Source organism: Vicugna pacos, chromosome 31 (genome assembly GCF_048564905.1).
Source record: "Vicugna pacos chromosome 31, VicPac4, whole genome shotgun sequence".
Lineage (NCBI taxonomy): Eukaryota > Metazoa > Chordata > Mammalia > Artiodactyla > Camelidae > Vicugna > Vicugna pacos.
Genome location: NC_133017.1, coordinates 15,126,873 through 15,196,862, shown reverse-complemented (window position 1 = coordinate 15,196,862; position 69,990 = coordinate 15,126,873). Strand labels below are relative to the sequence as shown.

The 69,990-nt window shown below is 51.1% G+C and overlaps 1 protein-coding gene and 1 long non-coding RNA gene across 5 annotated transcripts; both read left to right on the top strand.

Annotated features, from left to right (window-relative positions):
* Positions 1 to 16,073: 16,073 nt before the first annotated feature.
* Positions 16,074 to 60,851, top strand: BLK (BLK proto-oncogene, Src family tyrosine kinase). Of its 3 annotated transcripts, none has more exons than XM_006203179.4 (13): positions 16,074 to 16,260; positions 44,356 to 44,464; positions 46,666 to 46,720; positions 48,256 to 48,349; positions 49,210 to 49,308; positions 50,373 to 50,476; positions 52,702 to 52,848; positions 53,314 to 53,466; positions 54,558 to 54,737; positions 55,131 to 55,207; positions 57,885 to 58,035; positions 59,259 to 59,390; positions 60,062 to 60,851. In XM_006203179.4, exons 2-13 carry the CDS (start codon positions 44,357 to 44,359, stop codon positions 60,265 to 60,267), a joined length of 1,506 nt encoding a protein of 501 aa, XP_006203241.1. In that variant the 5' UTR covers positions 16,074 to 16,260; position 44,356; the 3' UTR covers positions 60,268 to 60,851. The 3 variants fall into 3 exon arrangements, with proteins under 3 accessions (XP_006203241.1, XP_072808846.1, XP_072808847.1); XM_072952745.1 differs by lacking the exon at positions 16,074 to 16,260 and adding an exon at positions 32,716 to 32,782; XM_072952746.1 differs by lacking the exon at positions 16,074 to 16,260 and adding an exon at positions 43,572 to 43,654.
* Positions 23,663 to 26,159, top strand: LOC140690747 (uncharacterized). 2 transcript variants are annotated; one of them, XR_012066026.1, is made up of 2 exons: positions 23,663 to 23,732; positions 25,875 to 26,159. It is a non-coding gene; the product is annotated as an uncharacterized lncRNA (long non-coding RNA). The 2 variants fall into 2 exon arrangements; XR_012066027.1 differs by lacking the exon at positions 23,663 to 23,732 and adding an exon at positions 23,814 to 24,676.
* Positions 60,852 to 69,990: the final 9,139 nt, after the last annotated feature.

Sequence of the window (69,990 nt, the reverse complement as noted above, 5' to 3'; positions counted from 1 at the left end):
CAACGTGGCTTTGCCACTGTCAGCAGTTTGCCTGCGCGGAGGGGGCTGGAGAACCCCCTTCCAGCGGGTGGGCAAGCCCGGAGCCTACACTCCACCCACCAGCGGTTTGAGTTCCAGCTACCAGCTGGCAACGCCCGGACCCAGTGCCTAGCACGTGCCACCCCTTTACAGCCACTGGGCAGGGCAGATGTGGGCATCTCCAGCTCACAGATGAGGAAACTGAGGCTCAGAGAGGCTAAGGAGAAACAGACCTTCTCCCAGATCTGTCTCCCAGGCCGGCTGGGCGTAGTCCAGAGAAGCCTGCCCCAGAGCATGTGTTTCCCCCACTAAGAACAGCTTGCCTCGGGGCATAGAATACCTTGTACTGTGTCGACCGCTGGAGAGCTGCATTCTACGATCCTGTCCAAGGATCCAGGCACCATGACACACACAGGACAGCAGCCACAGCTGTCCCAGCCTGGGCTTTAGGATAGGTCCTGACTGCGGATGGGGGACTCCAGTCCAGGTCATGTTGGGAGGTGGGGTTGGGTCTGCCTTCTCCTGGGACCTCCCACCCCAGGGCTGATTACTGGAAGTTGGCCTCACTCTCAGGGCAAGCTAGACACGGCCAAGTTCTTTGCCTAGACTCTTGGGGTTTGCGGGGGTCCTTCAAAGTTACCTAATCTGTCATCCTCACAACAGCACTGGGGATGCAGGGCAGGTGTCATTATTTCCAGGACAGATGTACACACTGAGGCGTGGGGCTGCAAAGTGACTTGACCCCAGGTGGCTGGCCTTGTTTTCTGTGGGACTCAGCCCCCAAGATGCTCGAGACCCTTGTGCTGTCCCCTGGCGTCTGCATCCTTCACTGCAACTCCCCATCCGGGCGGTCCCACTTCCTTCCTTCCCCACTTCACTAGGACATCCGCTAAGGGACTTTATCTAAGGAGACATCCGCTAATGGGAACACCTCTTCATGCCAACGGGCTGATGCTTCTAAACCAGCAGGTGTACTTGAGCAGGGCTTTTCTGGAGAGTCACGGTATCGACCCAGTCCCTTGACCCCAGCTCCTAAATACGGATCCAGTCTCCCCACTTCTTCCCATCCCCTCTGCCACTGTCCTGGCCCGTGTCAGCTGCCCCAACTCCAGCAACAGCCCCTGCCCGCTGCCCTGCACCCACTCCTGGCTCCCCACCCCTTCGCCTGAGCCAGCTCTTCCTCCACAGCCAGAGCAAACTCTGCAAAATGGAAATCTGATCCTGGCTTCCCCCTGCTTACCGCCCCCTAGCCGCTCCCATCCCTCCCAGGATCAAAACCCGGCCTGGCCGCTGGGCCTGTGTGGTCTGGCTGTGTCTGCCTCTTGGGCCTGGTGTCGCCCAACACTCTGTTCTCCAGACGCTCCTCCCACATGTGGGGGAGGGGCTGCACTTCTGCCTCCTGAGGGAACCCCAGGTGACACGTCCCCATTGCCCCACCTACCTCTCCCTCGTGGACCAGTTGTCATTTTATCTTTATTTGTGAGCTTATTGGATTAGTGTCTGTCTCTTCTAAGACTGTAGGCTCTGCGGGGCAGGAATCATGTCTGCCGGCAGAAGACTTGGTCCCGACTCGGGGAGCTGGCTGGCCCTGGCCATGCGACCCTGGGCTGAACACTCAGGCTTTGCCCCACCACTCACTAGTGTAGTCCGGCCCCAGCGTGTGTCTTCTTGGTGCAGCCGTCCCACCCCATCTGGAAATGCTTTCTCCCGTCTTCACCTTCCCAGCCCCTCCTTTGGTACAGAGCTCCTGTTTCTTGTGGGGACATTATCTTCTGTCGTCACACAGACAGGCAGCCTGTCCAGGGCACGGATGGGGTCTTCCTCTCATGCCCCCCATTCTGCCTGGACGGGAGGGTGGTCAGTGATGAGGACCAGGAGGGTCAGGGAGGGAGGGATGAGGAAGAGGAGGAAGAAGAGCCTGGTCTCTGTTGGAACCGACTCGACTCTCATGTCTAACCACATGCAGGGGTCTAATGAGTTACAGTTAGAGCTCCAGCTTCAGCTAGTGTGTGGCCACGCAAATAATATTCTCAAAAAAATATCTGATGACATAGGAAGATGCTAATGATTTCAGGCTCAGTAAATAAGACTGGAACACCAAATGTCTGAGTAAATAAGGCATTATGAAACCTTTAATTCTAATACTTAGTATCTAATTCTTTAATCTGTATGGAAAAATATGTGGAGTGTATATTCAAATATTAGCTGTGGTGATCTCTGGGTGGTAGGATAACAGAGGATTTAAAATTTCCTCTATAGGCTTGTATTAATTTTCTACGTTTTCGACAATGAGTAGTTTTTGCAATAAGCAATCTCAAGAAACACTACCATAATGAGAAGATGGCCTGTGTTTGGGTACGTACCTGAGGTCTCCTGCTCTGTTTGGAGCTGCCTTTTATGTGTGGTGCTGTGAGGCCGGACTGGAGCGCGGGGCGGCGGGGCCACCCGGGGGCTCTTCCCCTCCAGTTGGCCCTTTGGACCCCAGAACATTGGGCCGAGCCCAGGAGAGTGAGTCTGGACTTGGCAACAGCACACTGATTCGAGAGCTGCCTTTTGGCTCAGTCCTGTGGATCCAACTTGACTTTCAAGAGGCAAGATGAGGAAGATGATGTCTCTTCTGATCCTACAGGAGTCCTGTGCAAGAGAGGAACCTGGACAGAGCCTCCCTGTCCTACTTGGGAGGACACCAAACGTGGAGAGGTTAGACCCAGCCGGTCTGACCCCGAGCTAGGGCACTTTGTTCTGCGTCGCACTGACCCCGTCGCCCCTCCAAGCAGTGGGCAAGGCAGCCTTAGTGACCACAATGTGCTCAGTCCAAGCGCAGTGGCCAGGGATGGCCTCATGAATAGGGTGGCTTTGGAGCAAAGATTTGAAGGAGAGGTGGGAGCTGGTCATGAGGTACTGGGGGGAAGGGTGTCCAGGCAGAGGGAACAGCCAGTGCGAAGGCACCTTGGGAGCACACACGCCTGAGACAATCAAGGAAGAGCAAGGGGGCCTCGCACTGGAGTGCACTGAGCAGGGGGGTAACGACCATGGGGGAAGATGACGCCGAGAGGTGACCAGGCACAGGTGCTGGTCAGGTGCCCTGGGCCTGGCAGACCGTGGTAAGGACTCACCCTTCCCCAGGGAATGCAGAGAATGCACAGCTGGTGGGGGGTGTCTCTGCTGCTGTCGCTCCCACCACACAACGCACTCTCTAAATTAGTCTCACCTGTTCCCACCGGAGTTTTTAAGCTACTCAGGGACAAACTCCTTTGTCTCAATCTCCTGTGAATCCCTCCTGGTGATTAAAATGTGGTCCCTATTCATTAAATGAGAGAAGGAAGGAAAGAAGCAATCTCTGTTTGGCCTTATTTCCGGAAGGCACGGAGGGTGGTGACTTCCTCCCCCACTCCAGGGAGCAGTGAGAACTCGCAGGCCCGGGTCAGAGTCCGCTAGCTTTCACCATCTGCCTTTAGCAGGGACTTTTCCATCATGAGCCCAGCATTTCAAGAGGATCCAGGAAGTGTTTGTCATCCGGAGGCGTTGATGCTGGCAACGGTAATGGCTCTTTGCTGCCTTATCTCTCAGGAGGAGCTGATTCAGGCTGAAGCCCAGAAGGGAGATGGGGACCAGTTTCCCATCCTGTGGGGAACCCATTAGTTCAACGAGCATTTATGGGCAGTTCGCTCTGTACCAGCCGGTGTGAAGTGTCAGGGTGCGGCACCTGCAGCTTACTGGTGCAGGAAGATCATTAACAAAGCACCCCCCTTAGAACTGGAGGTGAGGCGGTGACATATGCCATCTAAGCCCAGCAGGACGAGAGAGTTGGCTGGGAGAGGTGGCCCGGAGGCCCGGCACGGAGCAGGGTAGGGAAGGCATTTGCAAGAGTGAGTACAGGCCCCAAGGGGCTTGACCGCAGCCAAGGTAAAGAGTGTAAGAGGGTAGATGGGTCAGGTGAGGTCTCTGGATGTGATCCTGAAGGCGGCCGGTTAAGAAGGATGCGTGTCATGGCTTTGGTGTCTTAGAACATCTGGATGGATGAGGGGGCAAGACAGGAGGCCAGGAGACGGATACAGAGATTGTGTCCATCTTACCAGAGGTGAGAGGAAGGCCAGCCCCCTGCAGGGAGTGGCTCACTGCACTTCCCAGGTGTTGCCGGACAAGCGTGGGAAAGGGGCACAGCGGGGCAGCTGGAGCAGCCTGGCTCAGGTTCCAGCCCTGGCTCTTCTGTTACTGGTATGTGTCTGTAAGAAGTCACTCCAGTCTTCTGAGCTGCAGGTACACCATCCATAAAAGGAACTCATGGTAGTAGTGCTGTCCTGAGACACGGGCAAGAGCGCTTGCCTGGGACCCCATGCTTTAGACAGCCCTGCTCGGGGTCTCCTCCAGGTACAGTGGCCATGGGGCCAGAGGCCACGCCCACTCCAAGTCCACTCCTTCCCTGCTCTGTGCTCTAAGAACCAGGATCCATGACCCCCAGGCCCACATTCGGGCCAGCGCAGGCCTCTTTCCTGGTCTCTGGAGCACGAGTGAAGGCTGGACTCTCAGGATGGGGCTTCCCCTGTGTGAGCACAAGGGCCCTTCTGTGGGAGAAGAAAGAAGGCAGGCCACGGGTGGGGCCAAGGCCGTACCCTCCCACCTGTGGCATTCCAGGCATCCAGGGATTTGGAAGTGGAATCTACCTTTGAGGTTTTTATAAAGATGCGTTTGTCTAGCCCAGCGGGAAGAACAAGCACTGTCGGACAGTTTGATAGCTTGGTTTACAACTCTCAGCCAGTTGGACGCATGGGATGTGGGCCTCCATTTGTGCGCTGGCTTTGGATCTCTCGAATGTTAGGGGTGGGCCTGACTGCAGGCTGGGCTTGCCGGTTTGTTTAAGAAGCCAAGGACGCTGCACACAAATGTGGGCTCTTGTCACCAGGGCACACTTCTCTCCGTTGTGACATCTCCGGCAGAGTTTGCAGCCTTATCTTCTGGACACTTCTAGATGGTTCTAGAAGAGGCCGCGGAGTATATCCAGACTCAGCACCAGCACATTTGAGTGACAGCTGGAATGAGGCCTCCCTGGGCATGCGCGGCCCTGGGAGGAAAGCAGAAATGATGCCACTCGTGACAGCCGTGAAGCAGCCCCGATGAGCCGGGGAGTGCCTTCTAGACTCCTCTGAGCATCACCTCGCCTCCTTTGAACAACGGAAAGAGCCCTGGGTGGTAGACACCAGGGCATCCAGTCTTCAGTCCTGGCTCTGTTACTAATTAAACCTTGTCAATTACTGGAGTGAGAGGTTCAAGCTTTGACATCTTCTGACGCACGATTCCATGATACCCCCTTCCCACTGAATACAATATGTTTTGCTGGGCAGAAGGCGGGACCAGAAACTGGAAGGTGGGAGGGTCTGGCAGATACTGCAGGTCTGGGTCAGAAAGAGGTCGAGGCCAGCTAGCCGGAAAGAAGTGTCCTGGGGGCTTGCCCTGAGGCTGGAGTGAGAGCCAGCAGGTGAGCCACTCATGGACAAGGCTGCACCCCACATCCTGAGGCCAGCTTGCTTGTCCTCTGCCTTGCTTTAATCCAGGACAGGGGGTGATGATCCCCACCTGAAGGTGGGATGAAGAAATCCAGGGCCTGCAGGAGAACACTGCCTCTTCTGGAAGCACTGCCCTGATGCCCACTTGCTTCACGAACTCAACAGCGCTCCTAGTGGTTGATGAGTTTATTCTTTTCATTTCCACCAGCCTGTCTCTGATGATGCAGAGGCCAAGGTGGGGGTCAGGAGGAGGAGTTGTCACACAGAGGGATGAAGCTGAACTTGATGTTCAGTCACTAAGAAAACCTCCACTAGAAGCATGGGCTTTAGTGGCAGAAACAAGGCCAAATCATGAAAGACAGTGGAGTGGTTGTTAACCGTCACTGGGGAGGGATTCTGGGGGAAGCGGGCCTGTGGGTCTTCATTCCCTTTCCAAGAATGGTACCCCAAGGACAATACATTCTGAATATCTTAGCTGCCTTGTTTGTCTTCCCTCAACACGAGGCAGCTCCGTTTGGAACCTGACACTAGGAAAACTGGACAGAGCATGGAGCAGAGAAACATGCCCCGCGGTCCAGCCACTGTCCTCAGGCACAGACTCAGAGCACTTCCTGGCGGGGATGCAGCCGTGGTCGGCTGTCACTGCATTAACATCTTAGGACCAGGACTGCTTCTGGTCCACAGAGAGAACTGGCAGAAGACAGGAGAGGAAAAAAGATGCAGGCGCACAGAGACGGGCTGACAACGTGACTAAGGGTGAGGGGAACCAAGGGCCCGCTGACAGGCAGTGAACACAGAGAAATCACTTCTGCACGACGCCCTGATGAGCCACTTTTGGGTAAATGCTTCATGATCGGATCAAAATGTTTAGTGCACAGAATCAGCCCTCCTGGAAAATGGTTGTTTGCGATGATGCCTTCGGCTTATGAAAAGGAAGAGAGAGAGAGAAGGAGGAGGAGTATGTGGGAGAGGAGGAGGAGGGGAGAAAGAGGAAAAAAGAAGGAAAATGTTCCGAATGGTGGAAAGGTGCTTGGTCTGAATGTATCCCCCCAAATCCATATGCTGACATCATAATCCCCAATGTGATGGTTTTAGGAGGTGAGAGACCTCTGGGAGCTGATTAGGTTTCGAGGTGGAGCCCTCGTGAATGGGGTTAGTGCCTTTATAAGGAGACCCCCCAGAGCTCCCTCACAGCGAGGGGACAGGGGCTATGACCTAGGAAGCAGGCTCTCCCCAGACACTCACTCTGCTGGCGCTTTGATCTTGGACGTCTGGCCTCCAGAATTGTGAGAAGTTAAGTTCTATTGTTTATAAGCCATCCAATCTGTGCTGTTTTCTTAGAACAGCTTGAATGGACTGAGACAGTGGGATACATTCCTCGTCAGTGGCCCGGGGTCCTGGAGTCAGGGCTGTGTGAGGCAGGATGAACCAGAGTGCTACTCCTCTCCCTGCCCCTCAGGAAGGCCTTGGTCCATGCAGGCCAGGTGGGCTGGCTGTCCCAGGAAGGTCAGGTCAGCCTGGGGCTGAGAGCTCTGCAGAGACCACCCCCCATCCCCACCCTTTGCGGTACACCCTGACCTCAGCCGGATTCATCCTGCTTTCTCTCTGTAGGACCCGTTCTGCTCTCCTTGGACCTGACCTTGGTTTTCAGAGCCAGTTTCCCCTCTGGGCATTTCTGCATTTTTGCAAGTCAGGACTCATGCACTGAAGGGGGTGGATTATCTTTGAAGTTTTCCAAGGGGGAAAATGACGCATTGGCAGTTCGGGATGAACAGCACCCCAGAGCGCCTGTGGAATCCTCTCACCTCCCACCATCCCCACCCCTCAACCTGGCCCTCTTACCCTGAAGCCCTGCCGTGCAAACAACTCAGTCCTGTGGGACTCAGAGTCTAATAAGAGAAATCAGATGGAGCACCGAAGAAACCAGGTGGAGGCCAAGTTTAAAACACAGTTCAGATCCAAAATTTTAAACATCTTAGTCCTTCTGCACTATGTCTATACAAAAGACTTCTTGCCGTCAGAAGAACCATTGGATTTAAAAACCCACTCACATACAAACATGCCCACACGACTCTCTCTGGTGCCCGCAAAACACGAGGCTCTGGGCTGGGTATTTACACCTGTGTGATCGTCTTAAGTGTTAGAAGGGAGTGGAGATGTGTTAAATAAATCTGGTCGGATGTACCTATCTGCAGGTCCCAGAACACACTGATCCTCTAATCTCTCCCTGACTGTATTTCCACTGTCTTCTCCCCATGAGCCACTCCTCTAACTTGAACGTCTGCCCCTCCTCTATGCTTCCCTGTTACCCGAGGCAAAATGCTACTCTGACACCTCACCCTGAGGTCACCGATCTCTTGTCCATCTCTCCTAATAGATTCCGAGCCCGGGAGGCCAGGGACGGTGTCTTACTCACTTTTACCCCTGGAAACGCCCCCAGTGCAGCGCAGGGCTGGAACACGGAGGGTGTAGTCATGGTGCTTGTAGAAGTGAATGAATGAATGAATGAGCACACATTCTTATAAACCCTTGTGTCTAGCCTCCTCTGCCAAAGAGGGAATGAAACAAGCTGAGTGGGGGATGCCAGGGTGTCCTGGATGGGCTGCTGGCCGTGGGGCTGGTGGTTTGAGAGCCGTCCTCTCCCATCCTAGGCGTGTCGATGGGGCTCCCTTCGTTCGCCTTGGCTGTGGTCTGGCCACCTCTGGCCTCCCCGACACTGACTTACAGAAAGACAGGAAGGGCTCGCTCGCCTATTGTTAATGGGCCCGTGTGATGACTCCTCTTTCCTAAGGAGCTAAAAGAGGGTAGTAGGTTACACCATCTTCTCTTTCAGGAAATCAGCAAAGGGTAAGCTTTGCTCTGTCCTGTCTGCAGATGGAGAGGCTGAGGCTCTCAAGTGGGCATTTCTCCAAGTGGCCCGCAGCTGCCAGCGTTCTGGTGCAAGGCCGGGACTTGTCATCCCCCGCCAGCCCTGAGTGCAGGAGCAGCGGGCATAAACGTGTTTTCCACTCAGTGGTTAGGACTTGGGAAAATTCCACGACCTTCCCCACCTTCCCCCCAGGCCCCGGCAGCTGAGGCGTTTGTACCTGGGTATGTGGGATGGGTGTGAGCGCGGAGTGGGGGCAGAGCAAGGAAAGAGGGGGTCCCATACATTTCCGGGACTGGAGTTCATTCCTGTGGGGGTAGCCCTTCCCGATACGTGAGCAAGGGGAGAGAATTCAGGCCCCTCTCGCTGCAGGCTGGGTGGCTTAAACAACATGCAAGTATTTCTCACATTCGTGGAGCCTGGCAGATCCAGTGTCTGGCGAGGGCCCTCTTCCTAGTTTGCAAATGACCGCCTTCCCATTGAGTCCTCACACGGGGAAGAGAGAATAATCTCTCCCGAGTTTCTTACTATGAAGGCACTAATCCCATTCATGGGGCCTCCACCCTCATGACTGAGCACCTCCCCAAGGCCCCACCTCCTCATCCCATCTCACTGGGGGCTGGAATTGTCATATATGAATGCTGGAGGGACACATAACGGTGCTAATATAATTTAGCTAATCCCTATAGAAAACCTGCAAGACAAGTATTATTCTCTTGTGATAGATAAGGAAATTGAAGAGGTGAAGTGATTTGCCCATGGCCTGTCTCACCCAGCACCCAAGGCCAGAAGGGGCTTCAGACGAGGCTTTGCCGTTTCCTCTGCCTGCTCTCTTTTCCCCGGGCCCTGCCAGCCCTTGGCACGACCTGAACTGATGGTCGTGGGCCTCGTGCCCGAGCTTCTTTGAGAGCTTGGAGGGGTCAGGTCTGACCCTGTGTAGTGCTCCCCCCGAAGGGGACCCACCGGACAACTCTGCGCCTCGATGGCTTTTCTGGGACCTCAGCCCCGGGAGAGCCGGGCTTCTCGGAGTGGCTGGTTCGTTTCCCTCTTTTGGGCGCCGGGGTTCTTGAGCTGCGGGGATGTGCTCTTCCCTGCGGCTTCTAGGGGACCCGGAGCCGAGTGTGTGGCCCCCTGAGCAAAAGGAGCAGACCTCCTCCTGTCATGCCTGGTTCCATGTGACTTCTCTACTCTCATTCTCCCCTTTGACTCATCCCCCGACCCCGACCCTGTCTACTTTACAAACGCCTCCTGTCCGTGTGTCGTAGACGCGTGTCTCTTTAGTTCGACGGCAGCCCTTTTTGGAACAAGGCGCCACAGCGGCCTGTGAGTGAGGAGTTAAAGCGGAGCGTTTCAGGCAGGGGTGGGAGCTCCTGGAGGCTTGAGCCCAGTGAGTCAGGAAATTCCAAGGCCTGCACGGGCCTCCCCGCCCCACTGGGGAGAACTTTCCAGATCCCTCCCGGCCGCGCCTGCTTCCTCGTGCTCCTGGGGCTCGGTCTGGGCTCCACTGAGTCACCCGCCTGGCTCTCAGCTTCTGTTGCTGCCCTGCGCGAGCTTCCACTGGCTCAGTGTGTCTCCCCAGGGCTGGGCCCCGCAGGCGGGGGGGGCCCCGCAGGCGGGGGTGGCCCCTCGGGGGCCTGGGGAGGGCCCAGGGCTCCCGGGCTGCACACGTTGCTGACCTCTCTTTAAACTATGGAGAAAGTCTGATTTGTGGCAGCTCAGGCTTTTGGGGTTGGAAGCTCCCAGAACATCTGCTCTCCACGCAAACCCGTCATTAGTGGGACTGCGGAATGGAAGTCTGGGAGGAGTCTGCTAAGCGGCCGAGCACTGGGGAGAAAAGAGGACAGGACTGCGGGTCAGGGGATGCGGGATCTCGTCCTGGTGTCCCTGCTCGCCAGCCTGCAGCCTGAGCAAATCTCTCTCCTCTTAACCTCGTAAAATGGGTACAGTAGGACCCCGAGAAGGGCTCAGTCAGTCATTCAGTAACAATGACCAAGCAGCCTCTGTGTGCAAAGAGCTGCTGGAGAGGCTGGGGACACAGAGAACCTAAGGGCCCTTCTGGTGGCGCTGACCTGTGGTTAGTCAGCAAGGGGGGCAGGCAATGACAGTCACCTCGCCAACCAACATGGTAACTCTGCCTCCCGATAAGCACCAGCCAGGAGATAAAACAGGGACGCAGGGAGGGAACTGGGGAGGGGGAGCTAAAAGTGACCAGAGAAGGCCACTGTCCAGGCCCGTGGCGCCTTGCGGGGGTGACAGCACTGGGGGAGGGGAGGAGGCCGACTCTAGATCACGTGGGGGTGGGGCCTAGGGTTTGCTGCCCGAGGGGAGGGATGGCGAGGATGACCAGCAGGCATTTTGGACAGTGTTGATCCCCTGACTAGGGGAAGAAGTGGGTCTGGGAGGGGGTGGAAATCTAGAGACTGGTCTTGGGCTTGTGAGGCCTGAGAGCCTAAGCTGATGCCCAGTGGGGACGAGGCGAGGGCAGGCAGGCTCCCGTTTCGGAGCGTGGTGCAGAGACGGGGAGCAGAGAGGAGGCGCTCATGCACGGGAAGGGCTCCCGAGGTGTGGATGCAGGTGTTCAGGGCTCTTGACACACCTCCTGCCTGCCCATCCCCTTTCAAATGCCCTCACATCGCCCCCACCCCGACTCCGTGCCATGAGCATCCCAGTGCTGGCTCCAAGCTTGCCCTGCAGGTGGCTCTGGGCCTGTTCCCACTTCTCAGCACAAAATCCGCACCTGTTACCTCCTGGGCCCACGGCCTGGCTCCCATGAGCTGACAAGTCGGAAGGCAGACGACCTTCCACTGAAGTGTCGGTGACACGGGGCAGCTTGTTCGCTGGCAGGGTATTTTTCCCTCTCCTTTTCGGGGGTGGGGGTTGGGGAGGGGCAAAGGAACACTGCTCCCGCCCAAAGGCATTACTGATGGAGTTGCTGGGGTGTTCAGGTTGGGGCCTGGCTTTGAGCAGTTCAGAACCCTCAGAGGCCTTGGGTCTGGGTGGGAGAAGCTTTCTGGGCAGGGAGGGCCCCTTTTCCCGAGGGAGCTTTAGAAGACAAAGAGGATGCTGGCTCCTGGGAGAGGGCGCCCCAGACACCCTGCATGGTGACTCTCACCCTTGCATCGAGGATGAAAATTACAGGTTTGGGTTCTGGTGGCAGCCAGGGTCCGTGAGCTCTGGCATAAAGAAGCATCTTAGCAATTCTAGAAATGAGCTCCCCTGTCTCAGTTGTACTAGAATAATGGGGGTCCCAAATGAACACCTGCTCCTCGCTCAGATGAGACCCTTTCCCACGTCAGTTCATTGCTGAAGCCCATGGTCGCTCTGTCTGGCAGATCCCCCTTTGCAACCGAGGGCAGGATGGCCACTTATGGAGGGACCTGGGACTGTCAGCCAGGCTTTGTACAAATGTTCACATTTGTCTTAATAACAGCCCTACTTTGGACTAGGGATTGCTAGCTCAGTTTTGCAAAGGAGAAAATTAGAAATCCAAAGACTTAAGTCACTTGACCAAGGTCACCTTTAGGCAGTGCAGAGCCAGCACTAAATTCTTCTCACAAAGCCACACTGTCCACTCTCCTCCAGGGTGAGACAAGGGGTTTGGGATGGGCCTTCGCCAGGAACGGAAACTTTAAACACCAGCGTGCCCTCAGATTCCTAGCTAGGCAAGGACTTGCTCACAAGTGCCTGGAGAGGTTTCCCGTGACATCTGACTTTCATCCAGAGGCAGTGGATACAACAGGCCATCCCACCAAAATGAGGTACAGGTGTGGTGCTATTCAAGCGGTCTTATGCTGTGGGGAAAGGGTGTAGCTCAAGTGGTAGAGCATGTGCTTAGCATGCACGAGGTCCTGGGTTCAATCCCCAGCACTTCCTCTGACAATAAATAAATAAGTAAACCTAGTTACCTCCCCCCACCAAAAAGTAAATAAAAAAAAAATCCTGTTCTCTCTCTCCATCCTTCTCTTCTCTTTCAGTGTCTGTCAGTGTCAGACATGTGTGTAGTTTGAAGACACAAAGAGGTTGGCCGTGAAAAAAGGGCTCCTTGCCTCTGCTAATTGCCTGCTGTTGTCCGCTGCCCGGAGTCCACGCATTCAGAATTTTCAACGGATACTTGTGACATTTACCTCCATTTCACCAAATAGCATGCTTAGATGGCTGCTTCTTGATTTTTTAGTTCTAGACATGATCTTTTTATTTCTTATTATGAAATAAATGGAGCTCTTTTTTGGTGTAACACACCCACATCCCATCATCTTTCCAGTACAGCTACATAATTTTTATGAAGTGCTCAGTGTCTGTATGATGATGATATAAATGCTACTCACGACTGAGCCATGCAGTATCCTGTGTTGTCCTTTCAAACACAGCATGAAGCTTTCCCTGGATATAACTGACTTCATTTTTTATCGATGTGTTTATCATTAATTCAACCCTCCGAATAGTTGTCCCTGGTTGTGTAAGTGTCTCCTTAATACATTCAAACACACCAGGCAATACGAACCTTCCTGGGGAAATCCCCCAGGACCCTCTGGGCTACTCCAGGGTGTGGGCTTTGCGTCCTGTGCCTGCTTGGATTTCTCTTCCTGAGTTTCTTGGGACTCTCGTTCACCTCTCACACGTTGCCGGCTTTGTCTCCTAGATCCCAGATCTGTTCTTCTTTTGACTTCTTTCCTCATTTTAATGATGTACGTCGCCAGGTCCCTTCCCGAGAAAGGGAACGTGGAATCCATGTTCTGAGACTTTGCATGCCCCCACAATGTCTTTATTCTACTCACTAGTTCAGCTTCAGACAGACTTCTAAGTTGCAAATTGATTCCCTGACCTTTAACCCATAAACGGCAGGTTTTTACCTCCTGCATTCCAGCCCAAATCTGTCACCTCCAGCTGGCTGCTGGTTTTCACTACCAGCCCTCCAACAGGGCCCATTATTTCCACAGGTAATGCTGTGGTACACATCACAAGACCCACTCCCCTCCCCCAAGCAAGAAGACCACGGACTCATGGCTATTCTGACGCAGGAGCAGTTGTTCAAGATGAAGCACTTCTCAATTTGTCATCTGCCTCTGGTTGTGCTCCGGTGTCTTTAAATGGCTGGTCCTGACAGCTTTGTCTGGTTGTGCACTTGTTTTCTTCAGAGGGGAACCGCCCAGCTTCTCACAGCACCGTTCCTAAGTGAATCTTGGACGAGATGATTTTAGTGTCTCTTCCATCCAAATATTCTATTGCCCACAGTTGCGGAGTTTGATCAGAAGTGTCCTGATGTCAGGAGGCTGGTGCAGACACATGGAAGGATGGCTCTGAATTTTGCATAAGCCACCTCAAAAGTGCAAAAATAAATGGGGGAGCCAGTGAGGCTGAACCCTGAGATGGGGGTTCAGAGCTGGGGTCCAGTCTCAGTGCAGCCCTGGGAGCCTTCTCTTAGGTTCTCAGCAAAAGTTTCTGCCCAGGACACCCCTCGCCTCACTAACACATTTGCTGCTTCCCTTCTTCTCCCTGGGGCCCTCCCACACCTCCCCTGCCTTTCTGATGGAGTCTGTGACACTACAGGGGTGAAAATGGCTGAAAGTAGCTTTCACTTCTGCTCAGGCAACTGAAACCAACAGCGAGGTCATTTCCTCGTTCTCTTCTGAGTGACTGACGGAATCCATTTTTGGTCTTTTTTCCGACCCCTATCTATTGGGGGTGGACAGAAAGGTGAAGGGTTTTTTCCCCAGATCATACAAAATCCAGCTTACCTGGACCTCCGTTCTCCATAAACTTCTCACATCCCCTCTCATTCTAACTTTGAATCGATGAACTGGAGTTCAAGGAAAATGGATTTTCTTTTTAGGAAGGTGGATTTCCTGCTCACCACTGGATTCTCTGAATCCTTGGGTCCAAGTATATAAAAGTTGTTCGAAACTCACTTATTTAAGCCCCATTGGTAAAAAAAAAAAAATTGAACGTAATTCAGGCAGCATCCCTGGACCCTTGGTCAGTAAAAGGCTTAACCCAGGTATCTGCCTCTGAGAGTCTGCAGGATCCTTAGTGGCAAATCACGTTCAAAGCCATCTCCCTGGTAACTTCCCCCAATAACCCCTGATGGAGCTCTGGTTCCTGCCTCTGTTCTAACACTGCCTTGTTGAGGTATCTGCGGCTGCACCCACCACACCCCTTCATGGTTCTCTCTCTAGCAGACCCCTTCCCAGGCTCCTTAGGCTGAGTGCCTCAGAGGAGGGTCATGTCTCTTTGTATCTGTACCCCCAGCCTCTAGTGTGTGCAAACATTCACAAAAGTTTGTTGTGTTAGTTAAATTGAAATAAAAGGACTGAATAATCTCATCTCAAACCAGTAACTTTTAAATCATTCAGGGGAAGGAGTGTGGGATTCTTTGAACTTGTGTTTAAGTGCTTCGGTCCACATCTCAGGTGTCAGGAAGTGAATACAAAAATAGAGGAACAACACCTCCGATTCACTGAGCACGGTCGGTCCTGGGTGCTGTCTGGGCCCTTTGCCATCAAGGAAGGAAGACTACAACGCAGTTTTTGTTTTGTTTTTTTTTTTTAAGATCAGATTTGGGACTTAAAGGGGGCATATTCACACCAGCTACCAGTTATTTGGAGCTCACTATGTGCTAAATACCACAATAGATACTTTTTAATACATTAATCTACTTATTCTCAATCTACTTATTCAAACTTTTTGGAGGAAATGAAGCAGGTGATTTCCGAGGAGACTTAGAACCCAAGAACTCTATGTTGCTACTGCTGTTGCTCTGAACATCCATCAAAAAGCTCTTTCCTACCAGGAACTTGCAGCAAATTATTGTCTCAGTCCTAAAATCCAAGGAAAGAAACTCCATGAGAAAGCTGAGATTTGGGACTGTGATCCCAGGGCGGAATAGAAGCAGATTTGTCTGAATTCCATCCTTCTGCCTCCGCAGTTCCCATAAAGGCAGGAAAGGAGACCACACATCGGATCCCTTTGGTCCATGGATCAGAAAGCAGGTGGTCAGTGGCTCGGCATGTCCGGCTGGACCAGTGAGTCTCCGGAGGTCATCTCAGCAGCCTTCCTGGTCCCACCGGTCCTCAGCTGGTGTGGTACAGGACAGCATCTCACCCCCTGGATGTTAGGGTCCTTTCCCCACCGCTTCCATCATTCTCTGCTCCTCTGACTTTTCATGGCCAGTGAAGAGCCAAGGACTGGCCAGGGTGCTCTGAGAACAGAGGTTCGCTGTACTGAGAGCCAGACACACCCCATCTGTCATTTGTGCTCTTAGTGTCTTGTGGGCTAGGGAGTCATCAGGACCCTTTGAAAGACAAAACAAACCCACCAAGGCTGGAGAATGGCGGTCCTGCTCACACAGAAGGCACCAGGCAGCAGAGCCCAAGCCGGCCTGACCTGCAGACAGACCAGAGCGAAATCCCTTGCAGAGTTAGCCTGGAGGTTTATTTTCCCTTCCAAGGCTTCGCTACAGGAAAAACACCACCCGTGTCGTTAAACCAAAACCTCATGAGAAAACCTTCTGGTGGCAGAGGGGCATCGTGACCGGCGTGGCCCAGGACCGGAGAAAGGCCGGCTGCTCTCGGTCCTTCCTCACGGGCTTCTCCTGGACCCACGGAGTCCGCGGAAGCTTTCGAAGGGCTGGGCGGCAGGGGCGGGGCTCCTCGGGGGCGGCCGGTGAGGCTGTGACCACAGACCGGGGATCCTGCCACCTTGGCCGGGTGCTCGCCGCCGGCAGGAAGCCACGAGCTACCGGTCTGATTGGGACTCCTGCGAGGGGCTCCTCCTCTGGGGTTGCTCCGGGAGTGGCTGGTCGCAGCTAGAAGGGCGCTGCACCACGAGGCGCCGGGGTTCGAGCGCTATGGTGAGAGGCCGCTGAGCGCCGCCAAGGTAAGATGCATCTCCCTCCTTCCTGACCGCCTCATTTCCTCGAACGAGTCGTGCAAACAGTGCTTGGGGGCCTGTGGGTGGGAGAGCGGGCGGGGGCATCCCTGTGGATGTTACAGACGGAGAGAGAAGACATTCCCTACGATCTGAGCCACAGCTATGAATAGGTTGCCCCATCATTTGTTTGTTTCTATTTTGGAGAGTTTTCTGATTTATAAAAGTTATTCCATCCAGGGCAGGTTCTGCTTCTCGGGCTTTCTAAGCTGGAAAAGGCAGTGAATGTGCCACAGAGGAAGGACAGGAGGAGGCTGTGGGCTGGGGAGTTGCGAGGGCTCCCGTGGCAGCGGAGGGTTCCCAGCAAGTTACTCGGCCTCCCTGTAAACCAGCATAAAGGTACCACGGTTCAGAGCTGACGGAGGCCAGCAATGATGCACGGAAGTGACTGTCTCAAGTTCAATGATTGGTTGTTGCTTTTGTTTCGTGTGGGGTTTTTTAAAGTAAAGTTTTCCATTTTTCAGACATTTGGGGGGTGGGGTGGTGAAATAGGCTTAAGATGGCCTTTGGGGCTGAGAGATCGATTTGGCCAACCGTGAAAAAGAAAGACGAGTCGATAACAGGTTTTGAGAGGATTTTTTAAATTCTAGGATTTTGACAGATTTTCCAGTTGTGTTCTAACTGGCCACTGCATGCACCCTCATCTGCCCACTTTACCAAGGAATAAAGAATTGTTGTCGCTGGACTTCTGTGGTTATAGAGAAGTCAGCATGACATATGTTGACACTTCTCTCTCCTGGAAGGAGCCTGATTCCCCTCAGCTTGAGCGGGGACTGGACTTCGTAGAGGAAAGGGAAACAGTGAGTCTAGAGTGGAAGATCCTGGCTAGAGCTCCTCAGCCACGTGGTCAAGGTTAACCTCCCCAGGGATGAGTCATGTTGTGGTGTGCAAGTTTGGCTGCCAGGAGAAAAGCCCTTCACATCTGTGCTGTTCTTCCCGCAAACCCATAATCCCAGTCTAGTCATGAGACAAACCCAAACCAAGGGGCAGGCTACAGAATATTTGTCCTTCAAAATTGTCAAGGTCATGACAAACAAGTAAAGGGGAAGCTGTCACACAACAGGAGAGTCAGGAGACAGGACATCTGGGTGAACAATAACAACAACAAAGTCATTAGTGGAAAACAGGTGAAACCTAAATAAGGCTGAGTGTAATTGGTATCATTGTAAAATTGTTGCAACTTCCTTCGTTCTGACAGGTGCGCCAGGGTTAAGTAAGATGCTGTGGGGAAGCTGGGTGAAGGGTGTATGGGAAGTCTCCATACTATCTTTGTAATTTTTCCGTAAACCTAAAGTGATTCCAAAGTAAAAAGGTAAAAAAAAATTATCCTACTTTGGAGCAGAAATGGTCAAAATCTGATCATCTTTGGGAAAACTGGTTTCCATGGCCCAGGGGTCCGGCCCTCTCTTTGAACATTCCAGAACACAGCAGGCCTCTTGCATATTTTACCATTCTCTCTCCCAGCCCCCACCTTACTCCCAGAAAGCTCTCTATTCCCCTTTCTTCATGGTACTTCTCATCATTCATTTATTTTTTCCATTCAGCTCGCATATTTGGAGCCCTCACTCTGTGTCAGGGGATTCAGGGCGAAGTCCCCTGCCCTCTTGTCTGCCCAGCAGAGCTCACTGGGCTGCTTCGGGCTCTTGGGCCTCCAAGCACACGCCCAGGTGCCCACACCTGACCCCTCCCCGGTGAGGAAGCAGGCGGCCAGTGAGGGCCCAGACCCTGCCTGCATGGGACACCCGGCTGGAATCCTCTGGCCACCGGGCTCAGCCATCCCGCAGACTCTGGGGTTGGCTAGGTAGAAGTGAGCTATGAGCTGTGCTGGAAATCACTCTCCCATGGGTGAAGCTGGGGCCTGCGGGATGCAGAGTCGGGCGTGGACTCTAGGAGCCAGCTCCTGCTGGAGCCCCCGGTGCTGCCCCAGAATCGACATCACCTCGCGGCAGCATCCTTCCTTGTGAGGATCAGGTGTTTGGAGAGGGCTTGGGGTGGGGACAGAGAAGCCTGACCATGCTGCCCCCTCACACACACACTCACGTGCACACACACGCACACACACACATCCCAGGCCTGACAGAGCAGGTGTGCCCTTGTTTGAAGTTGATGTCTCAGCCAGATTAGAGAAACGCTTTGGAAGCCGACAAGAAAGAAGAAAGAATTACGAGCTGTGGGGAGGTAGTGTTTAGATGGAAATCACAACACTTTGGTGAAGATCAAAATTAAACAGCACTGATGACCACTGGGCCTCAAGTACCTTAATAGTTTTCTTTGTTTTTTGTTTTTTTGTTTTTAAGTAAGCAAAAACATAAGTTTTTTATTTGGATTTTGAAAGGAAGAAAGTAAGATGTACAAGTTTAATAAAAAGGGCCTTCCCTTTTAAAATAAAAACTGGTATTTCTGTCCATCTGTCTGTCTGATGGACTCCCTGGCACGTGTCAGTGCCGTGGGGAACGTGTCAGGTTAGAAGAGGTGTCTCCTGGACCGAGAGCAGGGATGTGCTGGCAAATGCTTGTCCACCAGCTTTTCAGGAAACAAATACACACACAGACAAGTTAACCATCAGTATTACTGGTATAAAGGATGCGTCACACATAATTTACAAATAATAACAAAACATACAATATCCTTTCTTGTAAATCTCATATACCCGATTGAGTCTGCATAGATTGCTTTTGTGAACTCCTGCCAAACCCTGGTACCCAAAGTCAAGCGATGCTTGTGATCGATGCACTGAATGTCACTAATATTTTCATTTATGCCAAGAAGTAAGAGCAGGGTGAAACCACAAAGATGTGTTGGAGATGCACTTGTTAGTCTGCGGTGTGACCCATTTCTTTACTAAACTGAATAACAGTTTTTAATTACTTTAAAATTTTTCTTCATTTTTTTAGGTGCTATTCACAGCTACAAATAGGACATCTTTTCAAGTTAAACCAACATTATTTTTAAAAAACATTTTTAATTGAGTTATACTCATTTTACAATGTTGTGTCAAATTCCATTGCAGAGCACAATTTTTCAGTTATACATGAACATACATATATTCATTGTCACATTTTCTTCACTGTGAGCTACCACAAGATCTTGTATATTGCTGTGCTATACAGTATAATCTTGTTTATCTATTCTACAGATGCCCGTCAGTATATACAAATTTTGAACTTCCAGTCTATCCTTTCCCACCCCACTCCCCCTTGGCAACCACAAGTTTATATTCTATGTCTATGAGTCTGTTTCTGTATATTTATGTTTTCTGTATATATTATGTTTGTATATTTATGTTTCTGTATTTACGGTTTTTTTTTTTTAGATTCCACATATAAGCAATCTCATATGGTATTTTTCTTTCTCTTTCTGGCTTACTTCGCTCAGAATGGCATTTTCCAGGAACAACCATGTTGCTGCAAATGGCGTTATGTTGTCGGTTTTTATGGCTGAGTGGTATTCCATTGTATAAATATACGACATCTTCTTTATCCAGTCATCTGTCGATGGACATTTAGGCTGTCTCCATGTCTTGGCTATTGTAAATAGTGCTGCTATGAACATTGGGGTGCAGGTGTCATTTTGAAGTAGGGTTCCTTCTGGATATATGCCCAGGAATGGGATTCCTGGGTCACATGGTAAGTCTATTCCTAGTCTTTTGAGAATCTCTATACTGTTTTCTACAGTGGCTGCACCAAACTGCATTCCCACCAGCAGTGAAAGAGGGTTCCTTTTTCTCTACAGCCTCTCCAGCACTTGTCATTTGTGGAGTTTTGAATGATGGCCATTCTGACTAGTGTGAGGTGATACCTCATTGCAGTTTTGATTTACATTTCTCTGATAATTAGTGATACTGAGTATTTTTTCATGTGCCTATTGATCATTTGTATGTCTTCCTTGGAGAATTGCTTGTTTAGGTCTTCTGCCCATTTCTGGATGGGGTTGTTTGTTTTTTTTCTTAAGTCGTATGAGCTGCTTACACACCCTAGAGAACAAACCTTTGTCGGTTTGATCATTGGCAAAAATTTTCTCCCATTTCATAGGTTGTTGTTTTCTTTTACTTCTGGTTTCCTTTGCTGTGCAGAAGCTTGTAAGTTTAATTAGGTCCCATTTGTTTATTCTTGCTTTTATTTCTATTGCTTGGGTAGACTACCCTAGGAGAACATTTTTGAGATGTATGTGAGACGATGTTTTGCCTATATTTTCCTCTAGGAGGTTTATTGTATCTTGTCTTATGTTTAAGTCTTTGATCCATTTTGAGTTGATTTTTGTGTATGGTGTAAGGGAGTGTTCTAGCTTCATTGCTTTACATGCTGCTGTCCAGTTTTCCCAACACCATTTGCTGAAAAGACTGTCCTTATTCCATTGTATATTCTTGCCTCCTTTGTTGAAGATTAGTTGACCAAAAGTTTGTGAGTTCATTTCTGGGCTCTCTATTCTGTTACATTGGTCCATATGTCTGCTTTTGTACCAATACCATGCTGTTTTGATTACTGTAGCTCTATAGTATTGTCTGAAGTCTAGGAGAATTATTCCTCCAGCCTCTTTCTTTTTCTTCAGTAATGCTTTGGCAATTCTAGGTCTTTTGTGGTTCCATATAAATTTTATTATGATTTGTTCTAGTTCTGTGAAATATGTTCTGGGTAATTTGATAGGGATTGCATTAAATCTGTAGATTGTCTTGGGCAGTGTGACCATTTTAACAATATTGATTCTTCCAATCCAAGAGCATGGGGTATCTTTCCATTTTTTAAAGTCTTCTTTAATTTCCTGAATCAGTGTTTTGTAGTTCTCCATGTATAAGTCTTTCACCTCCTTGGTTAGATTTAGTCCTAGGTATTTTACTACTTTGGGTGCTATTTTAAAGGGGATTGTTTCTTTACTTTCTTTTCCTGTTGTAAATCAACATTATTAACATTTCCTCTATCACTGTCTTAAGTCAGGAAAATTAGCAAAATGAATCAACCCCAGATTTGTAGCCCTTGCCTATTCCTGTGGTGTAAACACTCCCACAAAAGCCAATTTCAGGCCTCCAACACGACTTGGCTGAACATGAAGCTGAGAAGAGGGGAGGCGGCACAGCATTATATTGTGTCCATTTGACAGATAAAAGTGACCTAAATAAACTTAAGAGCAGAGACAACAGTACAGTGCACTCAAATAACTAGGAAGTGATGAGTGTTTTTAATGTAAGTTGTTTAAGTATATTTTATATAATTTAAATTTTGTATATTTTAATTTTGAATTGATGTACTTAACAAATAGCTCACAAAGTCACCCAAATTTGACAATTTGCTCTTACAAGCTGGCATACGCTGGCCCCAGCGCACAGCTGCCTGAGAGGCAGAATATCTCAGTGCCGAAGTGCAGAGCTGTGTCCTGTGTGTATTTGGCTTTGCTGAGCAGGAACACGCAGAGACTAACCTGCCTCCTGGGCTCCCCTGACTCCCCAGCCTGGCAGAAGACACCCAGGGGTCTGGTGGTCCTGCAGTGTGCTTGGTGGCAGGGAAAGAGGAGGGTGTGCATGACCCTAGACAGAGACCCTCTCCCCACAGCTGTCATGTCTCTGCTCCTGGTGCTGCAGCTGGGGACCTAACTCTTGGAGACCCTGGACCCCTAATGAGTTTCACGGAGCCTGTGAGCTCCCTGAACTTGCACGCAAGCTTTTGTGGAGTGGGCAACTTTTCAGCAAAGATTGTTTATAGCTTTCAGCAGATTTCATCAAGTCAGGAAGGGTTGGGGCTGTTGGCACAGGAAGGATTGGCCTCTGGTTAACTTCTGAGGGGAGAAAACAGCTTTTCTGTCTGCTCCTGGGATTCTCTTCCTGCTCCAAGAACCAGGGCAGCTGGCCCTCACCTGGGAGGGCTTTGCCACCCGTGTTAGCTAGAGGTGCAAACAGAGGCGCTTCCTAGAGTGGACCGGGGCTCAGTGAAGGACGGAGCTCGTAGTTCACGGCTGTCGAGACTGAGATTGGCAGATGTCTCTCCTGACAGCCAGGCCCGGTGGCCCTGTCACAGGTAGGAGGGAGGGACAGGGCTCACTGTGCCCATATTTCTCCTTGGTTGAAGATGGATGCTCCCCCCGGGCAGCCGCTTCTGCTGCCTCCCTCCCCTCCTGGTCAAATGGGCTTTCCCAGGTTCCTTCATGCCACGTTGTCACCAAGACAAGTGCCCTCTGAGAGCCAGCAAACGGGAAGAGAAAAATAATGCCGCCAGAGAGTCTCCTGGCCCAGAACCGAAAGGACAGGCCCTGAGACGTTGTCTCCCTCCTTCTGGTCTTTGGAGGGTTTCCTTTGCTTGCACAAGTTTGCTCACAGTGTGGTCACACTCCTTGGTGGCACTGGAAGGGTTTAAAACCTTTCTCCTTGAGGCCCCTTCCCGGACGTGCAGGTGGACGGCGGCGGGGGCAGTACCACGTGCGTTGCATCCATGCAGACAACTCTGCCCCGTGCATCTCAGCGCGGGGAGCCCCTCGGTGCCGCCTGCACAGAGAGCCGCTCTCACCCTGAGCGCCGCGCCCTCCATGCCCTGCTCATTTGTGCGCCGTGGAAACTGCCGGGGAAGGGCTGCCCGCATGGGAGGGAGTCCACATCCCCATGTGTGGTCCTGGAAAGGCCCTCGACAGTCGAGGGAAGGAAAAGGCGTGAGAAGGAGCTGGTTTTTCCAGGTATATAATGTGGTCCCATGTTTTATAGTTAAGGTCTTTTCTGAATCTTCTTGGTAAATACTTTCAGTGTATTGTGAGTGGGAGTGTCTGCCAGCCAGTCTCCACTGAGCAGGTGATCAAAAATGTCGCCAGTGTGTGGTCTGCTGTTGCAGGTGGGCCTGTGTGACTGAGGGGTGTGCCCCCATCTCCCACCCCCGAGAAAGGAGCTCGGGGGTGCTGGAGCTCTGTGGCATGCGGTGTTTGGTGGGGGGAGTCCAATTTGGATGCTGTTTTAAGGATTTTATACTAAAAGATGTTGCAGGCAAGGGGCTTATTGATACAGGGTGTGATCCCACATAGGCACACACAGACGCACACGTGGACACACACACGGACGCGGAGAGCCAAGGACGAGGAGCTCGGGGAGATGCTCACACGGCATCCAGGAAGCCCCTGCCGGGGGAAGGCGGCTGTTCTGCTAAGAGTCGTCTGCACAGCCTGCCGGGAGGAACTGCCCTGCGGAGTGGGCCCCGCCTGTCCCATGGACTGGGTCACCATACGCCAGCTTCCCTGTCACTTTCGGGGCAAGCATCACCCCGTGTACCCAGTAGCTCAAGCCTCCTTGCCATCGACTTTCACTTCTCCATCACCCCCCGTGTCTCCCTGAATCCCCCGACTCCTTGTCTCCGGGTTCTGGAATTGTCAGTGGTCAACCTTACTTATTGTGACATGTGCTGAGCCAGACTCAGGCGAGGCCCTGAGGGCGCAGAAGAGAGAGTCACTGTGAGGTCAGAGCTGCATGCCTCCCACCCACCCTGATCTGTCTGTGACGGGCTTTGGGGCCATCAGAGGAGGGAGCTACTCATCTCTCTGGGGGCTGGCAGGGCCTTGGTGGAGGAGCTGCAGAAGGAGGGGCTCACGGGGCCGAGGGCAGCCCTGCATGTGCTGAGCGCCTTGGGAAGGAAATGCCACGTGTGCAGGATGCGGTGGTGGGGCTTGTGTGGCTCACGCCTTCCCCCTCGCCCCCCAGCTGCAGGGCCGGAGCAGAGGGGGAGGCGGTTAGGAGGGAAGTGAGCCAGGCCTGAGGTCAGCGCTGCGATAATTTCCTCTCGGTGGATGTTGTGAGAGTAGCTAACCTCCCAGGACCCTTGGGGACCCCGTTTCCAGCTTGGTGGAGGAGGGGCCTGTCGCCCAGACAGGTCATTTACTCCTGACTCTGTGCCTGCCTGTTTGTGAACGGTGGGAATTTGAAAAGCAGACGCTCATGTAGATTTAGACATTAAATTCCTCTGTTTGCAAACCTGCTGTTTGCCCCAGCTGGTCTCCCCGTCAGCCCAGGATGCCGAGGACCTAAACCGGGTAGCGTCTGCAGGGAAGAAGGATGGGCTCTCCCTGCTCTTTCAGTCTCAGGCACCGATTTTGTGCTCGGCGGGTTCTGTTTTGAGCTCCGACCAGGTCCACCGCCTCCGCTTCTCAGCCTGCTCCCGGGTTGGCCGCAGAAAGGGCTGGGCCGCTTAGAAGCAGGATCGCCCACGGGCATTTGGAAGAACAGACTGACTTTGTACAGATTTATCATTTATCTCCTTACTTTAAAACTGTGAAGATCATGTAACACCCCCCCAAATTTTGGCAAGAGATAACAAGCCATCAGTGATTCCACCAGCCTCACATTTTCGTTCATATGATGCAGTTTCTCATCACTGGAATAAGGGTCAGAGCCCTTTGGATTCTGGTTTGTTTGTTTTTTCTTGCTTTCTTTTTTCCATCCTAACATAAGCATATTCCCTGTGGCTGCATGTCTTCACAACGCTCATTTTTGAAGCTGCGTAATATTTCATTGTGTTAACTCTAATATCAAAATGGACATTTGCTTGCTTTTTTTTAAAAAAACAAAATAGAGGGCTCTGATTAAAAACAAAATAACATGTAGCTTGCAAAGCCATCTGAACTACATCATGCAGCTGAGCAGTCTTCTTTCTTAGTCCTTCCAAGGAATGACAATTATACAGGGAGACCACATGCTCATTTTGGGGGCGGAGTCGGGTGGGCTTGGAATTGCATTTGAAGCCATGGTGACAGTGGCCTGAGTTTTCGTCCACTCCTGTAGATCCCTCGTTGTCAGCAACTATGTTCGCTGGCCGGGGCTACTGCTGTGGTCTTTGGCTGGAGAACAGACTTTCCCCTTTGTGAAATGAAATGACTCATAAGGAAACAAAACCCAAGGCTTTGGCTTCATTGGTCCCACCATCTACACCAAGATTCTTAATCAGGGGTGCGTGAATCATTGTGAGGGTTCTGGGGCAGAGGGGTCCTGGAACTGACCACAGAATGGGAGTGTAGGGGGATGGGCGTAGGGCACATGCACAAGGTCTTGGGTTCAAGCCCCAGGATTTCCATTAAAATAAACAAACAAACAAACCTAATTACTCTGCCCTCAAAAAAATTTTTTTTAAAAGCCAAAGCATTTTTTTTAAAATTCGACGTGTATGCACATAAGTGTATTTTGGGCGGATAGTGTCTGTAGTTTCACCAGATTCTCAAAAAGAGGCTATGGCCCCCAAAATGTTTTAAAAAACAACTGACCCCCCTTGTCTCGCTCGCTTTCTCCACCTCCCCTCCCCCCACTCTGGGGAGTCTGGGGTTGAACTGAAAGGATCCTGAAGACCTGTGTCTACATACAGAAGTCCAGGTGTGGGTTGGGGACCACATTCTCCCCATCTGGGGGCCCGGGACTTGAACCCGAGTCTGTCTCGCTGCCAGATCTGTGTGTGCGCACCCGTCGTGCCGAAGTGCCCTCCGGTGAAGAGAATTGCTCCTGGTTTTACTTCTTTAACCAAAGCTAATTGCTAATGTGTTCAAGTAAGCGGTTCTGGCATGATTCTGGCCCCTGGGTTCTTAACTAAAATAAATGTTTTGGTATTTTTTTTCAGCCTTGCTTTCTCTCCGGAGAGTCAGATGGACACAGAAGTATTTGTGGTGGGTTATTCTTTCTTTTTACAAGCATTAACCAGAGGAGATGAGCAGTGTTTATCAAACTGAAATGTTATCTTTCAAGGCTTAAGGAGCCAAAGGAATTTGAAATCCAAGAGACCCAACCCAACAATTCAACCCTATGGGTGGGAGACTTCAGCCCATGATTTCCTGAATACCAATGGGCCTTTTCTCTTCAAACAGATGTTTTTATTAACAATAAACTCTTTGGCACCAGTGAGTGACTCTGGCTTCCTAAATGTGTTTGACTTCCTCTCTCTCCTGTAACCTTGTTCTGAATCTCCGTAAACTAGTGGATACCTGGAGGCAAGAAGATGGAGCAAAATTCAACCTCCTGTCTCCTTCCTTCCCCTGAGAATCTCTGTGAAATTAACCACTTCTTATTACTGAAAATTGGCAGCCCTTAAAGGAGAAGGACTCCCTGAAATCTGGGAAGTTCATCACACATTAAAAAGAGTAAATTATAATTTCATCTTGGGCATCTTAGATGTAATACGACACTGAACATTCAATCAGTGTGCCTGGTTGGCCCCATAGTATTGGCTAGTGATCAATAATCAGTATACAGAATAATCCTGGCTTTTAGTATCAGTGGCATCTGTCTACCATCGTCCTGGTAAATTAAACTGTTTACTCTTTATGGCAGTAGGGTATTAGGGAGAAGCGGATAAGGAGGCATTATCTCATATTTGCGTTTTCCCTGATTGATCCGTTCATCGATGGACATGAGTTGCATCCATCGTGCATATTCTGAGCAATGTTGCTGTGCATGTTGGTGTATGTATCTGTTCAAGTCTCTGCCTTCAATTCTTCGGGGCACGTACCCAGATGTGGAATTGCTGGATCGTATAATTCTACGTTTAATTTTTTGAGGAACTGCTATACAGGGCTTTGGAGTTCACACTGAGTGAGGGGACTCCGGTGGAAGGCTCTGGGTGGGGAAGTGACAGGGTGTGGCCTGCATTTCCCAGCATCACAGTTTGGCTGCTGTGTTGGAAACAGGCTGGTGGGAAGGCAGGGAAAGAAGCAGGAGGCCAGCTAGGAGGCCACTGCAAGATCCTGGCTTAGCAGAAGTAGTCCAGTCCTGGCTGTGTGTTAAAGGCAGAGCCCACAGAATCTAGCGATGGCTTGTTTTGGGGATGTAGGAGTTACCATTTACAGAGATGGCAAAGCCTGGAGACCAGCAGGTTTCGGGGAGGACGAGGGGTTGATTCTACCCATTTCAAATCTGAGCTGTTTACTAGAAATCCAAGTGGCAATTAGGAGTGGTGACATCGTGAGCTCGTTCTCTGAGCCCTGCTGGCCCTTCCTCTGGCTCTTTTCCCATGTGGATATCATGGGCCTCCCAGCCTCCAAGCACACCTGGACCCTGCAGGTGCCTCTAGGCTTCTGAGAGCCCCTACTGTCGCAGCTTATGCCTTGCTCCCCTGTACCTCGCCTGCTTCCTGAGTCCTATTTGAGAGAGAGCTTCTCCTGGGTGTGAGCAGCACCTTGTCGGGGCAGGAGGCAGCCGCCCAGCTCTTGAAGACCACGCTACTTCTGCAGTAACCAAGCCAGCTGCCCTGAGACCCTGCCTGCTACCTGTGCGGCCTGGGGTTCTGCCGTCAGAGCTCTTGACCCCACTGCATGGTGGGGTCCTATTCCCCCAGGTCCCAACAATTGGATCCTGAGTCGAGGCCCCCTCTCAGCTGAGAGTGACTTCTGGAAAGCCAAAGAAGTACCTTTTCCCCATTGCAGCTTCTAGAGCAGCCCAGCCCGGAGCCCACAGTGGTGGGGGGACCAGGGTGGGGGGCTCCAAAAGGAGACATCAGAAGGACATGGGAACTGGGCATCCTCAGATGGTGGCTGACAGTGCGAGCGAGGGACACCCGCCACTCAGAGCTCACTTTATAGAAGAGGAGCCCGAGGCTGGGAGAGGGCAGGGGAGGATGCCATGTCCACAGCTGGTTGATGGTTAAATCAGGTCTGGATCCCAGTTCTCCCAGTTGCCTGGGACTGGCAGTACCCCACTGAGCAACCCTTTGGCTTCAAACAGGGGGCACTTTATCCTAAATGAGGCACAAGCTTTCAAATTCAGGCCCAGCTAAGGACCTAGATGGTGGGTGCTCCTGGCTGAGCTTGGCTTCCCACAGCAAACATTCACCTTCATGTATGATTTTTTTTAATTTTTAAAAACTGACCTGTAAAATCCTTGCAAGATACTGGGTTGCAATTCTGAGCTCAGACATCCCAGAGCAGCAGACCAAGCGGGGGAGCAGGGCAGAAGGTCCTGATTCTGCAGGAGGCACGAGGGGCGTCTCTTTTCCCTCCAGAGACGGCCCCTCCCACCTCTCAAGGTCACCATCACCTTGAGGTTGGCATCTCCCCATTTCCCTCTCCTTTCCCCATGTCCACACCTTCGTCCCCCAGCTCTCAGCGGGCCCCCTGCAGTATGACCGGCCTGGTGACCCTGCTTCCCGTCTCGCCCCACAGTCTCCACCCGCGGTCAGCCTTCCAGCAGGTGGGGGGCGGCGTGAAGCCGTCCGGGGGTGGCTTCTGGAAAGGCAGCCCGGCTCCGTCGCCTGCCCTCCTCTCCGCCCTCACCTCCTCCGGCCGCCCTGCCGGCTCTGCTCCAGGCTGGGCCCCCCGAGGGCCTGCCCGCCTGCTGTCCCCCTGCCCGGGCAACCTCGGAGGAGCTGCCTCCAGTCACTGGGACCGGCGTGAGCGCCCGCCCCGCGGGGAGGCCTGCCCTCGGCCGAGCAACCCAGCGCCGCCGCGGTGAGCCCATCACAACGCCTCTGCTCTCGGCACAGCGCCGGCCTCCGTCGGAAATGACTGGCCATTTCCTTTGGTTTTTTGCTGCCCATCCTCCCCTTTGCTCGCCTCTGGGCCAAGCAGCACATCCCCGGGCTCCTTGCCCGCCGGGCGCCCAGGACCCGTGCCCACGGGCCTCTGTCGGGGAGAACGGGCTCCTCACAGGCAGTGAGGGAGGCAGGCGTCCGTCCTGCGCCGCCGGTGCCGGAGGGCCACGCTGCCCCGGGGGGGCCGGCTCACAGCTGCTGGCGGCCCACGCTGTCTCAGCCTTTCTGGAAAGCAGTCTGACAGTTTGGACCAGGAGCCCCGAAGCGATTCCTCAGTGCTGGTCCCAAAGTGAATTTCCCTCTGAGAGCCTGAACAAAGTCAACATTATGGACCATAATAATGAGCTGTACATTGCGTCACCATGACTGACTGACTGACTGTGTAACTGGAAGTTTATACCTGTTAGAAATGAGGTCTTGAAAAAAAAACCCTGCATTTTTCTAAATGGTCAAAGGGAGTGACTAGGCCATACACAGAAGGAAAAACCCAGAGAAATCCGTAAGCATCTTAACAGTAACCAAGGAAAAAGAAAACAGAAAGATTCCACGTTTCACCCATCCAATTAGTGAAACGTAACGTCTCATGCCACCAGTTTTGGCAAGAACATGGGGAAATGAGAACTCTTAGGTACTGCTGGTGGGAGCACAGGTGGGTACTCTGGGGACCATTTTGGGACTCCAAGTACGGCTGCAGGCTCTCACCCTGCCGCCCTGTGCATTGGAGCCACGCTGTTCACAGAGGTCCTTACACGTGTGCACACGGAACATGGGCTCCTCAAAGTGCAGTTTGTCGTTAAGAAAGAGTAGGGACAACTCAACTGCTCCTTAGTGAAAAAAATGAACGAACAGACAAATAAAATGAGATTTATTCACTTAGTGATAAAGTGGAGATTCGAAAGTAAAAAATGAGTAAATAATATTTATTTAGTAAATATTAATTAATTTTTACTTAGTAAAAAGTGAATAGACAAATAAAATGAGGTTTATTTACTTAATGATGGAGTGAAGATTTAAAAAATAGAAAAACTAGGGATCCGGAGAGCAAAATGAGCAAATCTCAGAAACATAAGTTTGGGTAAAAAAAAGCAAGTTGTAAAAGAGGTTGTATGCATTATGAAGCCATTTTTGCAAAACATACAAAAGCATACACTTAAGTACATATTTATATGTCAAATGTGTAAAATCATGTATGGTAATAACACCCACTCACTTAAAGATAATGATTACTTTGGAGACAAAGAAAGGAGAAAATAATGATCAAGCTTTTAGTTCTATCTGTGGCATAAAAAGAGAGAGAGGGAGGAAGAAAAAGTGAACTGAAGTAAGCGTGATAAAATATTAATGTCTGATGTGAGTGCATTCATTTCTGAGCTTTTAATGCACATAAAATATTTCAAAATTAATAGTGAAAATAGTGAAAATTAATATATATATATATACCTTAAACTGGTGCATATATCTGTAATCTTGGGGTGGGAAAGATATTTCTGAGTGGGCACCAGGCAAAGACTGATAAGGAAGATTAGTGAGCCGACTAGATAAAGTTGATAACCTTTTCTGTAGAATAAATACTGTCAACAAAATTTAAAAGCAAAAGATAAATTGAGAAAAATATTTGCTAGACATGACAAATTAATGTATAAATTAAATATATTTATTGTATAAAGAGGTCTATATATAATTAAGAAAAATGATAAACCATCTCAATGTAAAAATGAGCAAAGCACCTGGACAACCAACTCATCATTTGAGAAACACAAATGGTTGATAAATACATGATAAATATTGATAGAAAATTAAAACCATGCTGTTTATCATTTTTCATTTGACAAGTTGGCAAATTGGCAAAGGTTTCTCTGAAACTTGATAAAAGCCATTGACAAAAGACAAGGGAAATGAGCTTTCTTCATCACTGAGAGAAGAATGTAAATCAGTATTACAGTTCAGCATCGGAGCTCAAGATCCTTAAAAATGTGCATCTTCTTTGACTTAGCAATTCCACTTGTAGAAACATAGCTTTAAAAATATTGGAGCAACAAGTAAACGTATATTCTACAGGATGTTTACAGCACATGTTTATTTATAATAATCAAAGGTTGAAAATAACTTATTTGACCCACAGTGATTAAATAAATTAATATTAAGTCTGTAGATGGCATGCAGTTAATAATATTGGTTCCAATATTGTACTTATGTATATGTAGTTTACTCTGGATTATTTACTGAAGTAACCACGTTATAATATTGGATAAACAATCTGGCCCCGCTTTTAAAAAGTGTATTTGCATATGTAAAACCTCTGTAAAATTCATCACCACGTGTTCATAGTGGTTCTCAAGCCATTTCAATTTTTTCCTTTTATAGATCTGAATTTTCTGATTTTCAACACATGTATATTACTTGCATAACACAAAATTAGATTGAAAAGTAAAAGATAGCTTTTTAAAATGCATTAACTTAGGAAGTATGAAAAGAATGATAACCTTTGTTAGAGGAAGTGCAGGGAAATACACACTCACATCCAGCTGGGTGAAATGCCTGAGGACCATTTGCCGAAATATATCAGAAAACTTAAACGCTTTACGCTCTGAGCCCAGCAGTCCCACTTCTAGGGTTTTTAACCTCAACAAAGATTAATGAGGGACATGAACAAAGATAAAGTACATAAGCAAAGGACATCTTTGCAGCATTATTTCTGATGCTAAAAAAAATGGCAGCAGCTTGAGTGAGGAACAAGAGGAATGATTAAAAAAAAACATGGTACAACCTTCAGATAAGATGCCCCACAGCCTTGCACGCGATGTTGCAGGCACAACGGGTAAAAGGTGGCCATGGTGCACTCTTAAAACAGGTCACAGAACAGGATGTAGATAATGATCCCAGGTTTGTGTTTTCAAAAGATGCCAATGGAAAATTACACACCAGCGTGTTAACTAACTGTGGTTATCGCTGGATGACGGTGGTGTAGGGAGGTTTTATCTTCCTCTCTAGTTTTTGAATTTCCTGTATCAAAAGCAAATAACGTGCGTAAAGAGGAAAGTGTATTTAATGTGATTCGTTAGAGGAGGCAGGGTCCTCCCAGCATGGCCTGAACTCATAAAGGACAGAAGTCTGTCACCTATTTCATCCTTTCTGATGTTGCTCAGGAGCACATGTCCCATATGTTTTTAAGTAATTGCCTATTCTCTTTTATTTTTACTTTACATTTAAAAACAATACTTAAGGGTATTACGTATTTGAGCATATTGTGCTCTGTTTAATCCGAACTGCACAGAAGTGTGTAAAGCAAAAATGTGAAGTCTTCCCTTCCCTTTGCCTGTGAAGTCCACTCTCCAGAAGTGCACCCGTTAGCAGTTTCGTTTATACCAAGGGCTTCAAGACATTCTCCTTCCATTTGCAAATGTATTTATACTCTCCCCCCTTTTTTCTTTTCCACGATCATTTCATACAAAGCATTCTGCAATAGACTTTCACTGAACAGCAGTGTATTCCAGGCATGCTTTTGCAGTTAGATCTTTTATTCTTTTACTAATTGACTTACCTACTCATTCATTTACCTGGTTACATTTTATAATTATATAAGTTATCCATAAATATTGTTTCTTAAAATGTGGCAAGCTTCAAAGGGTCTAGCCTGAAAAATGAAAGTTTGCCACCTCTGTCACCATCCCCAGGAAGTGAGCGATGATAATATTTTTTGTTTTTAAATCTCCTTTTCATTACCTTTACAACTTTGAAGAACGCCAGCACTTTTATCTTTAAAATCTCTGGGCTAGTTATACTGATTCTCACCATGAGAGATGCAGAGTGACCTTCCTTACCTGCCTGCCACTTGTACCCTCTCTTCTGTATCGAAATTTCCATCTGCGGTTGGTTGAGTTTGCAGATAAGAAACCGAAATATATGAAGGGCTGATTATGGAACTTGAGAAAAGGGGGTTTTGGTAAACGTAGGGGCTCCTGGAATCAATCCCCCTACAGGTGCAAGGACTGCGTATGGATCAGACAGTATGTATACTTTGTGTTTTGTTTGTTTTTCTGCACAACCTCTTGAGATTCACCATGTTGTTATGTGTCACGATCAGTTAGAACCTCATTTTTGAAATCCATCCATCAGTTCATGGACCTTTGGGTTGTTTCCAGTTGGGAGCTAATGAGTAAAGCCACTGTGAGTGTGTGTGCACGACCTGTGTTCATATCTTCATTGCTCTTTGTGATGCATAAATAGAAATGAAATCTCTGGGTCATAGGATAGGAAGCTGAGTTTTCAGTTTCAAACTGTTCTCCGAAGTTTCTGTTCCATTTCACTTTGCCACGGTCATCGTATGAGAGTTGCAGTTTCTCCAAAGTCTTGCCAGCATTTGCTGTGATCGGTCTCGTAATCTTAGCCATTCTGGCGGGTGTAGAGGGGTATCTCAGTGTGATTTCAATTGCCATTTGTCTAATGGGGGACAATACTGATCTCCTTTTCCTGTGCTTGTTTGCCACTTCTAGTATATTCTTCGCTCAATTGTTGGTTAAGTTGAATTTTTGTCTCCTTTATTGAGTTGCAAAAGTTATTTATATATTCTCATATCAGATATGTTTTTCAAATATTTCCCCCAGTCTGTGATTCACCTGTTCGTTTCCTTAATAATGTCTTTTAAAGTGCAGAAGTTTTTAATTTTGAAAAAGTCTAATTTATCTATTTTTCTTTTGCAGTTCATGCTTTTCTATTCTAGAAGTTTTTTTTTTGTTAAGCCAAGATCACAAAGATTTTGTCCTATGATTTTTTTTTCTAGAAATACAATGTATATTTTTTAGCAGCTTTTAGGATTTTTTTTTCTTTATCGCTATTTTTTAACAATTTGATTCTGATGTAACTCATGTGGTTTTCTTCCTACCTGAGGTTGAGTGACTGTCTTGAATCCTTGGGTTTATAGTTTCCATCAAATTTGGAATTTCCATCTTTGATTTCCTCAGTTTTTTCCTCTTCCATCCCCTTTTGGATGCATGTTTTTTGACCATTTAGTTCAGTTGCGTGTTTTTTGACCACTTAGTGTTGTCTGTCCCCTTTTCCCTGTTTCGTTTCTCTCTGTGCTTCACTTTGAACAGGCTCTTTTCCTATTGCTGCATGTACAAGCTCACTGACCTTCCTTCTACAGTGTCTAATGTATTTTTTAAATGTATTTTTAATCTCATCTAGCGTTTTTTCCTTTTAATTTTCCATACTGTCTTTTTCATCTCTAGGTGGTCCATTTAGTTCTTTTCATTTTTCTTTTCTCCCCTGTGTTTAATTTTCTCCTCATTGTTTTTATTGTTTTCACTTATATACTTGAGCCAGTTTATATAATGAGTAATAGCTGTCTTAAGGTCCTTGTCTACTAATTACAGAATGTCTGTAAGTTCTGGTTCTGTGCCCACTGGTTAAATTTTCTCCTGGTTGAGAGCTATGTTTTTCTGTTTCTTTGCACGCCTAGTGATTTTTATTGGATGCCAGACGTTGTAAATTTTATAGTGAGCGCTTTATACTATTGTGTTTCTTTAAATAAGGAGTGTAAGGCTGTGCTGTAGCACCCTTTTCAGTTACTGGGTGATCAATTTGATCATCACAAGGCTTGCTTTTCAGCTCTGATATAGGGCCCGTCCAGAGCCACGTCCACTCCAGGGCAGACCTAACACCACTGCTAAGGCAGGATCTTTCAGATGACTTTACCCAATGCTCTGTGTGCTATTGAGTCTCTCTGCTCTGGGTGGTGGGAATTTGACCTGTTTCCAGCCTTGGATAATCTCTAGGAGGTGATAAGACTACTGTTTCTTACTGGTTCTTTCTGGTGGCTTCATGCATGCCCAAACTGATATTCAGGGGGAGGTCAGAGACCCGTGGGGCCCCCTCTGCAGTCTGTGGAGCGTACCCACTCTCCGTGAGCAGCCCCCTCCCCTTCGGCGTTCCCCCTTCCAGGACACCGTGGCCTCTTCGTACTCTGGTCTCTGTGAAACCACTGGGTTCCCCAAAGCGCTGGCTTGGAAACTGCTTCCTGGCAGTAACTATGTGATCATAGGACCCAGGCTCACCTCACTTTTTCCCTTTTCCCGGGGATCATAGCCCCATGCTGCCTGCTGTCTAATATCTGAACAACTAGCTGTCCAATTCTCCAGCTGGTTTTTTTGGAGGGTGGGTTGTAGGGCAATTCCTGTAGAGTTAAATATTCATAAGTGGAGGTAGGAACCGCTTAAGGGGCATCCAATGTATTCTTGGTAAATGTTTTAAATTCTTGCATCTTCGGAATTGTCCCTTCCCTCCAGCTGGTTGATCATTTTACTAGGTATGGCATTCTAGGTTTGAAATATTTCCCACCAGGAACTTCAAAAACCTTGGCTCCATTTCTACCCTCAAATCTAATGGCCATCTGATGAACATTGCCTTGTAGGAAAATTTATGTATCTTTTCAAATTAGACTTTTCTCTGGATATATGCCCAGGAGTGGGATTCCTGGATCATAGGGTAACTCTATTTTCTGTTTTTTAAGGAACCTCCATACTGTTCTCCATGGTGGCTACATCAATTTACATTCCCACCAACAGTGTGGGAGGGTTCCTTTGTCTCCTGGTGTTCTCACTTTCTCATCTGTTACTCTTTCAACTCCCAACGAACAAATGCGGAAGGAGTGCTGAAATTGGGACATTAGTATTTAGCGACCCTTAACGGACCCATTAGTTGAAATGTTGCCGAGGAGCTTTTCAGTGGAAGGATCTGACTGGCGTCACCCAAACCCAGATCTATCTTAGCATCACTGAAGTGGTTCACCTCCTGATAGGATGTGATAGAGTGCATGTCACCCCGTAAGGCCCCCCACCAGAAGAATGAATGTAGCGGTCCCTGTAGAGTTAGTTCTATGTACGAGAACTGGAGAGGCAGAAGAGCAGGTTATGAGCGATCACAAGGAAGCAAACTTCAGAATGCAGACCATTCGGCAGGACCACCAGTCTGGACTCGACAAATCAGTGGCATGAAATAAACCAAAGTGGGGGCTGGGGGCTACGTCTATAAAGAAGACTTAGGAGACTCAACCATCACATGGAGTGTATGAAGCTTGTTGGAATCCCAAATAGGACAAACCAACAGCAGGAAGTCTTTTTTGAGACAGCTGGGGAATTTTGATTATTGACTGGGTGTTAGATAAAACCATAGAAATTGCTAGCTCTGTTCCGTGTGACAATGACATTGTGGTTACATGAGAAAATGTCTCCATGTTTTCGAGATGTTTGCAGCGTATGTGGAGGTGACATGGCATGTTTCAAGCCATTAATTTCATTTCAAAGTTTCAATCCTTTGTTTATAAAATGATGTGTCTTAAAGTACTTAAAATATTTCAATCAAGAAAATACTTTTTAAAGGTATTTGCTGAATCTGGGTGATGAGTATATAGGTGTTCATTATACTCTTTTATGTTTTATATTTTGAAAATTTTTATTGAAAACCATTTTAACATATATATATATATATATCTGAACCATCCTTTGACTCGCCAGTGTCTTCTCCCAGGTGGAAGTGACTTCTTCCTGAGCTCCCGAGACCTCTCTTCTGTGTGTCCCACTTTGATTGTTGTGACTTGCGTATGTGTCTCACCTCTTCGTCGTCCCATGAGAGCAGACGCCTTCCATGTTTCATCTCTCTGTCTTCTCTGTGCCTGACACAGTATGTGGTTGATAGTGACTGAGTGAACACAAGAATATAGCGTTCTGAGAGCCGGTGCTCAGGCTGTTTCAGGTCCACATGAGGAGGGAGCAATATGGGGCAAAGGTGAGGTAGCCTCGTTCATGTTGTGTCATCCTGCAGGTGAGACTTGAAAAATGCATATTTTCCAGTCTATTACTTTTTTGTGTATATATATATATATATGTATGTATATATATGTATATATTTTTATTTATTGAAGTATAGTCAGTTTACACTATTGTGTCAATTTCTGGTGTACGGCACAATGTTTCAGTTGTATAGGAACATACATATATTTGTTTTCATATTTTTTCCAGCATAAGTTACTAGAAGATATTGAATATAGTTCCTTGTTGCTTATCTATTTTATATATAGTAGTATCTGCAAACTTCGAACTCCCAATTTATCCCTTCCTACCCACTCCCCCACCTGGTAACCATAAGTTTGTTTTCTATGTCTGTGAGTCTGTTTCTGTTTTATAAATGAGTTTGTTTCTTTTTTTTTAAGATTCCACATATAAATGATCTCATATGATAATTTTCTTTCTCTTTCTGGCTTACTTCACTTAGAATGACAGTCTCCAGGTCCATCTATGTTGCTGCAAATGGCATTATTTATTCTTTTTTTCTGGCTGAGTAGTATTCCACTGTGTAAATCTTTATCCAGTCATCTGCTGATAGACATTTAGGTTGTTTCCTTGTCTTGGCTGTTGTAAATAGTGCTGCTATAAAAACATTTTAATTCAAGTTCTTTGGTCTCTTCTTTAGCTCACAGTCATAGGCTCATCGCTACACTGTTCTCACCTAGGAAGTGGGCGTGGCATTAGTGGATTTGTAGGGGGCTGGACTCGGAATGCCTGGCTGTTGGCAGATGCTCCACCAGGGCGGAGGGAACTCACCAGTGGGAGGCTGGCTTCTCATCCTGCCAGCCAGCACCCAGGATGAGCCCTGGCTTTGAGGATAGGCTCACCTGTTCCAGCTCTAAGCTGCCCACCTAAGTCTCACAGGTCAAGTCAGAAAGGTAAAGCTTTCGACTAATAACACGGCAGGGTTTCCAGATCCCAGACTTAGGAGGCACTCAGAGCTGGGCATAAGGCCGGCCTGTAACTCACTACTAGCTTGACTTGGTGACTAGCTTCAGGTGTCAAGTCCATCTCATCTGTAGAAAGAAAGTAGCCCTGCTCACCTCCCATAGTTACTAAAGAAACTATTACTGTTGACTATTTGTATGTGTGGAATAATAGTAAAATATTTATTAAACACTGACTACAGGCCACACACTGTTCAAAGACGTGCCACTAGCGTGTAATAACTAATTTAATCCTTACAACACTGGGGATAGAAGCTATTACTAGCTGCGATTAAGAGACAGAAATGTTAAGCAACTTCCCCAAGGACACACAGCTAAAAAGTAGCGAAATCTGGATTCAGACCTCAGTATTCTCGTCTAGCGTGCTCTGTGGTTCCCCCCAAACAGGACAGTGTTTCTGGGGCATCTGGTTCCATGTCTGGTACCCAGGGACCACTCAACACGTGACAGTGCCTGCTATTTAAAAGAGTTAACCAGAGTCAAACTGATTTTTCTGTCGCAAATCCACATGCATTCTGGGGTTGACTTCACGCATGAGAATCTTTCAACCAAATCATCCTCCTGTCTCTCAAATAACGTGCTCGGTCTTCCAGAGCCGCCAGTGTGGGTGGAGGGACTCAGCGTGGTCAACACTTCCCTGGGCCGCGTGGCAGCCCGCCATGCATGCTGGCCTCTGTCCCCCCGCCCACCACGGCCACCCCCTCCCTAGCCCCCAATACCAGGCCCTCACCCCAAAAGGAAAGATTGGGGAATCCCAACGGGTCCCAGAGCCAGCTTTGGGTACCATGATGCTCAGAAGAGAGACAGTGTCACCCGGTCACCCTCCAGGTAGCATTTATCTGGTGCCCTTATTGGTTTTGTTACTTTCTGACTCTCATCCTGTCTGGTTCACATGACAGCCGTGTGGCCTGGGTACAGGCTGCGGGTCCTTGACTTCTGTAAAATCTATGTTTTTGCTTCGTATGTGTCAATATCCCCCCAAACATTTTCCATCTGTTGAATTTAGACTTTAACACATCAGCTGGTGAATGAACTGCCACCCACCTGCCAACAATCCTGGCAGGACAACCATTTTCATCTGCATAGTAGTGTTTGCACAACTGCTTTTAATATTTTGGTACATTTTCCCCTAGTTTTACACAAATACTCAATGGAATTATGCCTGTAATCATGAGTATGTGTGTAATTAAAAGACATCTGTGAAAGGCTAAAAATAGATGAAGATTTGCCAAATAGGCAGGACATAATTGAGAATTTCATAGTGTGGTTTAATTCCACAGAAACAGAACTGTCCCCTCACCCCCAAAACAGGAAAGTCCGTTGTTTGACTTTTTCTGACATTCACCGTTGAACATGCTTTTTCAGGATGTCTTTATGTGTGAAACGAGGAATGGCTTCACACTTCCCCCATTTTATAGGCCAGGAGACTGAGCCTCCGAGATGAGGTGATTTGCCCAAGTTCACACAGTCCGTGCCCAGCCTTTTGAGCCCAGTTCCTTGGACCACCCACTCCCCCTGGACCAGGGATTAGGGAGACAGCTGTGCGAGGCTCTGCCTGGAATTCCGGATTCCCTTCTCCAGCAGCTCCTTGGAGATTTCTCCTCTGGGAGGGAGGGCTTTGGAGGCAGGCAGCAGCCCAGAAGAGGAGAGGGCAGGATGTCTGAACCTAAACCTGAACTGTGGGTCCAGGGGATGGAGCCCCATGCACCTGCTGTAGGCAGCGAGCTTGGGGCAGCATGGAGGCTGAGAATCCCCTCCAGCGCCCGGCTCTGCTGCCATCACTATGACCTTTGCAAGCCACCCCACCGCTCCATCTTCAGCTGTAAAATGACGATAATTGTAACCACCCAATGGATGCTACATGAATATCCAATAGATCATATACGGCAAGTCTTTCAACTTGTGAAGTGCTGGCAACTGTAAATAAAGAGTTTCTAGTTGCTCTGTTTTCAGTTGCTGCCTCCACCATATCCCCTTTCGGGATGTGTTTCAGGCTTTAAGCATCTCCCTGGGGCCAACATCGATCTCCCTGCTCTGGTCAGTCTGCACAGGGGTCTAATCCATTCCAAATAAACAAACAGAAGTCCCTTCCGCTTGCTAGCTCCCCCCACCACTACAAACACACACACACATATGCACAGGTGCACACATGTGCTTGCTCTGTCGTGCACACACACAGGTACACGTGTGTGCACTATTTCTCTCTTACACACACACACACACACACACACACACACACACAACTCACACCCTTCTCCCATCCATCCTTCCCTGGAAGGTGGCCAGCGCCCTCTCAGTGCAGCAGGGCCACCGAGACCCACCGGGACCTGCACGCATTGCCTTATGCTTCTGCGAGGACCGAGGACCGCGTTTCCTGGCTCCACCCAGCCTGAAACTGCTAAAATATCACAGCAGGGTGGCAGTGCCAGCCCCAGCACAGCTCAGCTTGTCACGTGGCTTCCTTCCTGAGTATCTCCAGTCTCCAGTCAGAGCCACTGGGGCGGAGGGTCCCGGAGGCAAGCTATGTATTGTTAAAACCCATGGACAGACAGTGCTAAGAAGTCAGAGGACTAGGAAGTGTCAGCAGGGATAATTTAATCTCAGGGATTTTACTTCCTGTCAAGTTACGTGAATGTTGAGTGATGTCGTTTAAGTGGTTGTAAAGGTTTGCTCAGAAAGTTTAAGGACTGGTGGCCAAGCGGCTGACCGGAGAGGGCTGGTCCTTTGGGCAGGTGCAGAAGCAGAGTCCAAGGCAGGAAAATTCTAGAAGCTGCTGCCTGCTGCCCCTTCATTGAGCCAGGAGCCTGGGGGAGGTCAGGAGAGGCCTGAGACCCAGGCAGCCGTTCTGCGGGGCTGGGGCTGGTCTGGGTCCAGACCTTACCCACCCCCTGTCACCCAGCAAGTCAGTCACGAGCTCTTTTCATTTTTCTGCTTCGACCAATCAGATATACTTCCTGTCAAAGACTTCAAGGAGTACGTAAAATCCTAAGAAAGAAGGAAAAAGTCACACGAAGTCCTATTACTTGAGATAAACAATAGTAACATTTTAGGAAATAGCTTTTTAGGGCCCTGCTTTGCATTAAGACCCACCCACACACACCCGCACACACACTTTTTTTAATTTGCTTTTTTTCCAGGGGGTTGGGGGGGGGCGTTCTTCCTCCCTTTTCTGTCTCTACCTCCCCCGATGATAACCAAAGTAAACATCTTGGTGTTTATCCTTCCAAACCTCGTTTCAGGTGTTATAAATACACAGCACGTGCCTATATGGGGCTTTCTGTTCTCAATCTTTGGTTTTTTAAAGATGGGACACCCTCATGCACTTCTTGGCACCCTGCTTTTCTAATGGTATGTTGTAGAATTTCCTCTTAGCCTCACTGGTGAAGATCTGGCACATTCTTTTTAGTAGTTATATAATGTTTTAGAGACTTTTAAAGGGCAGATGTAGTCAACAGTTCCCCAGGTGGTGAGCAGTTACAATGTTTCTTCTGTTTTGTTTTTTGCTGCTGCATCTCTTGATGCAGTAAACACTTTTCATGTCTCATGTATTCCTATATAATGATGTTTTATTATGCTGTGAGAGTCTCAGAACGGGGAGTGTAAATCAAAAGGTATGTGTATTTTTTTGTTTTAATAGAATTTGGAAGATTGCTTCCTAAAAGTTTGGTAACATTTCATATTTTATTTGTTCATAAGTATTTATTAAGCACTTACTCCGTGCGAGGCACTGGTTTAGCGATTTGGATTTAACTATATATAAAATAAAGATCACAGCCCTCAGAGAGGTTTCACCCTAGAACTGGAATGGGGAAGAACAGATGAAAAGACAATAATAAATACTTTTGTACCAGAAATGTAAAAAAACACAATTTTCCCTTTCTTTACCATCAGCGATTGGTATTACCATCCCTTTTATTTATTGCACAGTCGTACTGATGTAATGTTTCCTTGTTACTTTGATTTGCCTTTTCCAGTTGGTAAGTAATTTTAGTATTTTTCACATGCCTACTTAGCAGTTTGGATTTGTGTTGGATGGATTACCTATTTATAATTTTTACTCATTTTCCTGTTGAGTAGATTATATACTAAACCCATACTTTTTGTCGGTTTTCATGAGCCCTGTGTATATTATAAATAGACATTTGTTTGCTGTATGGTTCACAGATCTTTTCCCCAATTCATTACTTAGGACTATATGATGGTTTCTTTTACCATTAACATTTATGAATTTGCCGTTTTGTTATGAATATGTCTTTTTGTCTTCTCTTAGCTTCTGGCTTCTTTGTTATCTCCAAATTCTGAGTCATGTGTAGTCTCCTAAATTTCCTTCCAATTAAATTTTTTGATTTTTTAATATATTTTTTCAATACAGCTGGAATTTATTTTTTGATATGGTGTGAGATAGGCGTCCAATTGTATTTTCTTCTAAGTAGATAGCCATTTTCCCAGCACCTTTTATTAACATAAAGCATCAGTTCTCCACCGAATTAAAATGTCACCTTTTTCACATATTCAGTTCCCGTATGTGCTGGCATCTGTGTGCTTATGACTCCGCTCTGCTGGCTGTACGTCTATCCCTGTTCCACTTTTATGCTGTTTTGGTTACAGTCTTCTTTTTCATAATTTTAAAGCTAGGTTAAAACTTTATTTGGTCATAGAAACCTTCAGGTAATTTTATCCAATTAAAAATTGTCATTATTGAAAGTACATTTGATTCACATTAGGAACAAGAAGTACGTCATAATCAAGAAAGCAAAGAGATTATATAAAACAATATGATGTAAAACTTCATTTGGCAACACATTGGAAAATGCAGAGGAAACCAAAGACCCCCTATAAATCATATAATTTATCAAAATGGTGCTGCAAGCAAGAGGGAAAATGGCAACAGACAAATTCCCGTAGAAGAAATTGGAAGTTTATTTAAAGATCTACTATTTAAAAGCACCTCAGGAATAGATGACTTCCCAGCTGAGTTGAGTCTAGCTTTTAAAGAAGAGGTAGTTTCAATGTTATTAAACTATTTAATACTATAGGAAAAAAGACAGAAGAGCTCCTTGGTATGTAATGAAGCCAGCATCATCTTAATGTCAGTTCCTTACGGACTAATTGCACTTGGGAATATAGATTCTCATCAGAAATAAAATTTTAGCAAATAGGATCCACCAAAAATTCTAACGCATTGTGATCAAATAGCTTTTATTCCAGAATGCGAGGATATTTCAGTAGCAGAAAATTTATCAACCTAATTCATTACATCAACAAGTTAGAAAGAAGAAATACTGTATGAACAGATACTAAATAAGCACCTGATAAAATTCAGTAGCCGTTCCTGGCACAAACCCATAATCCCTTATCCAAAATTTGGATACCTAAAAATCCCTGAAAACTGAAATACTGACCTGTAACTTTGACACTACATTTCATTTCATGTGAAAGTTGATCTGAACTAGTGCAAAGAGACTGCTTAAATACAAAAAGTTTTATTCTTTACAAATGTGAAATATTACCTGTTCGGAATGTGAAACATACTCAACGAAACGCTTGTGGCTCATTTGTTACCATGACTCTCTGTCCTCTACTTAAAATTATTACCGTCTCTCCTTGTTTCAGGGTGAGTTTGAGGAGAAATAATCTGAGGCATGTGCTTTTAACTCTCCGGAAGAAATGTGTTACTGTGTTTCGTAGAATCTAAGACACCGCTGCTTGGAAAACTCGCACTTACTTTGTGTATCACTAGAAGAGGGGCGGGAAATGCTCCTAATTGCTCTGTGAATCGTCATCAACCGAAAAACACATCTCGGTTTCAGAGACGTTGAAATGTAGGGGAAAAGCGCATCTTACACTACGGCGAATACATCCAAGGCAGTCAGAAACTCCCCACCGTCCACGCTCCCTTCAGACAAGAGCAGAACCCAAGCCACTTCCCTTGTAAATGTCCGCATCCGGGGGTGGGCCTGGTGTGAGCTGGAGTTGGAGGGGCTGGGGTCCGCCCCGGCTGCTTTGGCTCTTTGTTAGTTGTTTGACAGGAACCAGCTATTTAACATCTCAAACCTCCTACCTGCACTCATTTCAGAGCATTGACAGGATGGTAAGAGATAGGGTTTGTGAAGTTCCGGGTAACAGGCAAGCCCTCCCTAGACAGCCGCTCCTGGAATGAGGGCGGGGGTGACGTGGCAGTGGTGTTGGCTGTGGTCTCTGGGGTCTTTCCACGTCTGTCATTTGAAGAGTCTTTACTCAAGAAAAGTCTTGACCATATTTCGCTCACCTCTAAAGAAGACTCCCCCGTAGGACTGAGAAGTTGGCCCTAGACCCCTGTGTTGTCACGATGCCCTAAATCATGGCATCTCATCTGAAATTCTGAGCTGGAGAGATCCTCAGAATGTTCTAACGTGGGCCCAGAGAGGAAATGTGACCTTCCCAAGTGAAGACTGAAACCCAGACCAGCAGCCACATTGGCCAGGCTCTCTCTAGATGCCAGGGCTCCTGTCCCCAAGGGCCTGAGCTCCGCCCTGGGAGTTTCTAGCAGTTTCCTCAGGCCAGGCGATCTCTGCATCCCAGACCCAGGCGTTTCTTCTCTCTGGGACGCGTCTTCCCTTTCTAGGGGAAAAGAGGGAGGCAAGTTTAGCCCGCCCAACCCCCTTCTGACCCCGTGTTCTGACTTTGACCTTCACTGGCCTGCTTCCTCCCCACCTTTCTTGTTGGCCACCGGAAGGGGCTTGGGGGAGCTCTTGGGAACAGAGGCTCTGAAAACCTACTCACGTCGCCAATGTGCTGTGTGCTCTCCGACAGGATGGGAGTGGTGAGCAGCAGACGGCAGGTCAAGGAGAAGGTGAAGGGCGGATGGAGCCCCAGGAAGGCCAGCACCCAGGGCAGAGAGCCCCCGCCACTGCCGCCCCTGGTGAGTGACCGACCTGCCTGGCCAGATGGACGGGAGGTGGGGGAGGGGGGCACAGAGCCCCGGGGGCTGGGGGGGGGCTGCCGCGTGCCTCCAGCCAGTGCCGGCACCATCTCTAGACAACCCCGGGCTCCCACACAGAGGCCCCCTCCCACTGCCACCCCAGCTCACGTCGCAGTGGTGGAACAGTACACTGCTTAGCAGCCAGGTTGCCAAGCTTAAGTCAATTAGTTGCGCGCTTCAAAGCAAGTTACTTCCCTACGCCTCAGTTTCTGCACCTGTAAAATTGGTCTAGTAAGAGTGCCTTTCTGATAGGGGTGTGACAGCGTGCCGTGTACGTACACGTGGGTGATGTAATAACGTACTGCCTTTAGCGCAGGACTGGGCCTGGTGGGCCCGCGAGGATTCTTGGCCAGTTTTCACTGTGCAAGGGCAGCCTTGAAGGGAAAAAGCAATCAAAGATGTCACCTTGAGGAAAGGATGAGGTGGGGGAGGGTCTGGGGCACGCAGCAACATTTGCTGCCCCCACCCCGGCCCAGAAGCTCCTGGCGGTCATTGTCCGCTTCATGGTGTTGCTGCTCGCATTCCAAGGAGCTCGCTGTCCTGGGACGAGGCATGCTGAGGCTGGAGGATGCTGGCCTCTCCTCCCAGGCAGGCCCTGAGTTCTCCCGGGGCCTGCATGCAGTTCTGGTTTGTTCACAGAGCAGTTGTCACCCTTTGACAGCAGCATTCTCAGAGATGCATTTTTAGAGGACTGTTCATGTCTCCCTTGCTCCCCTCCCCCGGCCACAGGAAGTCATTCCTGGACAGCCTCCCCTGCCCTCTCCCCCCACCAGCACATACACCTGGCCAGTGCTGTGTTCTGACAGTGACCAGGCAGGAGTAGGGGGTGGGGGGATAGTAATCCTGTTTCTTAGCTACACCAGGTGTCTTATCTGTCAATGTTCCAATTTAGTGCAGGGCTTGGCAAGTAACAGTGAAATGTTTGTTGACTGAACGAATGATCAACTTGGCAAACTCAGACTGAGTTTCTTCCATGCTAATAAGTAGTAGAGCCTGGAATGTTTTTAACTTAAAAAAAAAAGTCACATAATATATATTAATTGTGGAAAAAATTATAAATACTCATTATCCTCCACTTTAGAGCTCCTGCCTCCAGACCCTTTTTCTGTGTATTATTTATATTATGTATTTATATTTTCAATGGAACCATACTATTCATGCCGTTTTGCAAAATGTTGCTTCAAAACTGTGTTCAGCAACTATGGAATACAAAACAAAGAATATTTGTAACACATGCAAGTTGAAAATAAGAAGAAAATGAACACGCAGCACAGCCTTCCCATCTTCAGAAGTCGAAAGTGACTGGTTCTGTTGAAGCTCTCCGCTGCCCCCAGTCTGTTCTCATCCCCCCAGACCCCACTCTCCCAAGTGTCTTTAGCTTTCCTTAGCTTTGCTTCTTCTGTGCGATCACACATGTATGTATTTCTAAACACTAGTTAAATTTTGCCCACAGTGAACTTTAAATCAGCCGACTCAGACAGCATGCATTCTTCAGAGACTTGGGTTTCAGATCTCCGTTACATTGGGGAATTCTATCCACGTCGATGCACGTGGCTGTAGCTCACTCACTAACTCCCGTAGTTGCCCAAGACTTCATTCCATCGCTTGTCCCAGTTTGTCTGTTCCTGGTCAGAGGGTGATCTCCACGTCTTAACAGTTTTTTTTTTTTTTAATTTTTGTGGGAGTATTCCTGTATGTGTTTCCCAGTACTCATATACAAAGGTTTCTCCACAGGGTACATACCTGGGAATATATTTGTTGAATTTTAGGGAAATACATTTTAAAAATAATTTTCCTTGAGAACAAATAACTCTATTGCAACAGCATCTTTTAAAGCAGAGCCAGGATTCTAACCCAGGTGATCCAGCTGTCCCCTACCTCCCATTCCACAGCTGCCTCTTAGGGAGCTAGACTTCCCCACATACCCCTCCTCCAACCGCATGTGTGGTTGGGCAGGTGGGCCAGGGTTGTGTGAGGTGGCACTGGTCCCTGAGGAGCTGTGGCAGCATGTGTAGAATTTACCTATGCAGCCTCCTGGGTCCACAGAGCAGCTCCCCCGGATGGTCTGCCTGGCACCCAGCAGTCTCACCCCGACTGGACCCTCCCCAGGCCGTGAGCTAACAGCGTGTGTTTTGCTCCAGGTCGTGTTTAACCACCTGGCTCCCGCACTTCCCGACACCACGCACCCGGACCAAGGTAAGGAGGGGCTATTTTGAAGGCTGAGGCTGTACGGGCCACCTCTTTGGGGCCCCGGCTTCGTGCAGCTGGAACAGGGGCTGGAACAGGAGCAGCTTCCTGGAGAAGACAGGTGTGGCTGTCTTGGGTCAGAGAGGAGAAGGCTGGGGGGAGGCTGAGCCAGGTGCCCCAGGCTTCACCTGCCTCTCGGGGTCTCTCCAGGAACCGAGCACCAGCTCCTTTGGTGTACCTGAGCCTGGGAGGGGGGATGTTTTGAAAAGACTTTGCAAACCACAAACAAGTATAGACAGTTAAGTAAATAAAAACAGCATCACTAAATCGGGGCTTTCAAAGAGTCCAGCTCCCAACCTCCAAGGGCAAAGGCCAGCGGCTCTGCATCCCTGTCCTCGCTGTATTCCGTCATCTTGCGTCCCAGCCCACTTTCAAAGGCCCCCCGCCGGCTTTCTAACCACCACGCCACCCTCCGCACCCCGTCTCCGCTTCCACTCTGATGGCCAGACAGTGGAGGTGGCATAATGAATGACCTCGGCCTTCCTGGATCTGGGGCGCAGACCTGGGTGGGGGACTCAGAGGATGGGGATTCCAGGAGAGCAGCCCCCCACCCTAATAACCCATGTGCGCACAGCACCAGTTACGGCTCGGGCACTCGTGTGCTCACACAGCGAGCCCCGAGCAAGCAGAGAACCCAGAGCCCGGCTCTGTCCCGAGCCTCGGGAAGATGTAAGGCCAGTTTTGCCAGGGCCCCTCCCCTAGAGGAGCTCACTGTCTGTCAATTCACAAGCTGGAACTCAGTGAGAGGCCTCACCTAGTGTTTCTTATCTGGCTGAGGATCACGATTAACTGATTAACCGTTAGGGGTGATCCTTCACTTCCTGCCAGGAGGGGGGGAGTGGGTGGGGGAAGCGGGTCACATCTCCAGGAAGGAAGCCCAGGGGAAGGAAATAAACCAACTGCCTTCAGCACAAGAACTTGAATCTCAGAACCAGGGGAGTCCCTATCATCTATTCCAGCCCCTCTTCCCATGGCATGGGGTAAATAGCCCCGCTTACTGAGAAAGCGGAGTCATCTACCCCCTGGGAAGCTAAGTGGGCTCCAGGTGACCTTTTCCAGAGGGGTCTTGGCTCCCCAGAGCTGTGCAGAAAAGCCCTGGTCACTAGCAGTGGTCGTAGGAAAGAGGGCAGGCCAAGCTCCAGAGCCCCCTCCCCACCTCTGTCACGTCTGAGCACGGCCATGCAGAGCCCTGTGCTGGGCCCTGGGCATGGTTACAGGTCGGGGTTACTACTGCTGTGTTCCCAGACCACTGCCCCCCTTTGGAAAAGTGTCGGGGGTGGGGCAGGTGGAGAAGAGGAAGAGAGGGGTGCTCCCTGCCTCCCAGGTGATAAGGGGTCAGCCAACACTGGTTCCCAGACGGGGGTCTGCAGCCTGCAGCCCTCAGGTCCACGTAGCTCATCTCCCTAGATCTTCGGGACTCTTCCAGCCCCTTCCATCGCTCTAGTGGGCCTGAGCGGTGGCCATCTCTTCCCTGTTCACTCTAGAGGAGCACTTCGTGGTGGCCCTGTATGACTACAACGCCGTGAATGACCGGGACCTGCAGATGCTGAAGGGGGAGAAGATGCAGATCCTGAAGGAGTAAGTGTCTGGCAGGCCGCCCCTGTCACAGGCGGACCCCAGCCCCACGCCCTGCAGGCTGCCTCCGGAAGATCCTCTCAGTGCCCAGCCCCAGCCCAGTCACCCAGCATTTTCTTAAACTTCACCCAATAGCCTTCCTCCCATTTACTTTTCCAAAGTCTTTCTGGTGAGCTGGTTCCTATTCACTACCTCCTGCTCTGCTCTCAAAACCCTACTCTTCCTTTGAGACCCACCTTATTGTCACCTCCTCCGTGCAGCCCTCCTGACGCCCATAGCTGCTCCATCAGAGCTCTAGGTTGGAGTTGATTGTGTCCAGATATCTCTCCCTCCAAAGTCTGCCCTATCTCCAATATCGGGCTTGCCCTGTGGAGCCCGAGGGCTGCTTTTGTTCCTGAAATTCTGCCGTGGCCTCGAGCCAGGAACACGAAGGCCCTGGCCTTTTGACCACACATCGGCGGCCGCCTGGTTCATCCTTTCGTCCTCAGCCCTGCTTGTCTTTCCTGTCCAGTTCCAATTTACTCACTAAACTCTCAGCATGTCCCAGTAATCTAGAGGAAGGCTGCTCACTAGAAGACCAGGGTCCCTTGGGTGGGTCAGGCTGTGTGGACACACTTTCCCTGGGGGCTATGTCATCCCCTTCCTTCCCTGGACCGGGAGCACCTTGGGTCCATCGGATGCTTGGTGAGTTGAAACAACCCAGGGAGCCCGCGCCGCTGAGCCACTGGCCCCAGTCCCCTCCCTCTGCCGGGCTGCCTGCCTTGCGAATTCTCTTCATCCCAGGGTGAGATGTTGCGTGGGCTGTGAGCTGCCCAGAGAGGCCTGTGGGACCAGTACCTGTTCTGTATTTCTTTCCCTTTTAGAGATGGAGACTGGTGGTTGGCCAAGTCTCTCATCACCGGAAGAGAAGGCTACGTGCCCAGCAACTTTGTGGCCCGAGTGGAGACCCTGGAAGTGGAAAAGTAAGTGGACAGACGGCCCCTCAAAGCGGAGGTGAGCGGGTTGCTTCTGCTCCATGCAGGGAGGAGCCAGAAAGTGACTAAAAAGCAGAGCAGGGTGTGAAACCACACAGAGGGAGCAGGAGAGGGGCAGGGCTTGGAACTGCTGGGAAAGGCTTGTCTGGGGTCCCAGACCACATTCAGATCTCTGTGTGACACAAGGACATTGCTCCTCGGAGCCCACCACACTCTTCTCATCTGTAAATTGAGAGCTGCCCATTTCCTGGCGAACCTGATAGAGACCCTACCTCCCATGTCCCATGCCTTGACCAGCCACCCCTCGTCCCCTGCTTCCAGGGGCAGGACTCAGGGGGCTTGCACCTCAGGGGCTCCAGGATGGGGGCCTTACGGGAGAGCCACCCCCCCCAGCATCCTCATAACCCACCTGCATACAGCACCAGCCAGGGCACTAGTGCACTCACGCAGCGTGCACTGAACGAACGGAGCCCAGAGCCTGGCTCTGCGCCAGGACTGGAGAGGACGTAAAACTGAAGGAGCTCAGAGTCTGTCAAACTCATGAGCTGGAACCAGTTAGTGGCACTGCCTGTTGTCTCCATCCAGGGATGCTTACCCTCTAGAGGGTGCCTTTGCCGGCATTTCCAGCCCTGTCCCTTTCTCTGAGATGGTGCGAGGACCCGGGGCACGTCCACCCCGATGAGCCCATGCTCAAGGGGCACATGGCAGGAGCTTGCTCTGAGGGTCCCAGCAGTTTGTCTGATTGAGAGACCCGAGCCCTAGGAGGGTGGGCTATGAGGGAAGGTGGTCAGATGCAATCTCGCGGAGCAGAATTAACAAAGGGCACCAAATAATATTCTTATTTCATTTCAAGAAAACACTAAGTCCATCACCTACTGGAGGGAAAGGGACTGAGGCGTATTTCATGCATCAAGAAGGGAGGGGCTCAGCCCAAGGGTGGGCTGACAACAGGAACACATTTTATCTCTGAGGGGAGGGGGCTCGGGTAACCAGATCCCGAGGAGTGTGGCCACTCTCTGAGGTCTACCTGCCCTTGCTCTTTTCTTTTCCAGGTGGTTCTTCAGGTCAATTTGCCGGAGAGATGCTGAGAGGCAGCTTCTGGCTCCGATCAATAAGGCCGGCTCCTTTCTTATTAGAGAGAGTGAAACCAGCAAAGGTAAGCCTGGGCGGAATTCCCTGAAATGAACCAGTGGATGCATCCAATCACATGTGCATACGTACTGGGATGTGCCACCATGCTTTTTCAGTGGGAGTGCACCTGTGTCCAAGAAACAGTAAGGGAACCACTGGAGATGACTTAATGCTTTGTTGTTACAGCGTATTTCAAACACATACAGAAGTAAAGCGAATAGTCTAGTGGAAACCCTGTACCCAACACCCAGCTCCAACAGTGATCAACCCAGCACATCTTGACTCCTGTATGTCCCCACCCATCCCTATTACTTTGAAGCAAATCCCAGACATCATGTCATTTCACCCGGAAATGATATTTTTAGCAGTTGCTTATTTCTCAGGCGCCCTTTGGAGGGAAAGCCACCCCTCCCCCAAACCTCAGTGTGGTGGAGGAAGGGTTCTCTTGAGGGCGGGGGTGTCACCTCCTGTCCCTGCCCCTCCCCCCACCAAGCTAGTCCAGGCTGGGCTGGGTCAGGTGGCGCTGGGGCTGCGGGACCCCACACATGCTCCACTGAACTTTAAAGTATCTGGATGCCACAGTCAGCGGATGTGAGGCCAGTAAGGAACACTCCTGTCAGATGCCGGGGAGCGAGTTCTAGCCCCCATAGGCCTCTGGAGGTCCATCAGAATCTCAAGCCTCACTTTACTGATGTCGATGTGAGGACTGACTGGTTTCCCAGTCCAAGGGCAGATGGTCCTTCCAGAGTTAAGAAATCTGAGTCTCTGGGAGCCCAGCCCTGGTGCCCAGCACAGCCCAGATGCAGCTCCGAGGCAGGACAGGGGATCCAGATTTTGTGAGCCGGAATGACTGAGGTCCCCTTCAAGAAGAAGGAATGCCGAATTGTAAAAAGATGATTGGTACAGGACCTTGGAGGAGCCCAGACACGAGAGGGGCCCTAAATCACGAGCTTCCGCGGGGCTGGTGGAGGCGAGCCGGGTCTCCTCCGCTGACTCGGGCGTCGCAGGCGGGGTGCGGCCGGGGAGACCACCTCTTTTCCTCACTAGGGCGGTGGGCGGATGAATGGACCCACGAGAGCCATTGAGACACCGGGGCGCGTTGCCCCCACCCGGGGCGAAGTCGGGGAAACAGTCTGCAGCGTGGGGGCTGGGCTGGGGGCGCGGACGCGGGGCGGGCTGTGGCAGCGGCGGGGCGGGCTGTGGCAGCGGCAGGGCGCGCCCCGGAGCGCACGGCCTCTCCTCATCCTTTCGCAGGTGGGCGATGAGAGAGGCGCAAAGGCCAAGGGAGGGGAGAAGGGGTTTGAGATGGGGTGACAGTCAGACAGGGGTGGAAAGCGCCTGAAGACGACAGCGCAGAGCAAAATCTAGTTCCACACCCGGACAAGAAGTGTCCGAGCCTGACACCTGGCGGGGGAGGGTGGTACTGCTCGCGGTAGGCGCGCTCTTACGAAGGACCCGGGAGCCCCCCGAACCTGTCACTGACCAGCGGAGGGACCTGGGGCAAGCGACGTCCCCCTTCTGGGCCTCAGCTTCCTCGTCTTCCAAATAAGAGTAAGGGGGTTGGTACCCAGAGAGCCAGGCTGAGGCTTTTTATAAAAGATCAAGTTTATGGAAGGAAGTTTCTCAGCTGGAAACTCTTGCCTCCTAAATGGCGCTTAACTCTTGCCACCTGCTACCCCTAGTCTGCAGGCAAACATTAGCATAGATGATGGAATGCACATCCGTGTGTATGAATTTGAACAGAACCTCTGGGAAATGGCATATTATGATCTGTACACCCCCATGGACACGAGTGCTTGAGGTTACAATTTGCTATTGCATGTGCGGGTAGGGTCCGCCTTTTCAGCTGAAATGAATGAATGAGTCAATCTCCGAGTCCCTCCAGCGACTCCACATTTCTCAGTATTCCATGGCAGATGGTCCCTGAATGACCAGGTGCCCAAGTAGGAGGACAGCGTGATTGCTAAGAGAACATCCTGCCTGCTCTATTGCTCTGTGGTTCCCTGGCTGAGTTTTGGGAGATTTGGGGGAGGAACGTCAAAGGACAGAGTCAGATGGAGCTGATAGGAAAAGTTTCCAGGAGGGCTGAGGTTAAGATGAAGGAAAAGGTAACATGATATAGCAGTGGTCAAAATGAGGAGCAGAATTTGGGGAACTTTTTTTCAAGGCATCGAAATAAAGCCCAGATTCCAATCCTGGTTTTCCCTCTTTGCCTTGCTTCTCATGCATGTGTCTTTATTAACCCTCTAGGTACCTTTTCTCTGTCTGTGAAGGATGTGACTGCGCAGGGGGAGGTGATCAAACACTATAAGATCCGCTCCCTGGATGAAGGCGGCTATTACATCTCCCCCCGAAGCACCTTCCCCACACTCCAGGCTTTGGTGCATCACTATTCTAGTAAGAGGGGGGCCTCTGGGGGTGGAGGGACTTGTGCCAGAGGAGCCCTTGTATCTATCACTAAGACCTCAAGATGGCGTGAATCGGTGGTGCCATCTTGGGGGCGGCAGGATTATCCCAAGGCTGGACACAGGTGTTGACAGCTGTCAACAGTGATTCAAAGTCTGTGTCCCTCACTCCTGCTGGCTCAACACGCAACCACTTGGAGAGTGACCAGTATTTCCAGCCTTAGGGACAACAGGACAATGACAGCATGTCTTGATTTATGCAGAATGAATGCAGAGAGCTGAGTGTGTCTCTGTGGACGTGGGTGTGTGTCTGGTGTGCACCTGTGCGCAGGTGGACCTGAGGACGGGGTTGGCAAGAAGGTCGGGACACAGCTGGAAATGGTACGGCTCCCAGAGGAGTGATACGAGGCTGGCTGCGCTGGTGACCTCCAGCCCCATCCCTTCTTCCCTGATGCAGAGAAAGCGGATGGTTTGTGCCAGAGGCTGAGCCAGCCCTGTGTGAGCCTGGCTCCCCAGAACCCCTGGGCCCAGGATGAGTGGGAAATCCCCCGGCAGTCTCTGAAGCTGGTCAGGAAACTCGGGTCTGGGCAGTTTGGCGAAGTCTGGATGGGTGAGTATGTGGCACACGGGAGCCACCCCGTCCCCACCCTGCGTCCTGAAGCAGTCGTCTCGGGGTTTGCACAGGGCATCATGCTTCCCCTAAAGGCTTGTGAGGGGGAAGGGCTAGAAGCTATATACCCATTTCACAGATGAGGCAACGGAGGTGTAGAACCCTTAAATGATTTGCCCACATTGTTCCGACACATGGTGGTGGACCAGGGGAATCCAGCTCTCCCACCGCCTCAGTCCATTCCCTGCTTCCTTCTTCACTGCCCAGAGCTGGCTTTGCCACCGATGCATGTGTGATCTGGAACGTTTTGCTAACTCCTGTTAGCTTTGGGTCATGGCGAGTGGTGAACCAGGGGCTCCAGGACTCCGGTACAGACAAAAGCCACCACTTGCAGTCACTTAATCCCTGTGGCCCCCCTTCAGTTACAGTGTATGGCCAGTCACCGCGGGCACAATCAGAATATAAAGACGATGCTTTAATTTATCCCTGGAAAGGTCCATGTCTCTGGGGGATGATTTCAAGATAGGACCCTGATGCCTCCCTGAATCCTCCAGCACCCAGGACTGATACCTGAGGTGCCTTATGTCCTTGCAAGTTCGAGTTATGACTTGTCTCTTCCTGTTCAATGTGGACGGGGACCTAATGGATGGGGGGAGAGTGTGCAGGGGCAGGTCTGCGAGGAGAGAAAGGAAGCTCACAGGGCATGGAAAGCGGGGAGGAGGGCCCAGGCCACCTCTGCCTCCTCTAGAACGTTGCCGTGGGCTGTGATGCGTCCACACTGAAGCTATCCGGGGATAGAAGAGACGTGATAGGGGAAGGAGGCAGGGTAAGTTCCTCAACTGCCTGGGTCTCCCGGCCAGCAAGGGAGCCCAGGGCAGGCTGGCATCCCGCAGGGTAAGTCGGCACATGCATTGCCCTCAGGAGCTGTCATCCCAGCCCAGAGCCACTTCCTAGGCGGTGAGGGGGGACAACTCTGGCCTCAGTGCCCTCTTGTCTCCTGGAAGCTCATGTACGTTTTGGTTAAGGGACCACCTCTCACAACCTCTGGGTCTTCTGAATGGCTTCTTCATTTTCTCCTGCCCTGGTCTTAGGTTATTACAAAAACAACATCAAGGTGGCCATCAAGACCTTGAAGGAGGGAACCATGTCTCCAGAGGCCTTCCTGGGTGAGGCCAACCTGATGAAAACTCTCCAGCATGAGAGGCTGGTCCGTCTCTACGCCGTGGTCACAAAGGAACCCATCTACATTGTGACCGAGTACATGGCCCGAGGTGGTGACCTGCCCGGGGCTGTGTCCCTCAGACAGAGGCAGGGTGATGAGGGGGAGCTTGAGGGCGGGGACTGGGCTTGGGGGACAGAGAAGGCAGAGGTTGTTCTGCTGCAGTGGGCTTGCCTGGCCCGGGGACCCCCACAGGGGATCACTGAGCCGTGGGCTGGATCAATTAGCCTGTGTCTCTCAGATCTGTGAGGACTGAGTTGGGAGTTTCTGTAGAGCAGAGGCACCTGCCGCTGTGGGTGGGTTTCTGCTCTGGGCACGAGAGATCTGATGGAGCCGCCAGTCACTTCCTGCCCGTGGGTGGGGAGCAGCCCACTGCCCGAGAGGCTGGCACGGCCAGGCTTGGGTCATTCTGTGGAGAGTGCAGTTGCAACATCTCTTTCCTTAGGGTGCTTGCTGGATTTCCTGAAGACGGATGAAGGTGGCCGACTGTCCCTCCCACGGCTGATCGACATGTCAGCCCAGGTTTGTGGGCTGCCGAGTGCAGTGGACCAGGCCCTCAGGCCCTCTCCTCCGTGCCCCATGGATTAACAAAATCAACCATTTAGAGGTCATGTCCATTAAGCTTGGGCTGGGCTGTGAAGGACAGAAAAGCCAGAGTCATCATGGCTTCAGTGTGTAAACACCAGAGTCGGGGGAGGTGGGTGGGGCCGCCTGTCAGAGTCACAGGGACCCTGGTGTCTTCTGCCCGCTGAGTTTTAGCAGGTCATCTTACTGCCTGGGGTGGCCGCTCACGTTTCCCATCTTGTCGCCCTCAGCTAGCAAGAAGAAGCCAAGGAGGGGGACGAAAACCCACCTCCTCTCTTTAGAGACGTGTCCCTAAGTCACACACTACACTTGCTCTCATGTCCCCTGTCACTTGGCCACCTCTAACCTCAAGGGAGCTTGGGAAATGCAGTCTTTCTCCTGGGCAGCCATAAGGAAGGAGGTGGGTTCTATTGCTAAGGATGATCGAAAGAAAGGATGGTGTGTGAAGTCCAGAGAGTGCCCACGAATCCCACGTCACACAGTAGGCCAGGGTTCTGCTGTGACCTCGTCCGGCTGCCCTCTGATGGTGCCCACAGATGCCTTCTGTAGACTCAGACTTGGTGATGCAAAAAGGAGGAAACTTTCCTCCCCGGGGATTTTAGCTGAGGGTTCTAGCAGGAAAGCACAGCTGGTGGCCCCGAGTGTGTGTGTCTGTTAAAACTGGAACTCTCAGCTGAAAAGCTCTGGTCTGTGGTCCACCCGTGAGACACACACATCCTGCTACACAGAGGAACCCTCTCCCCATCGCGCCCACCCCCACCCCTGCACTGCATCTGGCGTTATCTGCTATTAGTATCGGGGCAGGAACTGAGGTCACCCCGCCTTTTTTCCACTGAGGTGAGCACAGACCGGGCTGAACAGGCTGACGAGGTGGTCTCGGAAAATTAACGCTGGGAACCGGTTTCAAACCACAGCACAGTGATAAGCCTGTCTGTGCCTCCTTTTTCTTTCGTTTCTCTCTCTCACTCTCCACTGTCTCTCAGTCAATCCTTTGGGAGACCTTGGGTCCCCCAGAGACAAAGGATGTTAAAAGCCACCTGAGTTTGTCAGTAGGTGTGATCAAGAATCTGAAGGTTAGGAAACTAGAAAATCAGAACCTCGTGGGTGAATAGCTTCTAAACCATGTTCTGATCATGCTAATGCCTCACTGTATGCATGCACACGTACACATACAAGCACGTACACACGTGCACACACGCATACGCGTGCGCGCGCACACACACATGCACTCCCGCCTTCTGGGCTCCCCTTTTCCTGCTCTACAGCATGAAATGCAAAGCTCCCCTCCAACCGCAAGCCCAGGGGCCCACTTTGCAGCCACGTGGCAGCTCCCCCTGTCCTGTTGCACCTCTGAGCCGCTGACCAGGCTGTCCCCTCTGCCTGGGATGCCGTCGACTCTCTTTTCACCTGGCAGAATCCTAATTGATGTTCATGAGATGGGGTCAAGGTCACTTCTATTCAGTTCTGGACAGGAAAGCGCAGAGGGCACCTCGCTCCTGTGTTATCTTAGCATTGTGCCCGGTGGATTCTCCTTGAAAGCAGATCTGGTCCTGCTTGACCTTTTAAAAAAAATTTCTGATGCTGCTTATATAATACATCTATACATGAGCACAGTCTAGTCGTCTTTGTTAACAGGATGAGTGCTGCTAAATGCTGCCCAGATATGAGATACTTGCCAGTCAGCTTTATAGTCCCCACAATATTATACCAACAAATGTGTATTGGTGGAATGATTTAGCGAATGAATGAATGAATGAATGAACCAATGCAATGGAAACATAAGGAGAAGAGGGACCAATTCCAGTGCTGGCTTTGAGAAGGCCTGAGAAGGGAAATGGGTTTTCTGTTCTCTGCCTCAGTTTCTGCCTCCATCCGCTGGGAGTGCAGTGAATAAGGCCCGAGTTAGCTTCCTCAGCTAGAAGGGCAGGACAGACAGCTGTTCCTGGCCCGGTGCTGGTGATCTGGGACAGAAACAGTGTCTTCTGTTCTGCTGGGATCCTGCGCATGCTCCCTGGTGCCTTCCGTGGGCGGTGCTGGGTTAGTCCTCCACCAGGTCCCACCTAGTGCTCACCCCAACTCTGGGCCTTGGGGACCCCTGCCTCATATTCCAGGTCAGGACGGTGACCCTCTCCCACGGAGCTTAAGCAGTGACTCCAACGCAAGGTCCCTGCTCCAGGAACAGTGCTTCTAACTTGCTGAGGAGATGAAACCCTCCCCTGCCTCCCCTCCCCTCACACCTCTTCCTTTTCTTCTCCTTCCCTCTAGAGAATTTCCTTTCTCCTGCCTGCACTCTGCCGCCTTCCTCCCCTGCAGACACTTGGAAGGAGAGGAGGGGGGTGAGGGGCATGGGGGGTGCCTACTCTGATGACAGGGTCTCTGCCTCCCGGGGCTTTCAGAGCACTGGGGAGCAGTGAAGCCATCTTTCTGCTCCACCCAGGAGTCTGCTCCTTGTCCAGCACCACTACCCCCTCCACACCTGCCCCCAAAAAACTAAACCAAACCCCCAAGTGCTGTGCCCCCCTCCAGGCTGTTGGGGGTGAAGGCTGGTGGCGAGGGTGGGTGGGGTCCTTCCTCTCACAGAGGCTGCCCTGCACCGTGTGGCCCATGTCCTCAGATTGCGGAAGGAATGGCGTACATTGAGCGAATGAATTCGATCCACCGGGACCTGAGGGCGGCCAACATCCTGGTGTCTGAGACCTTGTGCTGCAAAATCGGTGACTTTGGCTTGGCCCGGATCATCGACAGTGAATACACCGCCCAGGAGGGTGAGCGGAGCCCCCAGCCACAGGGAGACCTTGGGCCCCACCTCCCCCAACTCCCCAGACCCCCTTGGGCTTGTCGTCACACATGGCAGGGCCCTCTGTGAGCAGATCGGAAAGCTGTGTGGCTTCCCAATTCTGCTTGCCTCCGGCTAGTTCAGCATTTCCTGAAACGTGCTCTTCAGAGCATCAGTGCCTCCTGAGGAACAGCTCTGTGAGGGAGTAGGTTTGGGGACACTGCACAGTCCATCCAGCCCCCTCTTGGAGAGTCCCAGTGCACGCCAGCATATTAAAGGTACTGAGAAGTCCTGCAGCTATGAAACAGGGTCCATTTGCTTCCCGTGGTGCCGCCCGAACGAACGTGAGCCCCAGATACTCTTTCTGCTTAGCTTCTGTTAACCTCCCACAGAACCAGGGGTTCACAGAACACACTTTGGAGAGCACTTCTAAAGTATGAGCAGCAAAAGCAGATTAGGAATTCAAGCCACGGGCTCCGGGGCTCCACGGGCACTCTGCTTCACTTCGTTAGTAAAACGGAGGCAAAATTCTCTTCACAAGAAGCTCTGAAGCGATCAGGTACATTTTGCAAGCTGGCGAGTGATGCTAGCTGAGCATGTTAATCAGCTGATGCAGAGGAAGGGTGGCTATGACTTGTTCCCTGAGGGAACTTCAGGTGAGGGAGCCAGGCAAGGGGACGGTGATGAAGGGCCGGGCCGCGCAGTCTGCTGTGACCCCAACCAGGACTGTGGCCAACCCCTGGGCTTCAGGGAGCAGTAGGATTTGAATTCCTCCCTCACTGTGACCCCAGGAGGTACAGAAGTCACATGTCACCCTATCCATTTTGTAGGAAAGGATTAACTGAGGCAGGGACAAGTTAAATGGCTTGCCCAAGCCGTGGGTTCCTGTTCGTAAACAAGGCCCACGGGAGGTGGAAAAGGACTCTTCCCTCCCAGATGGAAACACGTGCTGGTGTCCAGTGAAGCCGACAAGGCAAAGACCCAAAGTGGGGGACGAGGGTCGTATTTTATCCACAGTGTCCTTTTGTGCTGTGGACCCAGGGTCTGCACACACCTATTCATGTGTGCTTGGTGTCTGAGTGGTTCTCTGCACACCTCTCTGTTGGGTACAGCGGACCAAGGCAAGGTGGGGGTGGGGGGTAGGGAGGAGGAGCAGGGAGTTGGGGGACAGTCAGTTGTGGCCTCACAATCTGCTCATGGCCTCTCTCACAGGGGCCAAGTTCCCCATCAAGTGGACTGCCCCAGAGGCCATCCATTTTGGGGTGTTCACCATCAAAGCGGACGTGTGGTCGTTTGGAATCCTCCTGATGGAAATCGTCACGTACGGGCGCGTGCCCTACCCAGGTAGGTGGCTGTGTCCTGCGGTGCCCAGCCTGGCCCAGGGCCGTCCTGGGATGGCTGCGAGGGCCGATAGTCCATCCTCTGTGCCTGGGGTTGCCCGCCTACAGGTCAGAATGTAGCCCATGGTGGAAACAGAGACACCGGTGTGCCACTCTGGGGGTGGGGTTCTGTCCCTTCCCCCATCTTGGCAGCAGGGCTGTGTCCCCTTGATCCAGCAGAGGTCAGTGAGCCTGCAAATCCGGAATTTAAGGTCAAGCTCTGAACTTGTTTCCTCCAATTAGTTTGTCCTCTGTTGAGAGCAGGTGGTCCCTCCCTTGGCCTTACCCCTTGGGTGCGTTCCTGAAAGCCCGTCCCGGTGGTAAACCCCCGGCCCCCAAGACTCGGGTCTGAAGGGCTTGGGCTGACCAGCAGCCTGCGGCTGGGCCGATCCCCGACCGAGCCGAGCACCCGCACAGCGAGTGATGCTCGGCTGTGTGCGGCAGGGTAGGGTCCCATCCATGGCCAGCTGCCCCGCATTGAGATAATCTTCAGCCTCGTTTCCAGCTGTTCTCCAAGCAATGAAAAGCAAATAAAGGGACATGTAAAGGTGGCGCCTGCGAGCGGGGGAGAAGGCGGCCGGTGCCTCCCGGGCCCCTGTCGTCCCTCAGCCGCGGCCGCATCCCCTCCGCCTCCAGGAATGAGCAACCCCGAGGTCATCCGCCACCTGGAGCGCGGCTACCGCATGCCGCGCCCGGACTCGTGCCCGCCCGAGCTGTACAGCGGGGTCATCGCCGAGTGCTGGCGGAGCCGGCCGGAGGAGCGGCCCACCTTCGAGTTCCTGCAGTCGGTGCTCGAGGACTTCCACACGGCCACCGAGGGCCAGTACGAGCTGCAGCCCTAGGCCCCGCGGGGGGACGGCGCCCGCGTGACTGACCAGGCGTGTTCACCTCGCGGCTCATTCGGCGCCAGACGGGCTGGACAGGCAGGGAGGGGTTGGCACGCCCGTTTCTCGGATGAGGAATGAGAGGTAGAGGGGCCTGGCAGGGGGGTCCCAGCCTGGACTCCGAGCCGGATCCGTCCGCATTCGCACCCTTCTCTGGCTGTGTGCCCCTGGGCAAGTTACTTTGCCTCTCTGTGCCTCCCCTTCCTCGTATGTGCAACGGGGAAGAACCACAGTTGTACCTACCTCGTACGTTCCTCGCGAGGATGACATTAGTTAGCCCCGGTAAGGCGTTCAAAATAGTGCCCGGCACAGCCCGAAGTGTTTGACATTGTGTCTGTAAGGCTTCCCGTGCTCTCGCCAAAGCCGAGCAGTCGGGTGGCCTGAGTCCTGCTGCTCCCACCTGCGCAGGCCGCCCCCTGTGCGGCCCCCTTTCTGCTGCCCAGGAAGCAGGACTGGGTCCCCCACCATTCGGCTCGGCGGAGCCTCCCCTTGCTTGGCTGCGGGCAGGCAGCCCTGACCCAGACTGGCCTCCAGCACTTTGGGACTTTTCTGTAATAAAGTCACGAGAACTGACCTTTCGCGTTCCGTTCCTGGTGACAAGCCTGGACATCGCATACATGACGTTCGTGGTTACACGAGTGGCGCCGCCGGGGACTCGCGGAGGACATTGGGTTTCCGGTGGAAACCCAGCCCCCAGCCCCAGCACGACGGTGCAGGCCTTTTAGGGGAGTTTGAGTGGAGCCAGCAGGTGGCGCCCTCACCTCAGAAATCCTCGGTCTCCGGGTCCGGGTTGGGGCCGGCGCGGGGTCGGGGGTTGGGGGGTTCCTTTGGCCAGGGAAAAGACAGCTGGGCCTCTGACCTAGGCTGGTCGGCACATCCCACAGCCAAGCTGAGCTCGTTAAGTCTTCTGGATTAAAGAAACAACCAACCTTGACACCGTGGGTAGAATCTTAGCTGAAAAGACCTTAATCAGTCAACACTGTGTATGAAGAGAGGTAGATCCTATGATTCTCATTTTACAGATGAGGCAACTGGGGAACAGAAAGGGTAAGTAACCGGCCTAAGGCCACACAGCTGATAAATCACGGAGTGAGGACACACTACTCTGAAGTGTTCTTTTGGAAAGAATCTGGTCTCGATGCTTCAAAAAGTATTCCTGGAGCCTTGGGCACCTACGCTGGGCTCTCAGGAGCAAGAGGCTCTTGGGGAGGGAGGCAGAAGGGAGAAGGCCACCCACCCACTTCAAGCACAGCAGCTCCCCTTGCCTCTGGGTCACATGTCCAGCTGCTCTATAAGGGTTATTTGAACAGAGTGTGGCTTTAAAATTGTTTGGAAAATCAGTCATCCAGCCCAGTGCTCCCTCCACCCTCTCCCTCTCACAAATGGGAAACCGAGGCCTAGATAAAGACCCCCAGGCACACGGGGTCCGCACCCCAGAGCCCAGAACTCTGGGCCAGGTCCTTCCTCTGTCCACCTCACCTCGTTTCCTGTGGGCAGATGTTGGTTTACTCCAGGTGTTTCTAAATAGAAATCCTTGTTTTTGAGAACTCTCCAAATCAGATTACTTGGTTCCCTGAAAAATGTTATTTCTTAACAGGCCAGAATAGCTAGTCATTTAGTGGAAGAGAGTCTAGTGCCTTTAAAACACTCAAGAGAATGGGGCCCCCAAGCGCACAGCACTCGACAGTTTACATGAGGTTTCCCTTGCTCTGCGTGGCTTCAGGTGCTCCTCACAGCAGCCTCTCAGGTGGCCTTGTCCTGGGAATGGGGGAGAGGGGACAGCGAGACTGAGGCTGCCACTCACTGTCACATCACCAGAGTGGAGGGGCCAGAACACGGACCCTGGGCTCCTGGCTCCGTGCCCCGCACTTGTGGGACCCAGCAAATAGTACTGAGATGAAAAGGGGGTGGGGGCTACAACCCATGTGGGGTGTAAGTGGCCCTGCTGGGTAGTCCTTTTAACAGGTTAAGCAAACCATTGCAAGAAGATGACAGGAAGGTTCTATGAGTGCCTGGTGGAAGGAAGCGAGGAGGAGAAACATCTGGCGCTTACGGGGCCGCTGGGCGGATGTATCATCCGTGAGACAGTAACCATGGTGCCACAGAGGGGAGGTGGCCAGGGGCCCCTGGCTCGAGGTCGGGAGCTCTGTGGCTGATTCACAGGGTAACACTTCAATCTGACAGCAGCTGAACACCTAAAAATAGCCATCGGGGAGTGTCCAGGAGATCCTGGGGGAAAGGTGAAATTTGTGGGCAGAAGGACAGGTGCGCAGAGGTCTGACTGGTACCTGCAGGGATTTTGTGATGTCTCGGGTCCTCGCTTGGCTCTGAAGGGATCCAGCCATGAGGAAGACAAGGACCTGTTCCCAAAGGGCTCTTAAGTAGGCCTGGTTCCCAGGAGCGCGCGGGTCCCATCCTCACGCCCACGCGCGGATTCGGAAGCCGGGACAACGCCGCCCACCTTTGTTAGGCCTGGCACGGTGCTCCTGCTTCGCCACACAACCGCATTTAGCCCGCATGACAACCCTCAGAAGGAGATTCTGTCACAAATTCTCATCCCTTTGTAGATGAGAAAACCATGGCTGTGAGAGGTGAGGTCGCCGGCCAAGCTCAGGCACCCAGGACTCCTGCGGGAGCTCCTTGGGTCAATGAGAGAGGTAAGGGTTTGAGGCTGCCAGCCACGCGGAGGGCTGGGGGTAGAGTCGGAGCTGCCAGCCCCAGATCCCCGGCAGGCTGGGCCCAGACCCCTGTGGCCCCTCTCCCTGGCCACTTGCCGACCCTGTTGTGGAAGGACAGGCTTTGGAGGAACCAGGCAGTGTCCACTTCACCTCTTGGCTCTGCCTGTGGAATCCCTGGCAGATTATTTAACCTCGCTGAGCCTCAGTTTCATCTTCTTTAAAATAGACGCAAGGGTACTAGCTCAAAGGGACGCTGAGGACGAGCTGAGATAATGTGCATAAAACTTCAGGCACAGGGTCGTGTGTGCAGCAGGAGGCCAGTACACGAATGCTCCCTTGCCTTGTCTGGGCCATGGCCGGACAGCATCTCCCTGGGGTCACTGGGGAGTCAGTGTGGGTGCCCAGTCTGCCCCACCATCTGCCTCCATTTCCAGTTGGCTTGGCCCCTAGGCCACCAGGTCCCCGTGGGCAGCAGAGGCTGACAGGGGCTGATGGGAGCCAGTCCCAAGGGGTCTGAAGGCAGATTACTGAGGACTGATGAGGTGAAGGGGACAGCTGCCCATGAGCTGACAGCATCGCCTGCGGGAAAGGGGAAGCGGGAGGGCGGGGTCCCTAATCTCTGCCTGATGTCTTCTGGAAGATGAAGGTACCATCCAGGGACGCCTCTGCTGGAGACTTTCTTTCTGTGTCAAGGTCACTCTGAGGCTCTTGGTTAAAATTAGCTTCCTGTTCATTGCTCTGGACTGAATGGCCTTTCCCATGAACCACCGGGACCTAGTCTTGCACGGCTGGGCTGGGCTGTGTGCCCTCTGCTCTCCAGAGAGCAAGTTGAATATGTGTCCTCTGTCCTGGAGGCTGCACAAGAGGGGTGGGGTGTGTGCACGCGAGGGTGTACATGTGCGTGCACGGGTGGGTCTGCCTGCACGTGTAACTAACCAGACCAGGGCACCTGGAGAGGAGGCTTAATCACAGAATTGTGCAAGCCTTTTGTCATTGGCATTATTTCTTGGCTGTGTTGCTTCTTTCTCAGCCCCGAGGCTCCTGTGTGAGGTCTGGTGACACCTTACTCATTTCTGGCCCCTGGTGTCAAACAGTAGACCCACCCTATCCCATGGACCATCCCTAAGATTAAGAAAAATATGCAGTGCCTCCTGGATCTCAGGTGATCCACACATGCTTATTAAGTAAGTGAAAAAATGATAAAGTAAAATGAGACATGGTTTGGCCTGGCAGTTCCTTCTGTTGAGCTGGGCTGTGTCTTTTTTCTACCACATCCCTGGCCCCAACACAGAACCTGGAATGCAGGAAGTTTTCAGTCAAATAGATGAATGAATGGGGACAAGTTGCTATTTTGCTCTTTGCCCACATCCCATAGATAGTAAGGTATTAAAGCCAAAACAACATGAGCCCAGTTGGGGCTTTGGCAAGGATGGTTTGAGCCACATCAGAAAGGGGCTGAGACTGGGAAGAAAAGAGTCAGTGGTCATGGCTCTGGGGGCTGGCATCCTGCTCAGCCGAGGGGCCTTCTGCAAGTCAGCCAGCTCCTTGAGGCTGAGTCCTCCCTCGTCAGGTGCACCCACTAAGCAGTGGCCTCGCCTGGAACAGATAAGAGGGCCGGTGCCTCTCCACTCCTCTGTGGAAGGCCCAGCACATGATAAGCATTCAATAAAAGGGTGACTATTAATATCTTTATTGGATCTCTGCAGGAGAAATGCGGGCTAGCCATCCAGAAGCATAGGGTGGAGTAGCTGTTAACCCCACATAGGATGTGAGAGCTTAGGGAAGATATATGAACAAGTTTAAATGTGTGTCACAAGGGGAGAAAATATTTGCAGTACCTGTGATACTGCAAAGGGAACTTAAGGAATCCTTGTTTCTAAACAACCCAAAGACTCGTGGACAAAGGACTGACCCGGGCTCGGCTGGCTGTACTGCTAGTGTTCAGTAATGTTTGTGACAATGTGGGGGGGGGGGTTACCCTCCTCTGGTGCTCATGGGAGTGTCATTTGATCAAGCCTTTTGGGGAGCATTTTGGGCAGGACCACTCAAAATCCGGGATGCCTATATTCAGTGGTGGAGCAACTGCGCTTCTAGAAAACTCCCCTCCCCTCAACATGCCCTCGTCCTCAGAGGTGCACGTACAATGCCCTTCACGGCCACGTGCCATCGTGGCAAACCACAAATGCTGAAAACAACTTGAAGGTATGACAGCAGGGAAGATATACGTAAATTAAGGCACGTGTGTTTTGAACGAATGGGGCACGTCCATTCGATGTGGAAACAGACCCAAGACACGTCTGGTGGTCAGGGTTGGGTAGGTGGTCAGGATGGTGCAGAAAAACGCATATGGCATGATTCACACACATGCACGCACATACACGCGCACACAATTTTGAACTGATCACACACCCACTTACATGTGTGTAAATGTGCAGCAAAGGGACCAGAATGACACTCACCAAAGAGAGCCCTGCCTGACCTGGGGTCGGGATGAGGGGCTCATGGGTGGAAAAGGGAGGGGCTCACAGTTTATCCTGTCCTCTGATGGTCAAATCTTTTAGAATGAGAATGCATTAATGCATTTGGAGGAAAAAAAAGCCAGGCAGGTCAGTGATGGATTGCTCGATGCAATTGTGCCTGGTGGCAGGGAAGGGATGACGTGACCCCCGGGTTGAGTCCCGCCCTGGGGCTCTAAGCAGCCTCCTGACCGCTGCGCTTCATTTACCGCCCCCTCCTCAATTCCAGCCCATTTCCTCTCCAGATAGCACCCCCACCAGGTTATCAGCCACACCTTTAATGTGCCGTCACTAGGCTTATCTTCCCTGTGCCAAGGGAGGCTGGTGGGAGGTCCAGGGAGGCTGGATGATGGTGACCAAGCCCCTCCCTTCAGCCCAGACCAGCATCCTAATGGGGTGGGGGTGGGGGTGGGGGCATGACTTCCCACCAGCAGCGTCCCCTCCCTCCACGACGCTGACATCCCTGTGAGTCTCCAGGCCGCCCTCTCTCCCTGTGATAAGGGTAGCCATGCTCCACTCAGAATGCACTGCCTGCTTACCATGGGCCCGCCACTGCGCTGGGTGGTAAGCCTGCCTTTGTGCCTCTTAATCTTTACACCATTCTAACAAAGAGGTACTGGGGTGCCCGCTTCATGAATGAGGAAACACTCAGAGATATTAAGTGACCAAGGTCACCAGCAAACATATGGTAAAACCAGGATTTGGATGCAGGCCACGGCATGGACACCTGCCTGGAAAGCAGGGGGTCCCAGTGGACTGGTCAAATCCAGCCTGGAGTCCCCTACCAGGTGCCCAGGACCCCAGCAGTAACTCATTCTGAGCCTTGGCAGTGGGTGAAGGACCCTCTCCACTTGGCAGGGGGGCTCACAGAGGTGTCATTACACTTGAGCCCCCTAATTGAGAATTGTGTCTCCTGGCTTTTTGAGGGAGTAAGTCAGCTGGAAAGAGCCTTTCGTGGGATCAGAGACCTGGCGGGCCTCCCTGAACCTCCGTCGTGCCTCTTACCAGCCTCACTTTCCTCATCTGTAAAACAAGTGTAGTGAAAGTCCCTGTGGGAGGAAAAGAGGTGTCAGTGCAGGTCACGCCCTTGGGAGTCAAGGAAATGGGGGTCAGACCTGAGGCTTCCCCGTCGTCTTCATCATCGTCATCACTTGTGCCCATCTCTGGGCCTCAGTTTCCTCATTTGTAAAATTAAGAGGAAAGGCTAGATGATCTTTTAGGTTTCTTCCAACTCTGCCTATAATCCCGACTGGCCAAGGTGAAGTTTATTTTGTTCCCTCCTAGAGGAAATAGGATTTGCCAAACCAGCATAAATGGAACGGCAGAGATTTCCCAGTCCTTCCCCAGAGCGGGGAACACAGCTGGGAAAGGCTTCGGAGAACCTCTGGGAACCCGCAGAGCGTGCTCAGCACGGATCTACTTTCTGGAAGCAGTTCGCTGGCAATGCCATGAGTGTACCCTGAGTCATCCTGAAAGGATCAGGACAGTCATACTTTTAAAACTGTCAACTTTCCAACACAGCTTCCGAGAGCCAGGCCCACCTTCGCCCACTCGAAAGGGCTGGCCTGGCTGAACGGGAGGGGAGCCCAGCGGTAGAGCATCTCAGAAGTGACAGGGAGCCTGGGACCTGGAGAGCTTTGGAAAACTGGATAAAAGGAGCAAGACCCTGTGGTGTTTGGAGAAGCCCCATGGATTTTCAGGGGCTTGGCACCTGCTCCCAGCGCCATGCCTACTTAGTTAGGCAACCTCGGCTCCGTCCAGGGAGGGTCCTGATGCCACCTGTGAGCAGAGCGAGCTGTTCCAGGCCTTTCAACCTAGAAAGGACCCTCAGGCCGGCAGAGCTGGCAGGGCATGGAGCTCCCCTAATCTCTCCTGCCCAGGCCCGACCTCTGTGTGCTTTCTGGCAAGTTACCTAAATTCTCCAGGCCTCTGTTTTCTCTTGTGAAAACTGCAATCACTTCTGTCTCCTAGGGTGACTGAGGACACTGAGGGCACTTGGAAAGCTCCCTTCCAGAGTCCCCTAGTTCTCAGGGGTGACAATCAAGACTTAGGGGAGCTGATCTGGGGGAACATCGCCAACTTCCTGGCTCTCCCAGGGTGACTCTGCTCCGTTCCACCGGGAGCACTTCCTGGGGTGGTTGAAAGTGCTGGGGACCCCTCCCCAGGAGACCAGGAAAAAAATCAAAGCGTGGTGGGTGTGCCAAGAGGATGGGTGAGCTACAGGGGAGTGGGTATCACAGAGGGGTGTGTGTTCTGGGGGTGGTCCTACCGTGGGGGTGGGTAGGTCATAGGAAGATGGGGGTCTGTGAGGGCAGGGTGCCAGGTGCGGGGATGCTGTAAGGGCTGAGGTTCAGGGAGGCCGGGTGGTCATGGGGGTGGGGGTCTTGGATACACTAGAGCAGAGGGTGGTAGTCTCCTGAGCCTGGAGCCCCCCACCCCCAGCAGATGGGAGCATGCTTTTGAGGCTTCTGGCAAAATAACACCCAGGCAGGCTGGCAGAAGCAATGGAGCGGGCCCGGGAAGAGGCCGCGGGGAGGCTGAAACCACACAGGTGGTGACTGGTGGTGGCTGGAGGCCCCTGCAGGGCGTCCTCTACAGTCCAGTGGTGGTGAGGGTGGCTGATGCCTAAATGGGGCCTGCATCTTTGTGGGAACTCTTTCTGAGCTAACATGGGTCTGGGTGACCCAGATTCATCCAGCACACACTGAACGAGCACGGATTAGGGGCTTGGAGCTAGGTACTTCCCATGGATCCTGGTTTTGCCTGATGATGTGATATCAGAGCTCCAGCTGGGGCTTCCCAGCAAATTCTGCTGGGGCAATGTGACCCTCCCAAGCATTAGCTTGCACCATACGAAACTGCCATTTTTGTTGGTCAAAAATAATTGAATATTAGCAGTTTCATGTGGTTCAACCTAATAGTATTTGGGAAAAATCTTTTTTAAAAAGGGACAGAGGTGGGGGAGGGGGACTGCTGGAGGAAGTGACCTCTGTCTGGCTCAAGGATTCTGTGATTTGTTCTTTGAGTTTAATTCAACTGCGATCAGCCTTAATCGGACTGGCTGGGACCCACCATGACCACCCCCCACCCTCCTCAGGGAGGTGATGTGTGGACAAGTACTTTCCCCTGCGGCTGGGCGAGCCCTAATGCTATGGGTGGATGGTGGTGTCCCCTGGGGGTGGAGCTGGGGTGGGACCGGTGGTAGGTAGTCTCCCCACTGACACCGAAAGCCTCAGCCCTGTCCTGCCTGGTCTCTCTGGGTTCATTATGTCCCTCAGGGATTCCTGACCCCAGGCGTTGATGTAAAGGCTTGGCGGGAATTCCAGTGGCCTTCGGTCCCCAGCAGTCGAGTGAGGTGGGGGCTCTGGACCCCACACACCTGGAGGACAATCCCGAGGCTGTCACTTCCCAGGTGGGGAGTGCCCCCGGGCAAGGCACTTGCCCCTCTCTGTTGCATCCCTCAGTTTCCTCAGCTGTGGAATCTGGACAATACCTGGACCTCCCTCCAGGGCTATGATGAGGGGGAGTGAGGTCGCGTTTGGGACGTGCCCAGGAGATGTCAGCCAGCGTCTGCATTACTGTCTAGGCGAGCAGCGGGCCTTTAGTGAGCACCACCTGTGTGGAGCCAGCACTGGTCCAGGGGCCTCAGGGAACCTGCCCTAGGTTCCCTCTTTGCTCCACCCTCCGCCCTTGTCCGGGCTGCACTGTGGGTGGTCCTGGGCCCACCGCAGCACTGAATCCCTGTGATAACTCTGGGGTCACGGGGGTCAGCCCGGGGCCAGCAGCTGCTCAGGCATCCGGATCTCTCCACGCTCCCTGCTGATGGGGGAGCCGTGTTGGAGGCCGGGGGCTCTCATCTAAGAAACGATGTTGTAAACACCGGGATGGTCATGGCAGCATCCGCAGCAAATCTGGATAAGCCAGGAAGCATCTTTCCCTCTGCCGGGAGCTACAGGCATGGTCCCTGGGATGGGCCACCGGGGCTGTCCGGTCTGTGACATCTGTCAGCGATGCTCAGAGCCCGTGAGGCCCAGTGAGGGCAGCTCTGAGGAGCCTGGGCTGTGTAGGCCACCATTTGGGGGTCTCTCTCTGACAAGGATGTTTCCAAGAGACAAACTGTGGCCAATTAGCAATTGTCATGTCCCACGGGGACCTGGGGAAGCAACTGTGCAGCAAAAGGGCACATGGGAAAACGTATCATTCAAATGACCTTGACTCAGCCCATGGTTCATTAAGCAGTCAGTGTTCATCCACACAGACTGGCTGTGTTGTCCAGACCCTAGGAACGTGGACACCCAGGAGACAGTCCCCGTCCACCGGAAACACACTGCGTGGGGCACAGCACGGGCAGTTGGCTTAGTAAGGGCTGTGTAATTCCACAAAGCAACTGAGTAGGAGTTGGCCTAGCAGACAGCGTTGGGTGCTGGGGACACACAGAAGAGGGCCCCCACCCCGGGCTGGCAGAGGGAGAGGGCTCCCCAAGGGCC

Excerpts from the sequence above, each read along its gene's own strand:
- BLK (XM_006203179.4), top strand. The coding sequence starts at position 44,357 with ATGGGAGTGGTGAGCAGCAGACGGCAGGTCAAGGAGAAGGTGAAGGGC. Across the intron at positions 48,350-49,209 it reads AAGATGCAGATCCTGAAGGA|AGATGGAGACTGGTGGTTGG; the intron begins GTAAGTGTCTGG and ends TTTCCCTTTTAG. Across the intron at positions 52,849-53,313 it reads TTTGGTGCATCACTATTCTA|AGAAAGCGGATGGTTTGTGC; the intron begins GTAAGAGGGGGG and ends TCCCTGATGCAG.